Here is a 72,089-nt window from a genome sequence, read left to right on the forward strand (position 1 = left end):
AGACCTGGCTCCAAACAAATGGATGGTGAGCCGTTGAGCGACGCGTCTCTCAGTACCGCAACAAAGTCGCGCAAACCTGTCCCATCTCCGGCGTGCCAACCTCTCCACACCGCTGTTACTACGGCAATGTTGGAACGTGGGAACAGTCTCATTCGACGTCATCTACAGATCACAGTCAAACACCTTCTTGCTCAACTGGACGTCTCTGTTGGTAGTGCTGACCCACTCGTCCACCGGTTGAAACTCTGAAATGTATTGGGCTACCCTCAGGAAATTGAAGAAACGACTTCAACGTGTTCGTCGGACTAAATGAAAACGAACTTCTCATTCTCCACGACAACGCAAAGCGTCACACAAGTCTGCTCACCCGATAGGAGCTCACGAAACGTCGTTGACCTGTTGGATTTTCTTCCTCATTCATCCTGCAGCCCAGATCTCGGACCTTTCGACACCCATCTGTTTGGCCCCACTCCTCGAGAAGCGCTACCTGGATAATGGAGAGTTCATTGAGGCAACAAGACGTTGGCGCCGGCGTCGACCAGGAGAGTGGTACCATGCCGGCACACAAACCCTTCCATCAGTACGGCGTAAGGTGGTCACAGTCAACGGAGATTACTTTGGCAAATAGGATTATGTAGTGAAAAGAGTGGGAAATAATATGCTATATTAGAAACCTGGAAAAGCCAACCTCCTTTCAGAAAAAAGTGTCGCATTACTTATTGAATGCTCCTCGTATCTTCAGACTGAACATGAATTCAGTCAGATAATCCATCTTCACCACTTTCATTAATTCCGGATAATTTCGTTATCAGAAATAGTTGTCCTTTCCCAGCGACTCAGTTAAGTCTGTGGCACCTATGTCAGAGCACCCTGGAATCTTTTCTTTGGTGTTAGTTTACACTCCCAACAAACGGGTTCAATACATTACTGCTACACTTAACGTCAGTCTGTTAACTATCTTCCAGATTTGTGTATGGCAGTTGGTTGAACTTAAATTTAATGACACTCATCATAGATTGTTATCTCTATCACATCAAATACCGTACAGTTAACACTGAGAAGCAGTGAGAAGACGACTAAATCCACGTAGCTGCTCAAATTGCATCACGTGTAAATTTTCTAAGTTTAGAAACTGTGCAGCTGTACTGACGCTCAGTAAACGAAGTCTAACTCCCGGCTGAACGCTAGACAGACTCCCCACCTCGGACAGAACACACTACTCATATTCATGAATTGCGAAGGAACTGTCGTTAAAATTACCATAGTCAACAATCATATACACTTCATTAAGATCAAACATAAAAATAGGAGTCATCTGACGCTGATTACTCCCTCACTTTCTAAATCATTCTAACATTAATGCTGTTGCATTGTTCAATAAACAAGAAATAAAATATAATGAAATACTTTTGAAGAATGAAAATCACACAACATGAAAGAATTATGTGAATGGGAAAAAAGTCAATAGATGTGATGTACATGTACAAACAAACAAATGAATACAACTTCAGAAAAAACTGAATGGTTTATTCAAGAAAAAGAGCTTCACAACTTGAGCAAGTCAATGACGCGTCGGCCGACCTCTGGGCATTATGCAAACATTTATTCGGCTTGACATTGGTTGATAGAGTTGTTGGTTGTCCTCCTGTCCGCAGTTCGTGGTCGTGCGGTAGCGTTCTCGCTTCCCGCGTCCGGGTTCCCGGGATCGATTCCCGGCGGGGTCAGGGATTTTCTCTGCCTCGTGATGACTGGGTGTTCTGTGATGTCCTTAGGTTGGTTAGGTTTAAGTAGTTCTAAGTTCTAGGGCACTGATGACCATAGATGTTAAGTCCCATAGTGCTCAGAGCCATTTGAACCATTTTTGATGTCCTCCTGAGGGATATCATTCCAAATTATTTCCTGTTGGCGCATTCTTTCGTCAAAATCCATAGATGACAGGAGGGTCCTGCCCATAATGCTACAAACGTTCTCAGCTGAAGAGAGATCTGGCGACTTTGCTGGCCAACACGGGGTTTAGCAAGCACGAAGACAAGCAGCAGAAATTCTCGCCGTGTGCTGGCGGGTATTACCTCGCTGAAGTGTAAACCCAAGATTGCTTGCCGTTAAGGGGGAAAACAACGGAGGATAGAGCAATGTAGATGTACCGCTCTGCTGTAAAGGTGCCGCGGATGACAACCAGAGGGGATCATGCAATCACTCATGTTTGTTGGGACTTACAGTGGACAGCACTCAAGGTTGATATTCCACCGCTGTCCAGGGCGTCTCCAAACACATCTTCGCTCGTCATTAGCGCCTAATTGGAAACGTGACTCATCACTGAAGACAATTCTACTCTAGTCAATGACATTCCAAGGCGAAGATGTGTCTGCAGACACCCTGGGCAGCGGTGGGGTACCAATCTGAATGTCGTCCGCCTTGCGGTCCGACAGCGACGAGTGCTGGCCTGGGCTAACATTTCCTTTCATAGCAGGACCTCATTGGGTGCTATCCGCGGCATACTAATAGCACAGCGGTACTTCGATTATATTGTACGTGCCGTTTGCTTGTCTTTCATGGCAAACCATCTGGGCTTACATTTCAGTAAGATAATGCCTACCTGCACACGGCATTTAGAGCTGTGTCTCAGAGCACCTGGAGTCTAGAAGATACCTTGGAGTGTGGCCAGACTTACGTCGGACAAACTGCACGCACTGTGGAAGAATACAGGAAGGAGCATGAGATGTTTTATCGTCAACGCTACGCCGAGAAATCCGCTTCGCTGAGCATGCTTTAGAGAACTGATACCGGATAAAACTTGTTGAAACAACCGTCGTGGCTCGCATCAACGGCTTCAGAGATTGTGTAATTAAAGAAGTCATTGAAATAAGAAACACCGATAACACCCTAAAGAGAGAAGGTAGCCTGCAGCTAAGCACGGCGTGAGCGATCGCGCAATTGAAGCAGGCGAATCGAATTCCGAGTCATCTTATGCCCTTATACAGGGTGTCCGAAAAGTCTTTCCCTGATTGCATAAATTGATAACACAGACTGGAAGTAAGATACAAATATGAAACTTGTGTCGAATTGTTTACAACTATCAAAGTTTTTTTTCTGTTTTAGGTTCGCAGTACGTAAGTAGTGGATGAGGAGCAGTGCCCAAGAAGCCATGTTAACCAGTCAGGAGATGTCACAGTGTGTCCTGTGGTACCTTGAGACACGATCACCAACCACAGTGCAGAGACACTTCCAGACAAAATTTGGAAAGAATCCACCTGATGTCAAGAGCATTAAAGCCTGGTATTAGAAGTTCAAGAACACAGGATCGGTTGCTGACCTTCCGAGGTCGACCAAGAATCTCAGCAGACAGGGTGGAAGCTGTAAGGCAGTCTATTCTGCGAAGTCCTGAGAAATCGGTGCGCAGGGACTCAAGTGAATTACAGATGCCAAAAAGCTCTCTCCACGTCATTTTACACAAACGTTTATTGTTTCGTGCATACAAAGTGCAAATCGTTCAAGCCTTGTTGCCCAATGACACTAAACATCGATATGACCTTGCGGTCGAAATGCTATGACGTATTGAGGACGATGATGGTTATCTCAGACGAATTGCCTTTTTCGACGAAGCGACCTTTATTGTCAGTGGAGTAGTGAATCGCCATAATGTGTGCATTTGGGGTTCAAAACCCTCTGGCGAGGTCATGGAGTGCACCAGAGGCAGTCCAAAGGTGAATGTTTGGTGCGAGCTATTGCACGATCGAATTATCGGGCCATTCTTCCTCACTGAGGCTACCATCACATCTGCAGTGTATCTGGACATGTTGAAACTGTATGCTGTTCCTCAGCTGCTTCAGTATCACCCCGATGTCTTGTTTCAGCAAGACGGTGCACCGCCTCATCGGGGTTAGGACGTCCGTGCCTATCTCGTTATGACCTTTCCTGGGCTATGGATTGGTCGTGATGGGCCAACGGTTTGGCCTCGACGCTCTCCTGACATAAGCCCATTACATTGCTTTTTATGCGGTTATGTCAAGAACGAAGTCTACCGAACACGTGTACCAGATCTTGAAACCCTGCGGCAACGGATAACCACAGTCGTTGAATCGATCCCTCCAGTGATGTTGGCTAATGTGTGGATGGAAATTGAATATTGCCTAGATGTGCTACGTGCTATCAAGGGTGCTCATGTGGAAGTTTACTGATGAGTGAAAAAAACTTTAATAGTTTGTAAACAATTAGACACCAGTTTCATATTTGTATCTTACTTCTAGCCTGAGTTATCAATTTATGTAATCAGGGAAAGACTTTTCGGACACCCTGTGTATGGTGATGTCTCGGACACGAGCGACGTCACAGCCGGCAGCTAGTGTACGAGGGTGAGTCAAATGAAAACCTTAAATAGTTTTTAAAATATTATTTATTGTGCAGAAGTGGTACAAAGCTGTATCACTTTTCAACATAATATGCCCCACGCTCAATGCAAGCCCTCCAGCTCTTACAAAGTGCATAAATTCCCTTAGAAAAAAATTCTTTTGGTAGTCCGCACAACCACTCATGCACCGCGTGGCGTACCTCTTCATCAGAACGGAACTTCTTTTCTCCCACTGCTTCTTTGGGTGGTCCAAACATATGGAAATCACTTGGGGCAAGGTCTGGTGAGCATGGTGGATGAGAAAACACTCAAAATGCAGGTCTGTGATTGTTGCAACTGTTGTACGGGCAGTGTGGTGCCTTGCATTGTCATGTTGCAAAAGGACAACTGCTGACAGCAATCCATGACGCTTTGATTTGATTGCAGGACACAGACAATTTTTAGGAGATCTGTGTATGATGCACTGGTGACAGTGGTCCCTCTAGGCATGTAATGCTCCAAAATGACGTCTTTTTCGTCCAAAAAGAGAGTCAGCATAACCTTCCCTGTTGATGGTTCTGTTCGAAACTCCCTTGGTTTTGGTGGTGAGGAATGGCGCCATTCCTTGCTCGCTCTCTTCGTTTCCGGTTGGTGGAAGTGAACCCAGGTTTCGTCCCCAGTAACGATTCTTGCAAGGAAGCCATCACCTTCTCGTTCAAACCGCCGAAGATGTTCTTCACAAGCATCAACACGCCGTTCTCTCATTTCAGGACTCAGCTGCTGTGGCACCCATCTGGCAGTCGCTTTGTGAAACTGGAGCACATCGTGCACAATGTGGTGTGTTGACCCATGACTAATCTGTAAACATGCTGCAATGTCATTCAGTGTCACTCGGCGGTTTTCCTTCAACTGCTGCAATGTTCTGTGGAGTCACAACTCGTTGTCCCTGACTTGGACGAGGAGCATCTTCCACTGAAGTCACACCATTAGCGAACTTCCTACTCCATTCATAGACTTGCTGCTGTGACAAACATGCATCACCGTACTGAACCTTCATTCGTCGATGAATTTCAATAGGTTTCACACCTTCACTACGCAAAAACCAAATAACAGAACGCTGTTCTTCCCTGGTGCAAGTCGCAAGTGGGGCGGCCATCTTTATACTGATACCTCGACGGTATGTGTGAATCTGCACTATGCTGCCACCTACAGCCCATTCTGCACGCTGTTTGTAGTACGCGTATCCACTTACAGGAAAACGGCGCGAAATTTCGATTTGTTATTACAGATTTAAGGTTTTCATTTGACTTACCCTAGTATATAATGGCGTACCAGCAGCCCACTTGCAGTCATACCGCTTGACTTTGTCCAAGGAGTATTGGCCGAAAGTTCATGTAATTTTCATCACCTGACGCTGCTGGAAATACGAGAACATTTCGTTCAATGTTATTGTCACGACACTCTGCATTCTTACGCATTAGTTATAGTTGTGGTTCCTCAGGTATCAATTGAGTTTCAGATAAACGTACTTATTATATTTTACAGTATACATAAGCTTCAATTAGACGGATAAGTGAAGGTAGTAGCTGCCTTACTCTGCCATTGGTTTAACTTAAAGTATATGTTAAATCATAGCTTGTAAAAAGCTGTGTTATTCGTGATCTAGAGGTCATACAGCGAAGTGCAAAGCTATAACGAGCTTTTAAAGTCATGGTGCACAATTTGATATTCTCATATACTCTGAGGCTCTGTTTCATTCAAATTTTGGTATTTCTCATGTATTTAAAAGTTATTTTCAGTGGCTAGAAATTGTCACTTGGCCACCATCATACGAGGGTCTCGCGCCTCCTGTGTTTTACCTGTCGTTACCGGCCGCTACTCATCCTTTGTGTTCATGCCAGTTAACTGAACGGGGCCATCTCACTGCCGCGCTCCTCTGCCGATCAAGCCAGTCCTGTAACTCACAGCCGGTGATTGACATCAGCATCGAAAAGAACAGTCTGGATCTTCCAAACATGTGAATGAAACCCATCGGTTTTGACGCAACATTTATCTCCATAGCATACTCGTGATCAGCCATCGGACGATGTGCTTATCAACGTTTCAGGTCCTTTGACCTGACTTGTGGTGAGCGCGGTCTCTTACTTCCCAAATGTTGCTGTAAAGTCGTCAACATCAATACCTACTATCCGGGCACTAGCGAAACGCTTTGCCACAGACGGAGCGCCACGCATCATCGTATCCAACTATGGCCCAAGGTTTACATCGGCTGACTTCCATTCCTTTTGTCAAAGGAATGACTTAACACATCTGACCATCATTCCTTTAGATCCTGCGTCAAACTCGGAGGTGGAGCAGTTAATCAGAATGTTAAAGGCCCAAATGAACAAGATTAAGACGATGAAAACCCTTGAGGAAGCTCCGAATGCTTTTTGGCTACATTCTGATCCACCCCCGCCCCATGCACTACCACTGTCCAGTTCAGAATTGCACAGGTGCCATCACCATATCCTCTTCAGTGAGCCCATTTCACACAGACACACCAGCGCTATTGCACAGGCGCTTTAGACAGAGCCTGCACGCATGGCGTCAATCAGGAGCACCTACTCTGACGTTGTAATCAGCTGTGGTCATAACAACCAAACGGCATCAGGCCCCCAATACGACCTCGTCAGAATCCAAGTAACCACCCAAAACCGCCCTGCTGCAGGCCCAAGTCCAGACTGCTGCCTCCCAAACATTCACACATTGTCCACTAATGTTCCCCACTTCCGCCCCCGGTGAGGTATCACAAACTCTGCCATTACCGTAGACCCAGCACGCCGAGACCATCACGGAAAATGCACTAAATGGAGCCTATGGAGGTCGTACCTTTACCCCCAGCTGTGGAAGTCTCATCGTCATTGAAAGAATATTAAATGAGGCTCTGCCACCTATTCTTCCGTGTGTTTTTGCTTTTAGGAAGCTTTATTTGTCGATTGATATTAATAGTGTTCCATAGATTTCGTGTTTGTTTTGAATACAGTCAGAGAGAGTCCCTTTAGTCAGCCATAGTGCCCATAGTGCTAGTGTTTGTTTTCAATACAGTCCAGAGACAGGTAGTGCTATTTTCTTTGTTTTCTACAATAAGTGGCTAGCAATCACAGTTTAGTCAATAGTCAGCCGCCTTTAGTGAATTAGCAGTCTAGTTAAAAGTTGATTAACTCTCTTCAGTAAATTGATTTCTTAGGATGGATAGGATGTGTGACTGCTGTGTACGGACGCAGGAGGAGCTGGCCACTGTTCGCGAACGGCTGAACGTGTTGATGGCCGCGGTCAGCCGTCTTCAGGCTGCTGCCTCGGAGTGTAGCGGCAGTGGGGAGTCTGGTGCGTCGCAAGGTACACCCCAGGTGTTACATGCTTCACCCACTGTCCCTGCTGTCGAGACATCTTCGCGGGTACTGGGCGCGGTTGGGCTAACCTCTCCCCAAGGGGAGTGGCGGGTTCAGCGGCGTTCGCGACGCACGAGGCGGACGGTAAATGTGGAGGCTGGCCGTGTGATCGCCCGCTCTGTGAGTGGACATGTGGCTGCTCCTTCAGAAAGGTCCGAGCAGGCACACGGGGGGAGGGGTTTATTAGTTATTGGGAGCTCCAACGTTAGGCGGGTGATGGAGCCCCTTAGGGAAATAGCGAAAAGGTCGGGGAAGAAGGCCAGTGTTCATCTGTCTGCTTGCCGGGGGGTCTCATCCGAGATGTGGAGGGGGCCCTACCGGCGGCTATAGAGAGCACTGGGTGCACCAGACTGCAAATTGTTGCTCATGTCGGCACCAATGACTCCTGCCGTCTGGGTTCGGAGGTCATCCTCAGTTCGTACAGGCGGTTGGCGGAATTGGTGAAGGCGGAAAGCCTCGCTCGCGGGGTGGAATCAGAGCTAACTATTTGTAGTATCGTTCCCAGAACCGATCGCGGTCCTCTGGTTTGGAGCCGAGTGGAAGGCATAAACCAGAGGCTCAGACAATTCTGCGGAGATCTGGGGTGCAAATTTCTCGACCTCCGCTATCGGGTGGAGAAATATAGGGTCCCCCTGAATAGGTCAGGCGTGCACTACACGCCGGAAGCGGCTACAAGGGTAGCGGAGTACGTGTGGAGTGCACACGGGGGTTTTTTAGGTTAGAGAATTCCCTCCCTAGGCCCGACAATACGCCTCCTGAGACGCGGCAAGGCAGGAGCAGGGAAAATGCAACAGGGAATAACAATATTAATGTGATAATAGTAAACTGCAGGAGCGTCTACAAAAAGGTCCCAGAACTGCTCTCATTAATAAACGGTCACAACGCCCATATAGTACTAGGGACAGAAAGTTGGATGAAACCAGATGTAAACAGTAATGAAATCCTAAACTCAGATTGGAATGTATACCGCAGAGACAGGCTGGACAGTGAAGGGGGAGGCGTTTTTATAGCAATAAGAAGTGCAATAGTATGGAAGGAAATTGACGGAGATCCGAAATGTGAAATGATTTGGGTGAAGGTCACGCTTAAAGCAGGCTCAGACATGGTAATTGGATGTCTTTATAGGCCCCCTGGATCAGCAGCTGTTGTCCCTGAGCACCTGAAGAATAATTTGGAAAATATTGCGAGTAGATTTCCCCACCATGTTATAGTTCTGGGTGGAGATTTTAATTTGCCGGATATAGACTGGGAGACTCAAACGTTCATAACGTGTGACAGGGACAAAGAATCCAGTGCAGTTTTTTTAAGTGCTTTATCTGAAAACTACTTTGAGCAGTTAAACAGAGAACCGACTCGTGGACATAACATATTAGACCTTCTGGTGACAAACAGACACGAACTATTTGAAACAGTTAACGCAGAACAGGGAATCAGCGATCATTAAGCGGTTACGGCATCGATGATTTCAGCCGTAAATAGAAATATTAAAAAAGGTAGGAAGGTTTTTCTGTTTAGCAAAAGTGACAAAAAGCAGATTATAGAGTACCTGACGGCTCAACACAAAAGTTTTGTCTCAAGTACAGATAGTGTTGAGGATCAGTGGACAAAGTTCAAAACCATCGTACAATATGCGTTAGATGAGTATGTGCCAAGCAAGTTCGTAAGAGATGGAAAAGAGCCACCGTGGTACAACAACCGAGTTGGAAAACTGCTTTGGAAGCAAAGGGAACTTCACAGCAAACATAAACATAGCCAAAGCCTTGCAGACAAACAAAAATCACGCGAAGCGAAATGTAGTGTGAGAGGGCTATCCGAGAGGTGTACAATGAATTCGAAAGTAAAGTTCTATGTCCTGACTTGGCAGAAAATCCTAAGAAATTCTGGTCTTATATCAAAGCGGTAGGTGGATCAAAACAAAATGTCCAGACACTCTGTGACCAAAATGGTACTGAAACAGAGAATGACAGACTAAAGGCCGAAATACTAAATATCTTTTTCCAAAGCTGTTACACAAAAGAAGACTGCACTGTAGTTCCTTCTCTAGATTGTCGCACAGATGACAAAATGGTAGATATTGAAATAGACGACAGAGGGATAGAGAAACAATTAAAATCGCTCAAAAGAGGAAAGGCCGCTGGACCTGATGGGATACCAGTTCTATTTTACACAGAGTACGTGAAGAAACTTGCCCCCCTTCTTGCAGCGGTGTACCGAAGGTCTCTAGAAGAGCGTAGCGTTCCAAAGGATTGGAAAAGGGTACAGGTCATCCCCGTTTTCAAGAAGGGACGTCGAACAGATGTGCAGAACTATAGACCTATATTTCTAACGTCGATCAGTTGTAGAATTTTGGAACACGTATTATGTTCGAGTATAATGACTTTCCTCGAGACTAGAAATCTACTCTGTAGGAATCAGCTTGGGTTTCGAAAAAGACGGTCGTGTGAAACCCAGCTCGCACTATTCGTCCACGAGACTCAGAGGGCCATAGACATGGGTTCACAGGTAGATGCCGTGTTTCTTGACTTATGCAAGGCGTTCGATACAGTTCCCCACAGTCGTTTAATGAGCAAAGTAAGAGCATATGGACTATCAGACCAATTATGTGATTGGATTGAGGAGTTCCTAGATTACAGAACGCAGCATGTCATTCTCAATGGAGAGAAGTCTTCCGAAGTAAGAGTGACTTCAGGTATGCCACAGGGGAGTGTCATGGGACCGTTGCTATTCACAATATACATAAATGACCTTGTGGATGACATCGGAAGTTCACTGAGGCTTTTTGCAGATGATGCTGTGGTGTATCGAGAGGTTGTAACAATGGAAAATTGTACCGAAATGCAGGAGGATCTGCAGCGAATTGACGCATGGTGCAGGGAATGGCAATTGAATCTCAATGTAGACAAGTGTAATATGCTGCGAATACATAGAAAGATAGATCCATTATCATTTAGCTACAAAATAGCAGGTCAGCAACTGGAAGCAGTTAATTCCATAAATTATTTGGGAGTAGGCATTAGGAGTTATTTAAAATGGAATGACCTTATAAAGTTGATCGTCGGTAAAGCAGATGCCAGACTGAGATTCATTGGAAGAATCCTACGGAAATGCAATCCGAAAACAGAGGAAGTAGGTTACAGTACGCTTGTTCGCCCACTGCTCGAATACTGGTCAGCAGTGTGGGATCCGTACCAGATAGGGTTGATAGAAGAGATAGAGAAGATCCAACAGAGAGCAGCGCGCTTCGTTACAGGATCATTTAGTAATCGCGAAAGCGTTACGGAGATGATAGATAAACTCCAGTGGAAGACTCTGCAGGAGAGACGCTCAGTAGCTCGTTACGGGCTTTTGTTTAAGTTTCGAGAACATACCTTCACCGAAGAGTCCAGCAGTATATTTCTCCCTCCTACGTATATCTCACGAAGAGACCATGAGGATAAAATCAGAGAGATTAGAGCCCACACAGAAGCATACAGACAATCCTTCTTTCCACGAACAATACGAGACTGGAATAGAAGGGAGAACCGATAGAGGTACTCAGGGTACCCTCCGCCACACACCGTCAGGTGGCTTGCAGAGTATGGATGTAGATGTAGATGTAGAAGCAGATGGCAGAAATGCCCTACTCTCCTGCCTATCTCGCCGGTCTTGTTTTCACCCTGGCCGTTACCGACGTAAATGGTCCGTTAAGTGCGGTCTGGGTTATCTAATATCCCACCAATGCAGTGACATGCGGCGGTCACTTTTCCAGAGGTCGAAGCTAACACTTCGCATGGGGATGGCCGTTGGTCTCTTACCTGAAAAAAAAAAATCTTTTCTTCAGCTCAATCAGCACTCCATATCATACTACCGAAGCTTAGTGCACGTATTCGCAATAACGCTGCTCCCTCGCTTATGAACCTGGAATTTGATTTGAGTATTTTGTGTATGGGTTGTGGTTACGGCGATTCTGACTTTATTCATTGGCACTGATTTGGAGCTTTTGCTAGTTGCAGTCTAAACATACCTTTTCTAATACTATGTTTTGGGCCATCCATGTAGCTTCAGTTTTGGTATCGGCGTGCTGCATGTTTTGCGCCAGTGACCTCTCTGGCTCCTGTCAACCTACGGAACAAAAGCCAGCCAGCGATACTGGCATATGACATATTGCAGGCGACCAATGCACCACACCACCGCTTGCAAATAGTGTCATGCTCTTTTTGTGAAGTGTCGGTTGAGCTGTTTAGCATATTCCCAAGACGCTATAAGTCCGATCGCTGGTGACCTACAGGTAAGGGAAGCATCATAAAATATTATGCAAATTTAAGAAAAATAATTTCATGCAAAAGAAACGTCTTATTGAATGAAAGCTATTAGTATTGCTCAGTTAAGCATGGAAGTATGGGTACCACACCATGCATGGATATGTTAATGAAGACCATATATGGATATATTAATAAAGGGGCTCCTTTACCTACAAAATAAACTAATGGTCATTGTAAGAATTTGGTTCATTACCATTAAATATCAAACAAACGAATAGGTACGTAACATGTAATAAGTCGATGAGGACTTGTAATTATGAAATGTTGGCACTGCCACTGTTTTGTGGACGCATTGAAAACATTACATGAAACTATATCACAGATACAGCCAGTGACTGCTAGAATGGTTTGTGTTCAAGAAAGATCTAGAAAGATATGTACAAACACCAGTGGAATCGCTAAGTTACGTGATGGAAACAACTAGCTGGCTGCGAGTGTTAAAACTGTACAATTAAACCCAGATGAAAATTAACTAGTCTCGTGTCCCCCTCGGTTCAGTGATTGCAATTCCATCTCATTCTTACCATTCTAATACGCTATTACTGTGGATGACTACAGCAGTAACAGCTGGAAATTCTTAGTACGGCTCACCCTCTGTACTCAGTGCTAATACGCTGACATCTCTCCACGCGACACTTCGGCAGCAAGCTTGTCTCCAGGCAGCAAGTGTTCTCTCATCGATCACCTGGCGGCTAGAGTTTACCCACCGATATTTTGGCACCAAGTGTTGACTCACTTAACTCTATGAAATGAGGCCGTGTCTGTCAATGTTTACCTTGTGATATCCATCATATAATAATTTTTCAAATAAGTTTAACAAACACTAACTTTCATGGATTTGGTCATCGTTAACCTATGATAGTTTGGCATAGGAGGGAAGGCAGAAAATCAGTCTCACTCCATGACAGATTTCTGACTTTGAACAACCAAAGTACTTACATGTAGACGCACGCAGCGAAGCTCGCTGTCTACAGAAATAGTTATTGTTAGCCAATCATAGTTCCCATGGTTACGATTTTAAATGAACGGGCTCTCATGGCATGACCACAGAGAAACAGATGACCTCACAGTCTGCAGTTATGACGCAGAATTAAGAGGGCTCCTAACTTACTATGGGGATGTGCATATTACATTATAAAATATGTTGTGCATCAGTTTGGGGACGAACTGCAACGTAACAGTTTGAAGAACACTCCACGATCGTGAAGATGCTTGAATGACCTAGAGTTTAAATGACTTCATGCTATAGAGCACACCAGCAATTCAAATGATTTCATGCTACTGAGCTCACCTGTGATGACATCGATATGTGTTCGACCTGGACCGATGATGCTTGTGGGTGGACGTAGAACAGTCACACGTGAGGAATGTTTCCGAATGAATAAAGTCTGTGTTCCATGTAGTCCATGTATTGTCATGTGATAGCAGTTCTAAGGAACAGAGTGCTATTCGCTTATGCTGACTCTCGTCTTAGCAGAGCCGGCCGCTGTGGCCGAGCGGTTCTAGGCGCTACAGTTTGGAGCCGCGCGACCGCTACGGCCGCAGGTTCTAATCATGCCTAGGGCATGGATGTGTGTGATGTCCTTAGGTTGGTTAGGTTTAAGTAGTTCTTAGTTCTAGGGGACTGATGACCTCAGAAATTAAGTCCCATAGTGCTCAGAGCCATCTCATCTCAGCTAATTAAGACATTGTAGAGGTTTACGACTTGAAAACAAAGATAGTACTTCCACTAAACAACATAAAATAGGAAACAAATATCATACTTATCACTTATACAAATGAAATAAAATTCTCACAATTATTTCCCACATTTTGTTACAAATTGTTCAAGAAAATCACTATAGATACTCAGATGTAGATAGATAGAGAGGGAGAGGGAGAGACAGAGAGAGAGAGAGAGAGAGAGAGAGAGAGAGAGTGAGAGAGAGAAATAGAGAGAGGCGTCTACAAAGTAAACACGGCCAAGGATACAGATTAACGGTAACTGTGGAAGCCTTTTTCGTGATGATCATGTTCCTGAAAGTTTCGCTGTTTAATAGCTTATATCTGACAGCAAATTAATAACATAATTAGATTTCAAGGTAAATAACGACACGAGGGTCTCTAGGTAGGTTCGATAATGAAATATAACAACGAAATTGTAACTCAGTTTCAAAAGTATTCATGGAACATAGCAGAATACTGATGCACGGGCCTCATCCATTATCAGATGTTCATCTATATTGTGTTTATGTCTACGATGAGTACTTCTACAAGTAACGTTACGTTTTTGAAGTTGCGGACGAGAAGGATACCTTAGAGAAAATATAAAGTCTATTTATCTAAGGTATTTAACAGTAGAATGCGGGAGTGGAACCATTGTCAGCGGTGTTACGTGCCCTCACTCCATGATATGTTATGAATGGACATGGGGCTTAATAAGCTGCATTACCAAACAGCCTCATTATCAGGAACTGTAAGCCACCTTTTGTTGTGTAAATGCTGGTGATAAAACTTTGTGCGATGTGCACTATTCGAACCGGCTACCTTGACTAAATTATCAGCGCTTTTAGCTCAAGATGTGTAGGAGGGGCGTACAAAGATATTTGTACCATTAAAAAATATTGAAATCCGCCTCAATTTTCGAAGAATGAGCAATTACTAACTAGTTTAGGACCTAAGCCTATTCTTAGTCAGTCACACACATTTCTTACGAACCTGTTGGATGGTTTCACAAAGATAAAATTTAACTTATATAAAACGCAAGAGAAATTAAATACCTTGCTGCGACACAGAACAAGCAATTTATACTTCATGCTATTGTCCTGTACTTCATGACTGATTAGGCCTTTTATAGTCTGCGAGATATAATAAATTTGATACCTTGTCTCTTATTCGCCTCGCAGAATTTCTTCGTTCTTTCACTGGGGCTCTGTTTCCTTTCTTCTGCGCACCTGTTCTCGGCGTTTATTTTTCATGAAATACCTTGAAATTATCGACCTTAATTCGAAATACACCTCGATTCCAATTTATTAGAATCAACCACATATTTGACCATATCGTTTTTATTTTTTCATCTCATTTTGTCGCGGCGTATAACTTGGGAGTGAAGTTGCAAGTTTTCTTTGATAATCTACTGGCAAGTTCGCGAAGAATTTCAGTCGCCTGTTGAATTAGTTCTGTTATCTTCTGCGGTTGTTTGTATAAAGTTTCAATATTCATCCTCCTCGATGAAAATAGTCTTCTTTGTGATTATCTTCAGATTATTATTTCCTTTTTCTTTTAGTTACTCCACTTCTCATTTCTTGTTAAAGAGTTCCATGCTTTTCAAAGTTTCTGTCTTCACTACCGTGGTGCGATACTGTGTCTTTGCTTTGTTGGAGATCATCGTGTCATATCTATTCGGCATATATTTGTACGTCAGTTCTGCAATCTTTACTTCATTATCAACACATTTTGCTGTAACAAATCAGCGATATATCTAAATTAATCTATTTCTTGATATGTGGGAACATGAATTAAATTTGATTTTATTCAATATGTTTGTGTTCTCTGTACTTCGTCTTTAGTAAGAGAACTTGAATACCGTTTTTTCTACAGAAAGTTATAATTTTTGAAACATCTCCCGAGCGACTTCTTTATTTTTGTACTGTAGTACGAAAGCATATGTGAATGTTAGGTATTCTGGCTCTAAGCTGTCGCATTTTGAGCTAAGCATATACTCTATACTCCTTCTTTATTTTCAATAGTTCATATTGTCATTATGTTTTCTGGGGTCTTGGGGAAACAAGGTTGATCACAGATGTATGACTGCTGACCAAATGTTGAATGACTCCGAAATATCCCAGTAAAATTAACTTCCAAAATAGTTTTCCTTTAAAGATTTTGTCTGCTGTTTGTTCAAGACTCTTCCAAACATTTGAGTAATGCCGTTGTACCAGTCGGGTTTGCTGAGATGACGACAACAAATAAGACGCATAACAGGCAAATTTGGTGTGAGACCAGTGTTCGCAGCACCACGTAAAATTAACGACTTTTCTTATTAGAGCACCTTGTGTTTCGACGTGTCACGTGAATAGAGTGAAAATTTCATGGGACAGACTATTTGAACCATATCTGAGTGCTTCACTACGCGTAAAAATAATATAAATCCAGAAACTTAGATAAGACAGGGGTATATGAACATCGTCTTATGAAGGAAAAAAGGCCTCTTTGGATGATAAGAACGATCGTCTAACTGGGACTCTACAATAACAAAAGCATTAAAAGTTCATTTGTGCACAAGTAAATTTAACAGACAATGACTGTAATCTTATGGAACCAGGAATCTTAGTGAACTAGGAACCTCACCACAATAACGGTGTAAAAAATTTGAATAAAAAAGTTGATTTGAATGGAAGTGGTGGTGCTGGGAGGGGTCTACGTTCTCCTTCCGGTCTGTAATTAAGGCCCGAGGCGTAGGGGGCGTGGAGGGGCTGTGTTCCCTTCACTGTTAATTTCCCGCAAGTCGAGGGTGCAAATCTTCCCACAACAGGAGACATCATTCTACCAACACTAACCAGAAAAACTTGCAACCCACTGATTTCAAAGGGATGTGGTTGGTTCACTGTTCGTAATTTATCGCATTTTTCGTTAGCTACTTCACTTAAAATGTAACAAGTTATCCTAACTGATATTAAGTTACAATTACATTAAATTACGTAAAATAAAGACAGATTGAAGGTCATTTGTGTACTGTAATCTACTCTCGCTGATGTTTTTCAAGATGAAAAGTAAAATTCAACTAATATAACAACACTTTTCATTTTTCAGTTTCGCAAACGATGCCAGCAGGCCAAAGGAAATGGAAGCTCTACAAAGTACCGTCCTTTTATCAGGAATGAGATTTCTTCTTGCTAATCTTTCTAATTTACATTTTTCACTTTATACACACGTTGAAGTGAATTCCTATGGCACACCAAAATATGTAGCACAGAACTTGAACCACTGAACTCGAATTCGGGAGGGTTGACGGTTCAAATAACAGACTGGCTGTCCATACCGTTCATAATTCTTTTTCGTGTGTTCGGATGATTTTTCTAAGCAGATACAGCTGATATTTTTTCTCCTGTCGTTATCGGACTAGATAACGCTCTGTCCCTAATCATCCTTACTTTCTTACGCAACATTAGTACTGGATTGGTTTCAAGTACAAATACGTTCACACAATTGATTAGTCACGGTCATATGCTAAGACTATATACATACATGTTGCAGCTTGGTTACGATGGCTAGGTAAAACCTCATTAAGTTGGCGGAAGAAAGATAATGGAAATTAGTTCCGCAACAAATGCGGAAGCTGGACCCGCCTCAGAGAAAATCAGGCTATAAAGTAAGAAAGAGTGCCGTCACAGATAGGAAGAGCGATTTTAATTTAAGTTGCCTATTCGTCTCCAGTGTGCGTGTACAAAGGCAACGGCAGTTTCCATTAATTACTTTGCATTAGAGAAATTAAGAAAGTAATTGATGTGCCGATAACGGAACGTGAAACAGCCAAAGGGAGGACAGTTATACAGCTGAATTGTTTCCAACGGCATTTCTCTTGTTTTCACATTGAATGTAACGCTGAAACAGCCTTTACTTTGTTGGAAGTTCTACCACAATTCTCCGAAGACGCGCACACAAGCTTCGACAGACTTCATATTCCTTATGTTTCGTTCTGATATGATTTGTGTTTGTTATCGAGCAAAATACGAATTCTGGACCATAAAAAATCCCATACACGACAACATTTGCGATAGTATTCGAGAGCAAATGAGTTTTTAGTCTACGGTACAGATCAAATAATTTGATCTTGAATTCTCAATAACATATCCTCATTAAAAGAAAACCTTTCTGGGCCACTCCATAATTAGTCCACGACGAGAATTTGTATTTCATATTCCGTATCCACTCAATCCTCTTTTCTTCCACTTCTGCCCGAGTGTCAAGTTTCAGCTTGAATACAGTGGTGGGCAGAAGATCTTTCGCTTTAAGGCCGTTATTGATCGCCAATTCTTCAGGGAGGGTTCTTCGAGTGACTAATCCGTCCACCTCAGGCAGTCCGCCCTGCGGGGTCATTGTATTCTGAGTAGAATTTTGAATAATTATTTTTGACACCTACGAAAGCCTCTCATATCTTACTGTTTGGTGTCTCTCATAGCCCAACCAAAAATCTGTACATCACACTTGTCATTAAGACAAAAGACTAATAGAGGTCCTTCAGCCTGTGGATCTTCAGTTTGAGCCTGCCTTACACTATGGAAATCTGTATGGTTCCCTTTTTCGTAACGGATTTCTGGCAGCAAGCAAGTAAGTAGCTCTGTACTTAACAGCCAGATAATTTGGAAGGAAATCAAAGTTTCCATCACAGACAGTGAAGTAATATTATTATTTGTCATGAGTTCCAGAATGAAAAAAGATATGAGAATAATATTGCGTACATGAAGAAAAAACAACTATCAGATTGGTCACTATCTTACTTTGTGTTATTTACGAATTGTAATGCAGCCCTGAACAGAAAGTCGGCTGTGACTTCTAGCCACACATATCCAGATTTAAAGATAAGATCGCGGCGACACTGAGATTTACATGTAGATGTTCACACCTGTAATAAATACCAGTAAAACTGTTTTGTTTGCACTTATCTATATGCCAATTTCAGTAGCAATAAGGTTAACGATTTCTTCTTCCAGCAGAAGCAATTGATGCAGCAGCTACAATTAAGGATGCAAGTCGAAAGAAAGATATTGTAAGACACTACTAATTATAATAACCACGTGTACAAGTTAAAAATTTACTATGTTCTACTTATGATGTTACCTATATCATAGTACAGCAGGAAATAAATTATTGATCTACAAATTTTGATCGAAAACATGATCTTAATTTCTCCTTAAAATTAGTGAGAAATAAATGTAGGTTCCATTGTAAGATGCTTACTAAAATAGAAAAAAAATTTTCAAATGGCTCTGAGCACTATGGGACTTAACATCTGAGGTCAGCAGTCCACTAGAACTTAGAGCTACTTAAACCTAATTAACTTAAGGACATCACACACATCCATGCCCGAGGCAGGATTCGAACCTGCAACCGTAGCGATCGCGCGGTTCCAGATTGAAGCGCCTAGAACCGCTCGGCCACACAGGCTGGCTAAAATAGAAAGCTAAGGACGTTTTTTCTTTGCATTCGGTAGATGACCAATGGGCTGCTGTTCCACTGACGATCTAGATTTCGGCTTTCACTGGAACGTGAAGGTGGTAAATAAGATTAGTGAAATAACAAAGGCCCCTCATTACTTTAGGTGAGTCAAAACGCGTTATAACGTACATATAAGCACGCGTATTAATATTTGTGGCTGTAGCGGTATTAAGTTTCGTGGGTATTGGTTTTCAGGTTCGACGAAATGTACGGTTCATAACAGGTTGCAGCTCTGCACCGGGTAATTACAATGGATAGTCATGTGGCCTCTCTGAACGATATACGAGCGAACACATCGGTGCACTAGACGTGGAGCTTTCAGGTCACATCGTTTCTGGTACACTATTGACACAAGAGTAGCTCTTGTGGTGGGAAGATTGTTTTCATGCAGTTACTTGCTAAAGAACTGAAATGGGGGAACGAAGAAGAAAACTATCGCTTCTATCACCAGTGTTTTCAAAATTATTTGGTTGTTAAGTGAAATTAATGTTAAATGTTTTTCTTCTCGAACACTGGAAAGATATCAAAATTCCAGAGTTAAACGCAGATGATGATGGTAAGATTCCAGAATGAATTTTATCGTCAAGACGATGTTTGAATAACTGTTAAAAAGCTCAACTATATATCTACGATATATTCCTGAATCGTCTCGTTTGCTTTTCCTGAAAGGGCAAATAGCACTTTTCAGCACTGAATAGTGATTATGAGGTTGTAGAAATGGACGTTGACCTTCGCTCTACCAACTAACTGCTAAATCTAGTGTTTTCTGTCTAACAGCGTTCAAAACACTGGGAATTTTAAATACTCCGTGTGAGTACATTTGCCGATCAGTTCTACACGTCAAAAATAACAGTGATGATTACTGCACCAACAGCTCTACCCATGACTATGGAAAAAATTCTAGACTGAACTTATATTTATCAAGACAGAATAAACATAAAACTCAAAACACCATTTTCTGCCAAGGAATAAAACTGGACAATAAAATGTCAAAGGAAACTAAAGAAATTACTGAAAAACCCTTTTTTTTAAAACGGCAGTTAAAAAGTACCCGTCGAGCAATACATTCTATAAATGAAGGATTATTTAGGTAACACAGAATAGGGATTTGAGAAAAAATTTTAAGACAGATAAATAATAATAATTATTAGAATAATAATAATTAGAATCTATCACCTCATGAAACACTTTCACAGTTTATTTTTCTTTCCTTTTTCTTTTTCTGGAAAAATTGGCCCCAATGTTATGCAATGTATAATGCGATCACTTTAACGTCTTCCTGAGCTAGGCATCTCACACGTTGTAGAGAGATGTCGGTTCAGTTTTTCAGGCTAGTAAATGGGAAGCTACGGTACACAGAACTGTAGAGTGTTCAGTGATTGGCAGTGTGAAATGAATGAACAGTGTAGCATTAACGGTTTACATTATTAAATAACTTTTCCGTATAACGGTATTGTACACTAGGGATAAACCAAATGGAGTAGCACCGTTTTTCATAGAGCGGCATTGTATTCGGGATTATGGAGGCTTCAATCTTCATCCGGCCATCCTGACTTGGAGTTTCCGTGGTTACCCCAAATTACTTCAGTCAGAGGCCAGGATGTTTCCCACTATAATTCGACGACCGACTACCTGTCCCACACTTGTCATGCTAGGCTTGCTGGTATCTAACTGTCTGTATATGTGAATTACATGATTTATGTTGTTCTTAAATTGTAATGCAAAGACATGTTCAATATCCTTGTAAAAGTGCTCTACGGATAAATAAAACTATTACTACTACTACTACTACTACTACTACTTCTAGTGCGTCTGCTATTACTACCATTACTAATATCTTGCAACGTTTCAAGCCATAACCAAACACAGGTTCCAAATCTGAGGTATTTTTTGAGAATATATTCACTATCACTCCATTTTATGTACCCAAAGTTGTGTTCTTTAAGTAAATCGCCATATTTATCGAGAATACCACGCCAAATGAAACAATTTCAGCAATAGCTACCCCTTTTGATTGTCACAGTGTCATTACATGACTTTGTCTGATTAAATCTCGAGTCAACACGTAGAGAAGCAGTTATAATGTAGTGACATTTGAACAGAATTCCTCGTCTTACTTCAAAATTGCCAAGTTTTTCCCTCTAGAACCCTGATGAACGAGAGCTGATGAGACACATTGTGTGGTGTATGGTGAATACATATAACGATTTACACTGCCTATGTGTTTATCCAAGATAAGAATGCTGTCCTCAGTGTCATTATCCTTCAATTTTTTGTGTTATTCTAGGTCGTAACTGTGTAGAAACTGTTGTAGTCGTTATAGATTGATAATTTACTTAGGGGAATATACTCTCCTATATTCCAGTTGTGAGCATGACGGCAAATGCATTAGTACATTGAAAGTTTCTGACGTCTCAGACCATATCACAAAGCCGATTCGGAGAATAATGTTGCTGCTTTAATTATGTGTATATGAAAACAGGGAAATCTCTGCTGACATACAGAAGTTGGCAGACATGAAATTATATATATATATATATATATATATATATATATATATATATATATATATATATATATATCCTGGGGAAGTTGCTAGTCTCCTACCAGGCGCCTCCCCAGGTGGCGGATAGGGGAATGCTCACCAGATATGGTGGGTACCGGGGAAATAAAATACCCGGGGTGGACCAAAACTAGCAAACTAGGGCACGACGGTTCCACATGTCAGTGGCGGTTTCCCGACAGCGTCTGTTCCACATGTTAGTGGCGGCTGATTTGTGTTTCAAGGCTCCACAACCTTGATCCTACCAACTGGCACATGTCAGACCAAAATACAATTACAAGTAAAATCATGGTTCGTGTATGTAATAACAAAAGTACCCCAGGTGGTGAAATCCACCCACCTAGCAGAAAGGTGGCAACCGGTCTATCGGATTCTGGGGAGACCGGACCTACACGACTTGTGAGTGGATCGGAGCACTCTGGAAAACTTCCCAAAAATGAAGATTACATTGGAACAGTAAACATACGGACACTAATACAAACCGGAAAATTATACACATTAACAGAAGAATTAAAGAAGCTGAAAATCCAAATCCTAGCAGTACAAGAGACCAGATTTCCTGATAATCAAATCATTGACTACAATGGCTTCAGAATTTTCAAAAGTTGAACGGACAGAAAAATTGGTAAAGGGGCAAACATGCTTGGTATGGCCTTTATGGTCGAAAAATCCTCAGTTAAATTTGTAAAATCTGTAAAAACTATTAGCAATAGACTAATGTTTCTTAGGTTGAAACACAAGAATAAATATTACACCCTAATTAATGTTCACGCACCCTGCAACGTTGACAATAGAAAGGACCTAGACAATGTGGATAAATTTTGGGAACGATTAGAACTTGAAATGTCAAAGATACCGAGGAATGATGTCAAAATACTTCTTGGAGATTTCAATGCACAGATTGGCAGAGAAAAGAAATACAGGAAGACGGTTGGGCTATACCCAGCACACAAATTGACCAACAAAAATGGCATGCGACTAATCCAGCTTTGTCAACAATTCAACATGAAAATCAGCTCAACGTCGTTACATAAGAAACCAAGAAAACAGAAGACCTGGAGATCCCCTATAAGCCAATTGGGAGAATTTCAAATTGACCATGTGGCCATCTCATATAACTTCCAAAAAGAGATCAGAGATATCCAGGTTAGGAGAGGTGCAAATATTGACTCAGATCATTATCTCACAAGAGTTCGGGTCCAATTCACCCCAAGAAGGAAAACACCAAGAATTCCACCAGCAATCCCAAAATTTGACCTACAAAAACTAACAGAATCAGAAACAATTAAAAAATGGGAAAATTCTCCCGCAAACAACTGGGAAACATTCAAGGAAAAAATCACAAAAATAGCGAAGGAGCAAATACCACTGAAGAAGAAGCACAAACATCCATGGTGGAATATGGAATGCGAAAAGGCAATTCAAGTTCGTACAGAAGCCTTTGCGAAGTACAGTTCAAATAAAAATGAGAAAACTCTTCAAAACGTTTTAGAAACACGGAAACTTTCAAATAAACTTATTAGACAAGAGAAGAGAAAGTATGTAACTCAGCAACTGGAATCAATAGAAGCAGATTTTAAAAATTATAATACGCATGGATTCTACAAAACTTTTGCAAACCAAATTAAAGGGTATATCCCTCAAAATGTCTGTTTTCGGAAATCAGATGGGAATCTGGCACTAAGCGACGAAGAAAACTGTGAAGAATTAGCCAAATATTTTGAAACGCTACTAAACTGTCCAGAACCAACAGAAGCTCTTCCAATATCCAGCACTAAAGCCCCGCAACAGCAAGACTCTGTACCGCCAACTGAAGAAGAAATTATCAAACACATAAACAAACTCAAAAATAACAAAGCATCAGGAGAAGATGGAATTGTAGCCGAATTTCTCAAAAGTCTAGGGTCTAACTCAAGAAATGAGCTAGTTAAAATTATTCAAAACATATGGGTTACTGAAGAAATACCAGAAGATTGGAAATATGCCCTAATACATCCGTTACATAAAAAAGGGGATAAATCGGATGTGAACAACTATAGAGGAATCTCCTTACTTGCCGTCACATACAAGATATTATCAGCTTGTCTTCTTGAAAGAACACAAAAACTGCTAGAACCCAAAATCTCAGATTTCCAAGCTGGTTTCAGACCAAACAGATCATGTCCAGAACAAATTTTAAACTTGAAATTGATTACAAGGATGAGACAAATGCGAAGGAAGCATACAAGATATGTCTTTGTCGACTTTAAAAAGGCATATGATTCAATTCACAGACACACACTATTTAAAATTCTTGAAGAACAAGGACTGGATAAGAAGACACGGAACATCATAGAGCAGACATTAACAAATACAAAATGCAAAGTGAAATTCATGGGAAAACTTTCAAAATCATTTGAGATAAAAACTGGGGTTAGACAAGGTGATGGATTATCACCTCTGTTATTTAACTTAGTTCTGGATAGAGTCATGGCAGAATGGGAAAAAGAACTCAAAAAAGAAAAGTACTGGAAACCAATATCACTGGGAACCAAAAAAGATGACCTACAAATCCCCTACTTAGCCTACGCAGACGATCTTGCAATAATGGCAGATTCTAGTGAAATGGCAGTCAAACAGATAGAAACCTTAAAAGAGTGTGCAGGAAAGGTTGGCCTACAAATATCTTTTGAGAAAACGGTGTTTACAACAACAAATCTAGAAATTTCTAAGTTACAAACCAAATATGGAGAAATTAAGAGGGTACCATACTTTAAATATTTAGGAGAGATAATTTCTGAAAAATACTCACAACAAGAAAGAATATTAAAAACTCGTAGGGGTCTAGGGCTGGTCCAAAACATTTACAATAAAAAATGTCTATCTATAAATACAAAAATTAAACATTATAAGTCGGTAATTAAACCAATAATGCTATATGCCAGCGAAACCTTGACACTTAAAAGGAAAACAGATATGGAAAACCTGAAGAAAGAGGAAAGGAAAATCATTAGGAAAATTCTGGGACCAAGATGGACCAAAGAGGGGTATAGATTACAGAAAAATTCTAAAATTGAAGAATATTCTAACATAGAGATAGACATGAGGAAGAGGCGTCTAAAATTCTATGGCCACATAATGAGACTTCCCGATCACAGACTTACAAAAAAAATAGTAAGATACGTAGCATCCCTTGTTAATGGAGGAGAATGGATCAAAAATGTAAAGAAATATCTGGAATTAGCCAACATTACTACTGAAGACATGAACAAAAGAAACAATTTCAAACTTAAAGTTGACAAATGGCAGGTCAAACCAGAGACAAAAGCGCCGAGAACTGGAACAAAATGGAGCGAAGAAAGAAAAGCTGAATTCTCGCAAAGAATGAAGACCTGGTGGGCAAACAAGAAGAATAAGAAGCCCCAGAAGTGAACCATCTTTACTTAGCGTCTTCCATGTTGGGAGCTTTACGACTAATAATATATATATATATATATATATATATATATATATATATATATATATATATATATATATATATATATATATATCTGGGCGACTTGTGAAGTTACACATAGTTAATGGTTCCATAAATCAAATTCACGATAAACTTTAAGATGTGAAACCACGTTAACATAAGAAACATAGACGACTTAATTAAAACTAAATAAAAAATATATACTGACTTCTATTTCCAAAAATCTTGCAATTATTCTTAGGACAAAATTAGCAGAGACTAAACGTTTCAAGAGGTATACTACATTGTTTTTCTGGTTTAATTTTCCATCTGTTTTCACACCTCATAACTTACAATTTTCTTGCCTGTTTATTATTTATTGTAGGTATACTAGATCAGTAGGAGATGGAATATATCTGACAGTACAAAACTGAGTTAACTGGGTGTTTTCAAAGTTTAAAGCTATCCCATTTTTGCAAAACTATTCAGAAACTTTCACAAAAACGTTCTTTACTTCTTTCTCTGTAGATGTTTCTTTGCATGGCTTCACAACACTGCAAGTATCATCTTAAAACGGGATTAATTCTACCTCCTGATACCAATAAAGTGGCACATCATTGACACAGAGCAAAGAAAGTAGTGGGCCAATGATTAAACCCTCTGGGGCTCAAATTGCAATTTCTCTTCATGTAGATTTGTCGTATCTTTTTGTATCAGTCTAACTACCTAGGGTAACTTCCTATTGTTGTTGTTGGTTTTGTGGTTTACCAGTGCTCAACTGCGACGTTATCAGAACGCTTTCAGATATTAAATAAACGAATATGGTTAAGAGAGCTTAAAACGTTATCGCACTGACTCATTCACGTTGATCCACACAAGCACTGCGTATCACATGCCGTAAAACAGAGGAGAAATAGTAAAGATATTACACCTGGGAAGAAATCTGAAGGAAAACGGCAGAGGAGATAAAACAACGGCACAGGGATATTTGACCAGCTGACCAATTACGTGAAACTTGGGTGAGCCTGTCAACCTGTTAACGCATAAGAACGCTTCCATATATTTCTTAGAAACAGTTGGAACACATCTCAACATCTTAAACTTCTCACCACGTTCATTTGAACGTCACTTAGAAGAAAAGGCAGATCTGGCGGCAAATCTGAGACTGTCCTCTGGTCCGAAAATACAGACTATTAGATTGTAGCGCACTGCGATCTGTACCTCACAAGCACCAACAATTGGAGGGTCGTCGTGTTGGATCAAGAAGCCAATGCGTCAGAAGACTGTGGCCCATGTGAAGACGAGTAAGGACAACCTCATCCCGTTTACGTGGCTAAAAGGACGTACGCCACTGCCGCGTAGAGGGCTTTATTAGACACAGCTTATTATCTGTTACTTCCAGCCACTCATCCTAACATCAAAGCACGATTCTGTACTGCAACAGATAGGCGATAGCATGCAGGAGGATGGCACACTGAGATAACTGAGGATCGCGACACACCTCCTTGGATGCTACATCTGCACTTTCGTTTCCTGCAGTGCCCACGGGCCCTGGTACCCAGCAGAAAGATAGCTCTAGCTGTTGTTGTTGGACGAGGGTGTTCTGGATATTCTGGACTACTTTATCTGCTGGGTACAAGGGTTGCAGAGAGTGAATGGCACTCAGGGAATCGGAAGAGACAAGGAATTTAGCATTTGAAGCACATCTCATCTGCTCCAGTGCCCGTAAGATCGCATATAATTTCGCGTCGAAGACAGTAAAGTTGCGAGGCAGTCGGACTCTGAGGACACGTTTAAGGAAAAGAATAGAGTAACCAGCGGAGTCCACCTGTTTCGACTCATACGTAAAGACAGCTGTAGAGTTCTGGTGCTCAGTTAAATGTCACAAAATAATGTATTAAAAAACATACACAGGAGTTCAATCGCTCCTGTACTGCACCAAATCCAAAATTACTCTGGGCTTCCACAGTAATCAGGGCGACAGCCGGTTAAAACTCAGGATTTGTGGTTGTAATTGCTCCATAAGAAGTGACTCCAGCACCCACTGCACGCGGATCTCAGACGGCATCGTTGTTCGTTGACAACTGGAAAAAAGGCGTTCCAGATATGGACGAACAGCAGTATGGTATGTGGATGAAGTCGGAGTTGCGAGGAACTTACATGCCTGACCCATCATGAAGAGTTGTCGCCGGCTGGTGAATGGTGGTTCCACAGCCTCAGCACAGAGACAGTGTAAGGGGCTTGTGCTGTAAGCACCTGTGGCCAACCTGACCCCCTCGTTGTGGATAGTGTCAATTATCTTCCGGTAAAAAGGCCTCGCTGACTCATACACTGTGCATTGAGAGTCTAGCCATGAACGCACAAAAGCCCTATAAAACTGGAGTAGACGCTCAAGTCTGCTACCGAACATTTGTGCCGAAGTCACTTCACGATATTTGGTGCCTTCTGGGTTCTGCATTTCAGGTCTCTCAGGTGTGGTAACAACGATAGTTTGGAGTAAAAAATGAGGCCCAGAAATCTCACTGAGTCCTTAAAAAGTAGAATGCTGTCCCTCATATGCAAACTAGATAAATTAGAAATACGACGAGAAGGAGTAAAATGAACACGAACACACACACACACACACACACACACACACACACACACACACAATTATCAGCAGAAAACTGAAAATCATTTTTGCGGCCCACTCCTCTAATCTCCGCACTGTAAGCTTCAGCTGACGGGTCGCTGTTGCAAACACTGGAGGAGGAGCAACAGAAAACAGCAAAATCGTTCATTACCTTAGACTTTAAACTGTTTATAACTATGGGTAGGAGGGTAGCAGTCAAAATACTGCTATGAAGGACACTGTTCTCCTACTCAAAACGATCAAACGATCCGACACACGTCACCAACTCGAAACCTAAAAAAGCACTTAGACAGGAAGGACCGTATGAAACTGGAGAAGTGGGTACAAAAGTCCCATTGACGGAGTTGCACGAGAATATTGTCTCCAAGTAGTGCCGTGCGCCTTACTAATATCGAAGAGTGTGACAAGACAGTTATGTTTGCGTACGAAAACCTGCTGAGTAGCTGCCTCTAGTAGGGTCAAGTTGTCGGGAGTGGAACGAAATCTGCGGAATCCTCACTGAGAGCGGTTAAGAAGTTGCCTTGTCTCTAACGAACAGGTGTCAGTTACCCATTCGTTCCAGGGTCTTTAGTACACAGCTCGTTAAGGCAACGCTCCGGCAACTACTGGGACTTGTGAGGTCCTTTCCAGGTTTGAGGAGAGGTATCACAACTGGGAAAGTTACCTGTCTTCCGTATGAAATTAAAACATTCGAAGAGGATTTCCTTTGACACTGATAGCAAATTCTGAAGCTTGCAGTACCGGATTTGGTCGTGACTAGGTGCAGTGCCACTAGTCCCAGACAGTGCCGATTCCAGCTCTCACGTGATCATGTGAAGAAAGGGCAGTTGTAAGACTCAGAATTGTGGGATCTGAAGTCAAATTTGCTCCTCTCTGTAGTCACACGCCGGATCATGGGTGGCGTCGGCTGTAGTTGCTGCAAAATGCTCTGCCACCGTCTGAGCGATGTCTCTGAGCGTTGTTTGCAGACACCCCTGTTTCAACACTGTTGATATTGGTAACCGACTGTGTTTTACGGAAATTCTCCTGGTGGCTTCCCATACTTTTGTAGAAGTAGTGGGACGGTTGATGGAGTCCAGGAAGGCTTGCCATGACGATTCCTTGCTCTGAGCTTTTGCTCTCGCGACTCGAAACGCTGTGAGGTTGTCTTCTGTTCGGTGGTACTTAAACCGTCGAAGAGCCTCATGCCTTTCACGTACGTCACTCACCGGTCAGCTAAGGAAGAGGTTGCATCATGAGATGACCTAGTACACCCATTCCTTGATGCTGTCTAAGTTTTCAAACTCAGCTAGCTGGATGAATAGCGTCGAGTCAGCCCTGCTTACCATCCATTTTGGTGTCTTCTTTGCTGGGAATGCTCCATTCACGAGATGAATGCGGAGTGGGAAGTGTCACTAGGATGAAGACTGTCAGTGACCTCCCTCTCTAACAGAGTCTGCGAAGACAGAGAGGTCGATGGCTCAGAATCACCCAGTAGCAGCTCAAAAATGAGTCAAAGTACCAGTGTTGATAATGCACAGCTCGTGAGATATCATGAGGCTCTCCAAAATGCGACCCCGAGGGCAAGACATGATGGGCATTGAAGTTCCCCGGTAGGAGAAACGGTATGGGAGTTGTTCAGTAAGACCTGTGAGAGCCTCCGGATCTATTGCACCTTTCAGAGGTAAATAATGTGATACATCATTGACTGACAATTCATACAATACAACAGTGTTTAAATACAGGTTTTAACACTATTAAAATATAATACCGAATGAAAAATCCAATAGTCCGCTGTAACTCTATCTATTTAAACCGACTGAGGACCCATAAAACAACCAATTTTGCAAATTTTAAGTTGCATCTTCTAGTGTATATCTATACAAAACGTTGTATAAATTAATGCTTTGATAACGTGGAAATTAAGTTGTCTGAGATATATTTAAGAACTGAGTGAACCGGCTTAAACAAGGAATAAAATATTACGCATCTAGTTAGGAATCTACCTGTGGGTCACATACGCTTCGGAAAGAACGGGCCTATACGTATTAAATAAACAATGTTTGTAATTTCGTACCAAAAGATGGTTACTTGCCAATGTTATGTCGTATGGAATAGGGAGTTACAGAATGCCGCAGAGTAGCATTTGGCGTGTGTAGCCAAAGTTCTCAGCCCTCCTCAAATGATAAAAGCCCTCATCAACGATGAATGTCCAGTCTAAAAAACTAGAAGAGCAGCAGGGTGGTCGCTGAAGCATGCCCAGAGCTTATGGTGACAGAGAGTTGGCGGCGCTTACCAATCCACCTCTCAGGAACCCCGTGGTCGCCAAGCTCGTACGCAGTAAACGAATGCTGAACCCCTGAGGGGGTAACTTCCTGCATTATGTTTTTTAAACAAGTACTAAACCAAACAATTGCTGAACAACGTATTCCGTAAAAACTTAGCTTCTGTAACAGAATATGGTGACTGGCACAATCAAATGGCTTAGACTAGTCACACAACATGCCAAATGGAGATCGTGTGTTCAGCAAATCTATAAATGGAATGCTTCTTGACAGAGCGTAGGGGAACGATGCGGGAGACTCGCACCGCCGTACTAGGCAAAGCCCTAGTGGAGGTGGTTTGCCGTTGCCTTCCTTCGAAATCTATAAATAGCTGGCTCAGTATATTTACCTTTCTGAAATAAAAACTGATCTGTTAAGTATCCCATCACTCCACAGGTGGGTGACAATTCTGTTCAGTCCACAACCCGACAGCTCGCAAGTAGACCAGCCTCAGATACCTCCTACGCAGACTGAACAGAATTGCAACGGACGTAGATAGATACGCACAAGAACTAAACGTAATCAGACAGATTGCCACAGAAAAGGCTACAAAATAATTGTTGTTAACTAATTGATCCATAAAATAAAAACACAAGTGACAGCGAACACACACACCACTATCACAGTGGTACATAACAGTAACACCCACACAACAGAGAACACACAAAGCACACAAGATGAAGAAACCACAAACAGCATGGAAACACGGCACACACTGACATTTGACAACTTAATAACACACAGAATAGGAAATACGAAAAAGAAGGTATACAGGTTGCATATAAAACAAACAATACACCGCAGAAAACATAAAAAACACCAAATACCACAACAGGTAAATTTTAAGGAGCTGACATTTACCAGTTAACATACAAATAATGTGATTCAATATACGTCGGATTGACTTGCAGAAATTTCATGATAAGAGCATTGAAAAGTTACAGCACACATTCCTCATTTGCAGTCCATTCCATTAAAAAATACCACCAGGCCATTGACGAAGAAACAGACCTCAAAACCCTAAAAAACTGTAATCATCTGCAACATTTTTAACAGCTGAAGAAAATTACCACATCCAAAAAGTAATAATACAGATCACAAATGTCATCAATGACTAAACAGTACTCTGCAACAAAACACTATTCAATGCTCTAAACGAACTGTCAGACAAATATAATTATCCTATGTGATCAAAAGTATCCGGAGACGCAGATGAAAATGATTTACAAGTTCGTGGCGCCCTCCATCAGTAATGCTGGAATTCAATTTGGTGTTCGTCCTCCCTTAGCCTTGATGACAGCTTCCACTCTTGCAGGCATACGTTCAGTCAGGTGCTGGAAGGTTTCTTGGGAAATGGCAGCCCATTCTTCACTGAGGAGGAGGAGGAGGACATTAGTGTTTAACGTCCCGTCGACAACGAGGTCATTAGAGACGGAGCGCAAGCTCGGGTGAGGGAAGGATGGGGAAGGAAATCGGCCGTGCCCTTTCAAAGGAACCATCCCGGCATTTGCCTGAAGCGATTTAGGGAAATCACGAAAAACCTAAATCAGGATGGCCGGAGACGGGATTGAACCGTCGTCCTCCCGAATGCGAGTCCAGTGTGCTAACCACTGCGCCACCTCGCTCGGTCATTCTTCACTGAGTGCTGCACCGAGGAGAGGTATCGATGTGAGGTCGGTGAGGCCTGGCACGAAGTCGGCGTTCCAAAACATCCGAAAGATGTTCTATAGGATTTAGGTCAGGACTCTGTGCAGGCCAGTCCATTACAGGGATGTCATGGTCCTGTAACCACTCCGCCACAGGCCGTACATTATGAAGCGTAGTTCGATGGTGTTGAAAGAATCAATCGCCATCCCCGAACTGCTCTTCAACAGTGGGAAGCAAGAAGGTGCTTAAAACGTCAATGTTGCCCTGTGCTGTGATAGTGCCACGCAAAACAACGAGGGGTGCAAGTTCCTTCCATGAAAAACACGACCAAACCGTTACACCACCTCCTCCGAATTTCCCTGTTGGCAGTACGCATGCTGACAGATTGCGTTCACAGGGCATTCGTCATACCCACACCCTGCCATTGGATCGCATTATGTACCGTGATTCGTCACTCCACACAACTTTTTCCAACTGTTCAATCGTCCAGTGTTTACGCTCCTTACCCCAAGCAAGGCATCGTTTGGCATTTACCGGCGTGATGTTAGCTCAAAAATGGTTCAAATGGCTCTGAGCACTATGGGACTCAACTGCTGTGGTCATCAGTCCCCTAGAAGTTAGAACTACTTAAACCTAACTAACCTAAGGACATCACACACACCCATGCCCAAGGCAGGATTCGAACCTGCGACCGTAGCAGTAGCGCGGCTCCGGACTGGAGCGCCTAGAACCGCACGGCCACATCGGCCGGCGTGATGTTAGCCTTATGAGCAGTCACTCGACCATGAAATGCAACTTTTCTCACCATCCGCCTAACTGTCATAGTACTTGCAGTGGATCCGACCCTCTTCAACTGTCGGTGGTCTCAGTCAACAGAAGAGGTCGGCCTGTACGCTTTTGTGCTGTACGTGTCCCTTCACGTTTCCACTTCACTATCACATCGGAAACAGTGGAGCTAGGGATGTTTAAGAGTGTGGAAATCTCGCGTACAGACGTATGACACAAGTGACACCCAATCACCTAACCACATTCGAAATCCGTGAGTTGCGCGTAGCGCCCCATTCTGCTCTCTCACGATGTCTAATGACCAACTGATGTCGCTGATATGGAGTACATGGCAGCAGGTAGCAACACAATGCACCTAAAATGCATATGAAAAACGTATGTTTTGGGGGTGTCAGGATACTTTTTGTCACGTAGCATATACACTCCTGGAAATGGAAAAAAGAACACATTGACACCGGTGTGTCAGACCCACCATACTTGCTCCGGACACTGCGAGAGGGCTGTACAAGCAATGATCACACGCACGGCACAGCGGACACACCAGGAACCGCGGTGTTGGCCGTCGAATGGCGCTAGCTGCGCAGCATTTGTGCACCGCCGCCGTCAGTGTCAGCCAGTTTGCCGTGGCATACGGAGCTCCATCGCAGTCTTTAACACTGGTAGCATGCCGCGACAGCGTGGACGTGAACCGTATGTGCAGTTGACGGACTTTGAGCGAGGGCGTATAGTGGGCATGCGGGAGGCCGGGTGGACGTACCGCCAAATGGCTCAACACGTGGGGCGTGAGGTTTCCACAGTACATCGATGTTGTCGCCAGTGGTCGGCGGAAGGTGCACGTGCCCGTCGACCTGGGACCGGACCGCAGCGACGCACGGATGCACGCCAAGACCGTAGGATCCTACTCAGTGCCGTAGGGGACCGCACCGCCACTTCCCAGCAAATTAGGGACACTGTTGCTCCTGGGGTATCGGCGAGGACCATTCGCAACCGTCTCCATGAAGCTGGGCTACGGTCCCGCACACCGTTAGGCCGTCTTCCGCTCACGCCCCAACATCGTGCAGCCCGCCTCCAGTGGTGTCGCGACAGGCGTGAATGGAGGGACGAATGGAGACGTGTCGTCTTCAGCGATGAGAGTCGCTTCTGCCTTGGTGCCAATGATGGTCGTATGTGTGTTTGGCGCCGTGCAGGTGAGCGCCACAATCAGGACTGCGTACGACCGAGGCACACAGGGCCAACACCCGGCATCATGGTGTGGGGAGCGATCTCCTACACTGGCCGTACACCACTGGTGATCGTCGAGGGGACACTGAATAGTGCACGGTACATCCAAACCGTCATCGAACCCATCGTTCTACCATTCCTAGACCGGCAAGGGAACTTGCTGTTCCAACAGGACAATGCACGTCCGCATGTATCCCGTGCCACCCAACGTGCTCTAGAAGGTGTAAGTCAACTACCCTGGCCAGCAAGATCTCCGGATCTGTCCCCCATTGAGCATGTTTGGGACTGGATGAAGCGTCGTCTCACGCGGTCTGCACGTCCAGCACGAACGCTGGTCCAACTGAAGCGCCAGGTGGAAATGGCATGGCAAGCCGTTCCACAGGACTACATCCAGCATCTCTACGATCGTCTCCATGGGAGAATAGCAGCCTGCATTGCTGCGAAAGGTGGATATACACTGTACTAGTGCCGACATTGTGCATGCTCTGTTGCCTGTGTCTATGTGCCTGTGGTTCTGTCAGTGTGATCATGTGATGTATCTGACCCCAGGAATGTGTCAATAAAGTTTCCCCTTCCTGGGACAATGAATTCACGGTGTTCTTATTTCAATTTCCAGGAGTGTATATACAAGCAGAATGAAAGTAAACGGAATAATTTTTTATCTCGCGGCAGTAAAACCAAATCAAAACAGTGAAACAAACGGTAGTCAAAAGTGGATCAGAAAAATGTAAGTTGTGAAGTGAAACGTGTGACCAAGCCATAGAAACATAACAAGACGCAGACTTCACAAATGAGCGGGAGAAAAGGTGAGTGAACTCTGCTAAAAGACGAAATATAATCCAATGAATAACAAAACACACAAAACAGTTCTCCATACTAAAGCTTCACAAATTTTACCGATGTACACAGATGAGTTCAGCTACACAAATACAACAAAAACATATTTGCCACACAAATACAAATCAGCCAGAGTTAAAGACAAGGCAGAGACCGCACTGTAAGGTTAAAAAGGCGAATATGCGACGACTTTTCCTGGAATATATGTTTTAAAGGTTTTATTATAAACAAAAATGCCTAACATCCCTCATTTTCGCGGATGATATCGTGTGTCAGTTCAGATATGTGGCCGATTTCGGTTGGCGCCCACAGGACACATGCAATGTAAAATAAAAGGTAAAGTACATATGTAATTTAAATAACAACATAATCTGATATAACATGTTACAAAACCTTCATTTAATCTGTATGTATGTATTACAGACAAATAAAAGAAGAAAAGTCCACTGAGAATGCCACAACTGTGATGAAACCTGTTTGGGTATTAAAGTAAAATAATAACTGCGTACTTGCATAAAGGCGGACCCATCCTTAATTCATTATTATTTCCTGCAGGCACGGAAACTGAATTCAAAATTCCTACATAATAATTAAGAGTTTGTGTTGTCTGTCGGCTGTGGTGATTTAAATACTATAGTTTCGATTGAAAACTATCACAGTAGCAGTATAAAATCAGTACTCTGTACAAGCATTCAATCTGCAACAGCAGCTTTCCTCTACCGATGGATCCAATCGAAAGTTAAATTGGTTTGCGGGAGCTTAAAGAGAAAAGTTGCTTCATTTGCGTCAATATTTCATGCACCTCTCACTGTAGGACTTCTGTGTTTCGGATAGCAACCACCTCATAAATGTGGTAACTACGAATAGTTCGCTGCGGAATAAGAGAAGAGTTCTGTGGTGGAAAGAGGAAGACATTACGCTGAACATGTGGCCAGTCTTCGTCTTGGCATAAGGGACAGCAGTCTCCACAAAGACCACTATATGCAGAAGTTACGCCATGTAACTGTAGTGATGGAACGTGTTCGCAAATTTTCTTGCAGACATTGAGAACGTCTAACAAATTTGTTCCACATGATTATGACGGACTGGTGAACGTCTGAACGAAACTCTAAAACAAGTATGTGGTGGTGGATCAGATGTTTATCTCTTTCTGAAGAGTAACCTCCTTTGAGTAGTTGGTATGATTCTGTTTAACGCCGTTGTGCATTATCGATGAATAGGCTTACTGAGAACCGGGTCTAGTCTACACAACTGCCGCCATCTGGAGAAATCTTAGTCTCTGAAGCTACATCTGTACAGCTGAATATTGTCCCCTGAACTCAACACAATATATGCTTTGCACAGAAGTTTCAAGTACTGATTGAACGTCTGTGAACGTAGATTTTTCACTAGATTTATATTGTGCTAGAATCTTCTATCATTTAAGACACATCGACGCCAATACGGCACATAACAAGGAACCAGAACACAATCCTTTAAATTATGTGGATAATTGCCCAAAAAGTCGTAACAGTATATAAATATGAAAGGCTAGCACAAGCCAACGTTTTACTCCCGATAAGGTAGTGCATAACCTCATGGAAACCTGCAAACATTAACATACATAAATTGGTAAAATTATACTTCTTAAATGAGCGTACAAAATAAAAGACTTGGATGAAAAAACTGAACACAAGCACTTTATAAAAAAATATTTGCTACCATAAGATGAGCATTGGAAACACAGTGGTACCAAAATCAGTGAAAGGCTTTTAAATTAAGATATCAACTAATATCCGCAAGAAATATTGCTGGATTGCTGTTGTTCAGCGTTGCAGTAAAAACGACTCAAACTATTTTCTCTAATTTTCACTCAATATTGCGTTCCCTACAGTGACCTCCTCGTACACAAGTTTACGTGCGCGAATTACCTAGACGAACGAAATTTTTGACCATTGTTTCAACGATGTACTGCCTATATAGCACTATGTTCTATACAGCTACAATTTTTCCAGTTCATCAGTCGCTACGTGTTCCGCACACAGATAATTCACATTCCCTGGGCGGTACAAAGGGTTTTATTCCGCTGTTAGCAGACAGGTCTGTCGACTATACTAGCACTCCTTTAATATCGCCGGCTGCTTGCACATGCCATCAACTTTTACTGCCACTCTTTCTCCACATCCGATGAGAATGAACTGTGCTCAACGGACTGACAAATACTTTTCCTACTAGACGCAGAATCAATAAAACACAAAGTGAATGAGCGAATGACGCAACGAGTGCCTTATTGATCAGCATCAGGAATACCCATACACAGGTGATTTCGATGCCCCTACCTATGGATTTTATGCAACCCGAACTCCTTCGAATACCACGAGCAAGATTTTGGTTTTTTTTCCCCTATTAGTCGTACAGAACAAATAACCAGGCCCTTTTTGTAGGAAATTTAATGTAGCTAAATTTTGTGCTGGCATAGGTTTTCGCTAATGGCTGTAGTTTTTTCGTTATTTAAGAAATAGTACAAAAATGACCTTCAAACCGGTGTTCCTTAAATAACTCGAAAACTGTAGCTTTCAGAGAAAACATATCCCGTATCCCAGTAAAGAATTTAATAACATTAAATTTTCTACAAACACGTTCTGTTAGTTTTTTTCTGTAGGACTAACTGTTTGCACGTAGCGAACAGGAGAATACGAAAATCTCGGGCGTGGTTTTTGAAGGCTATGTGGGTTGCGTAAAATCTATAGGTAGGGACAGATGAATCACTCTATAGTCATGCCAACACCCTTTAATTTACAGTAAAAGTGTGAAAGCCACCAAATGGCACAATACTTAAAAAACTAAGAAAGACTAAGAAATATATGCCGTAAGTATTGTACTGCCTATGACGTAAGTGAAGAAAAATTATCACCGAAGTAGAGTACATCGTCATCACAGCAATGCTGCGCACCATTGTGATGTCACTGAAGATGCGTACATCTATGGCATGTCACTGCAAACACAAGTAAAGAATCAATAATAATAATAATAATAATAATAATAACACTCAGACCTCTCCAAATAGTCATCAGGCGCAACACTCTTGCACCGAGTAAACGATTCCGTGACGAAACGCACCGTCCTTCGTTGAATCTTCTGCACCTGTCCAATTAATGGTACTTGATAAGGCTTCCAGAAAGATCAGCAGTAGACAACAATCAATCTAACGAGTGTTTCATAAGCAACTTCTTTTGTGGATGAATTACATTTATTTTAGATTCTCCCAATGAATTTCAATCCGGAATCAGCTTTCCTTATTAATTGTTTTATGTGATTATTCTGCTACGGATGGTTGCTTCTAGATATTTTACGATAGTTACTGTTTCTCGCAATTTGTCGCCTGTAGTGTAAACGAACAATGTGGGATCTCTTCGCCTATTTATGTGTAGTACTTTACACCTATTTACGATCAGGGTCAATTACTAGTTCCTGCACCAATCGTCGATACTCTGTAGGTCTTCCTACATATCGGCACAGTTTCCTTGCGCTGCAATTTTTCTGTAGACAATAGCATCTTCCACGAACAACCTCATGGAGCCTCCAACGTTATCCAGTAGATCAGTAGTTTAATCTCTAACTAAGAGCAGACCTATAACACACGGTAAGTTCGTATCTTGTTCACTATACGCCAATGCGGAACTGTATAAAATGCTTTCCGGAAGTCAAGGCACCAACCTGGGCTGCTCTAATTGCAGCACTCTGTATCTCATGGACGAAAATAGTGATCTGATTTACGCAAGAGCTCTGATGACTGAATCAGTAATAGTTTTTATAGAGGAGATTTTCGTTGCCCAAGAACGTCATAAGACATGCATCATAATTTGCAAATTTGATCATAATATGAAAACTCGCTACTTCTGCTTGACTATGATTCTCATTTCAGTTACTTCTCACCCCGAATTCAGTATGACGCACTAGTGTCGGAATAGCCAAGTATCTTAGAAATTTTGGATTGTTCTCGATTCTGGCCCTCGTATATTTTATGTACATGCCAACACCCTTTAATTTACAGTAAAAGTGTGAAAGCCACCACTATTCCATACATTTCCTTAAAGAACGTATTTTTTAATCTACACTCCTGGAAATGGAAAAAAGAACACATTGACACCGGTGTGTCAGACCCACCATACTTGCTCCGGACACTGCGAGAGGGCTGTACAAGCAATGATCACACGCACGGCACAGCGGACACACCAGGAACCGCGGTGTTGGCCGTCGAATGGCGCTAGCTGCGCAGCATTTGTGCACCGCCGCCGTCAGTGTCAGCCAGTTTGCCGTGGCATACGGAGCTCCATCGCAGTCTTTAACACTGGTAGCATGCCGCGACAGCGTGGACGTGAACCGTATGTGCAGTTGACGGACTTTGAGCGAGGGCGTATAGTGGGCATGCGGGAGGCCGGGTGGACGTACCGCCGAATTGCTCAACACGTGGGGCGTGAGGTCTCCACAGTACATCGATGTTGTCGCCAGTGGTCGGCGGAAGGTGCACGTGCCCGTCGACCTGGGACCGGACCGCAGCGACGCACGGATGCACGCCAAGACCGTAGGATCCTACTCAGTGCCGTAGGGGACCGCACCGCCACTTCCCAGCAAATTAGGGACACTGTTGCTCCTGGGGTATCGGCGAGGACCATTCGCAACCGTCTCCATGAAGCTGGGCTACGGTCCCGCACACCGTTAGGCCGTCTTCCGCTCACGCCCCAACATCGTGCAGCCCGCCTCCAGTGGTGTCGCGACAGGCGTGAATGGAGGGACGAATGAACACGTGTCGTCTTCAGCGATGAGAGTCGCTTCTGCCTTGGTGCCAATGATGGTCGTATGCGTGTTTGGCGCCGTGCAGGTGAGCGCCACAATCAGGACTGCATACGACCGAGGCACACAGGGCCAACACCCGGCATCATGGTGTGGGGAGCGATCTCCTACACTGGCCGTACACCACTGGTGATCGTAGAGGGGACACTGAATAGTGCACGGTACATCCAAACCGTCATCGAACCCATCGTTCTACCATTCCTAGACCGGCAAGGGAACTTGCTGTTCCAACAGGACAATGCACGCCCGCATGTATCCCGTGCCACCCAACGTGCTCTAGAAGGTGTAAGTCAACTATCCTGGCCAGCAAGATCTCCGGATCTGTCCCCCATTGAGCATGTTTGGGACTGGATGAAGCGTCGTCTCACGCGGTCTGCACGTCCAGCACGAACGCTGGTCCAACTGAGGCGCCAGGTGGAAATGGCATGGCAAGCCGTTCCACAGGACTACATCCAGCATCTCTACGATCGTCTCCATGGGAGAATAGCAGCCTGCATTGCTGCGAAAGGTGGATATACACTGTACTAGTGCCGACATTGTGCATGCTCTGTTGCCTGTGTCTATGTGCCTGTGGTTCTGTCAGTGTGATCATGTGATGTATCTGACCCCAGGAATGTGTCAATAAAGTTTCCCCTTCCTGGGACAATGAATTCACGGTGTTCTTATTTCAATTTCCAGGAGTGTATATCGTGTCTGTGATCATAAATAATGTCGAAACCTACCTGTATATATTTATCGACTTGCTCTTTTATTTTAAGCTAAGCAAAAAATATTGTGGTTATGGAGCTTTCCTCAGAGGTGACGTGATTTATTATAGTACGAAAATCTAAAAGACTATATTTACCTATTTCTATTCTACTATTTACTTTTACGAACCACATCTGTTATATAGATACTGAGATTATCTATTAGTATAATAGTGGTTTGTGGAGAAATTCTATTCGCATGTTACCAATTAGAAAAAGTTCTGTGATTTTCTGTTGACCATCCAGACATTTTGTCATGACTTTTGACATTTGCTGAAGAGGGTTAGATTATAACATGTCGCCATCTAAGAGGCAGTTAGCGACGGATTATGAACTTGGAGTTGAAAATGATCGGGAATAAACTAACCGTGTCTTTTCATAAAAAAATGTCATTCCCTTTCTGGCTTTAGTTAACGTTTTGAAATCATATAAATTCAAAATAAAGAGTGACCATGGGATTTTTCGCCCTTTTCCTCCAGAATGCGTGTCCTATTTCTTAATCGCTCTCTATCTCATTCGCTGCCTTTCACTGCATCACTCATCACTTCATCCTATGGGCGTCATATAACAGAGTGTAATCCACGAAATTTGCGCAGACGTTTCCTCTGCAGTATCTACGAGGGTCATCCAGAAAGTAAGTTTCGATCTTCCGCAAAATGGGCACTACTGTAAAAATCAAAAATGTTTTATTTGCGACAGGTAGCAACAAGTCTCAAATATTATGTAAATAATCTCCATTCCGACTTAAACATTTGTCGTGGCGTTGTACCAGTTGTCAATATCCTTGTCATAAAAGGCAGCCGCCAGTGCTTTCGGCTATTTCTCTACGCAGGTCTACAGCTCGTTGTCTGTGCCAAAATGTTGTCTTCATAGTCAGCGGTTCGTGCGAGCAGAGATTAAACTCAGGGCGTCAATTTCGGTCTGTATTGTGGGGGATCAAACACTTCCCACTGAAATCGCTGTAGCAGGATCTTCATTGCCCCTGCAGAGTGAGAATTGTCATGAAGAAGGAACGGCGTGACAGTTACGTTACGTGGGCTGCATAGCTTCAGGCGAAATGTGTCACCAGGCCCTCGTACTTGGCGGGAGTCACTATTTTTTACGTTTACGGGCTCACTGCGCGCTCAGAACTGAAAAGAGCGATGTGACGCGATCCACGGGCGTTCTACAGACACTGCCCAACACATCTGTGCAAAGCTTCATCGGATTTTTACAGTGGTTTCCATTTCGCGACCGATCGGAACCTACTTTCTGGATAGCCCTCGTATTGTAAATAAACTGCCTGTTACGAATATATCATTATCAATCGAAATATTCAGTTTTCCTAACTCAGACCGGAACTTAGGTTGTAATTGCACTTCATGAACCTCCACATTATTACTCTCAGAGATTTGTATGTTGCAGCTGTAACTCGTTAATAGTACGCTAAGCAAAGTGAAGTGTACAGCTTTATATTGCTCTATATTTAGAGCCAGTTTACACTCACTAAATCAGGTAGAAATCTTTTGAACTTCCTCATTTGATATTTGAGCAATTTTCTTCCGATAACCCTTTTTCTGGGTCCTTTTTTTGTAATGTGTGATGTTCGTATCATTTGTCAAGCCGTTGATAGGTGGACTAAACGGTAGTAGCCATACAGCACTTCCTTGACACATACCACATGTCATAGCATTTATTCTGGACTACGGTTTGCAGAAATCACTTATTCATTTATAACATTCGTTCGGAATACCGAGTCAATGAAACGTTCTACTATTCGTCGTTATGATAACGAATAAAATATGTTTCAGAAGTTAAGATACACCCAGTACAAATAAGAATGTTGGGAACTTATATAGGTCAGTCAATATTGCTCTTGAAATGCTCTAGTATCCCACAACGATGGTCAGTGCAGCGTGGGAAGATTTTACGTCTGAAGCAAAACGATAAACCATGATCGTAATGGTTTACGTCCAGTTTGTTAGTCAGTAGAGTGTTACCGAAACGTACTGTGTACAATAATTATAATAAGAAGTACAAACAGCGCCAGACAAAGGAACATAATTTGTTTTCTACAAGTAAAGGTCAGAAGTTGAGTAATATTGATTAGCGATAACCAGGTCGATGTAGCATGAAAGATAGGAGCCGAGTCTGCTGGGCAAATCCTCGGCAATTGGGCATGGACCTCTCGACCTGCTTCCGAGTGAATGACGACGCCCCCGTGCTTGCGGAGGCCGAGGGTTGCACACCCGCATCCTAATGCCTGCGCCCTCCATCCATTCCGCAAGCTGTCCGCACACAGCGCCGCTGTCGGCTTTTGTTGCCCCCACCCCGAGAGATGTGTGTCTGAGGCAAATATCACCTCTTTTTAAATTTTAGAGTGAGACTCGTACTTACACAGAAGCAGCGCCTATATATGAACTTTCAGATGTACTGCACGCAATAGTTTGATTTTGGAAGAATTATATACAGACATACGAAGAAATGCAAGATTTAGTTATAGGAATGTTCATTGACACATTTATGTTATGAAAATGATAATTATGATGTTAATTAACATGTAGAAGATGATAAATGAGGAATAGTGGACAAGCTGTAGAAGGAAAAGGAAGATATTACAATGAAATGAACACCCTTAGCTGCTTACAGGCGTTGACATACGACAACGCGGACAGATGAAAATGTGTGTCCCGACCGGGACTCGAACCCGGGATCTCCTGCTCACATGGCAGACGCTCTATCCATCATTTTTTTTAAATCTCATTTTGCTCTGTATTGGTCGATTTGTTCGTGGCAGACGTCCGATGACAACCGTACAGGTTCTTTGTTGATCCGTTTACTCAGTTTTTTATTACAGAGGGTAGCTAAACCTCTGACCAAGCACGCTGAGCTACCGTGCTGGCTTTCCAGCTGAGCCACCGAGGACACGGAGGATAGCGCGACTGCGGGGATTTATCTCTGGCACGCCTCCCGTGATGGATAGAGCGTTTTCCATGTAAGCAATGTAAGCAGGAGATCGCGGGTTCGAGTCCCGGTCAGGGCACACATTTTCATCTGTCCCCGTTGACGTGTGTCAACGCCTGTAAGCAGCTAAGGGTGTTCATTTCATTGTAATTTCATTCTAAGGAGCTGCATGATCACCAATGGTATCTGTTCTTCTTTGGACATGTCCGAAAGAACAGATACCATCTTAGTATATAAAAGGAAGATAACAGGCAGCTGATAAAGTAGTTCTGACTTAGTCTCAGTCTGATAATTTTGGAAAACATACATTGTTGGACATTAAATCTGCAACGCCAGGTGGGATAGCAATTAACGAAATTTTACTTAGTGTTCGTATACAGTACATAGAATGAAAACGTGTTTAAATCTGTAGGTGATCTGAGCACATAAAGATGCGCAATTTAGTACACAAAGGTGGCGCTAACCCGTCAGGACATCAATCAAACTGAGCTTCGATGACAGATATAGGTGCGTCATAATATGCTGTACGAACGGCAGAATTTTCATCAATCACAGCGCTCAACCTGTGGTGACGTGCAAGTCTCCTGCTAACCAACGATCGGAGTTTTTATTGGATGAGAGAACTGGAGAACTGGCAATAGTCGAACACCCACCGAGATAGGTCAGGAGAGTACTGACAACATGTGGCGTAGCATTATCGTCTTGAAAGATAGCGTCACTGAGGCCTAGAAGATATAGTGCATACGCCGGACTTAACACTTCAGAAATGTAACAGCTGCTGTCCAAATTATCGCCTGCGAATACAAGAGGTGACCGTGTTATGTACCATTGGCACTACATACCGTCACCCTATGTGCTGGACCCGTATGTCGATGACGAGTACTAAAGTAGTGTTTTATTTTTGTTTTCATCTACTAGACATTGCCAGAGGTTATCACAAAGCCGTGCACACAACACATACAGATAATATTACGGCATAAAAATGAACCTGATGATAGAGGTTTAAACCTCTGAAACAGATGTAAAGCCGCGCGGGGTAGCCGCCCAGTCAAAGGCACCTTGTCACGATCCATGCGGCTCCCCACGTCGGAGGTTCGAGTCCTACCTCGGGCATGGGTGTGTGTTTTGTCCATAGTGTAAGTTAGTTTAAGTTAGATTAAGTAGTGTATCGGCTTAGGGACTTATGACCTCAGCAGTTTGGTCCGATAAGACCCTACCACAAAAGAAAAACAGATGGAAATAAATAAATTGTCAGTGGTAACAATAAACATTTTTCTTCATTCAATATCATAAATATGGCAACACGCAAAATCTGTAGTAACTGGAGAAGTAGCAGCAGGTGTCTGTTAGATACATACTACTGATACGTACACTTGCAGCATATTGAGGAGATTGCACAGGTGTCACTCGTAGGCAAATACAATGGCGCAATAATCAAGTCAAAAATCCACTTAAGACGAACTGCAGCTTTCTGCACACTGGAACAGATTGTAAATAACTCCATCACCACTTCAAATGTATAATCTTAGTGTGATAAGACGATAACAAGTGTCTATTATAGTTTCGTACCAAAATGAAACCAAAACAAACTAACTGCATCCAGAGGGTACACGTGTAAGAAGATATCGCTTTTTTCCACCTGAAGACGATGGCATACACTCTCAAAACGTGTCATGGGAGAAAATAAAAAGTGAGTGACACGGATAAATTGTTTTATTTGAACTTTTATTTTCAAAGCAGTCGTAGTTTCCTTAATAAAATAGCGCAACATGGACGACATAAGTTTAAAGACATTGATAATTACTGTAAAAACAGCTCGGTCCGTGACCAAGATTAGGCAGAACTTAACAAATGGGGTGAAATGGCTCTGAGCACTATGGGACTCAACGTCTGAGGTCATTAGTCCCCTAGAACTAAGAACTAGTTAAACCTAACTAACCTAAGGACATCACACACATCCATGCCCGAGGCAGGATTCGAACCTGCGACCGTAGCGGTCTCGCGGTTCCAGACTGCAGCGCCTAGAACCGCACGGCCAAGAACTTAACATTTACAAAGAAATGCTAAACATAAAATTCAAAGCAACATTTTATATCGAGGAATAAAACCGTCTAATAAATTTCCAGTGGAGGATATAAAAGTTACCGAAACAATATTATCTAAACAGGCAGTGTTAAGCAATACGTTATAAGCATAGAAGGATTACGTACATAATACAGAATATGGATTTTATAAAATCTATAACACAAATAAATAATGATAATAAAACATATATAATTACACATAGCACTTTCAGACCACATTTTTCTATCTTTTGTTCTTTACTGGAAAACTTTGCTCCAAGAGCTATGCATTGTATAATACTAACACCTTATAGTCTTCCTGAGCTAAACATGTCACTAGTTATAGACGGATGCTACCTCAGTTTTTCAGGATAGCAAATGAGACGTATACAAAATAGTCCTGACATCAGCTGATCGTGTGCATAGTATTACGAAACAATGTGTGTATAACGTGTGCAGTGACTATGAGTGAGAAATGAATGAACAGTGTAGCATTAGACGTTTTTATTATTAAATAACTTCTTTGTAGAACCGTATTGTACTATAGGGACAAACAGTATGAGGTAGCACCGTTTTGAACAGTGTGGCTTTGTATTCGGGAGTGTAGAGGCTTCAATAGTCATCCAGCCATCCTGATTTAGTTTTTGCGCTGTTTCCCTAAATTACTTCAGTCAAATGCCTGGATGGTTCGTACTATAAGACGACGGACTACTACTACCTGTCTCATCCTGGCCATATTAGACCTGTAAGTTTCTAAATGTTTTTACAGGTAAATTACTTTATTTTTATGATCTTAAATTTTAATATCGAGACATTTCTAATATTCCTGTAGAAGAGATCTACGGATGAATAAAACTACTAACACCGCTTCTATCACTACTCGTAGGAAAGTAAACTGTATACATTCTGTCTTTTATCCGTTAATGCTTCCACCTGTGTAACGTAGTAATAAAGTGAAATTCGACGTTTCCTCACTAGACTGACTGCTATATGTGTGGAGTGGTTAGAGGGCTTGATCAGTTATTCACCCACATCATGTTGCAAAGTGGATTTAGTGAAACGTTTGATGTCACGGAACGGTCTCATAGATGTTCTATAGCGCTGTTCTTTCTATGTTACAGCTGATGACTACGTTCTTTTTTAGAGAATTTTGACTTCTCACAACCTGTGCTTAATCATATCTGATTATGACCATTAGATGCCATCAAAATTAGTTATCAAGTGTGACTATTTGCAACTGAAGCTATTGAAATAAATACACTCTAAAAAAAGAAAAAAAGAAGACGCACGTTCCACGAAGGAATTATCCGATTGCGACTGAAATCGGTAGCGTAGTTGTATATGTATAGACAAACATATGATTAAAATAAGGTTCGTATCCTATAATTGTCCGGGGCGTCTCCAGATACATTTTCCCTGGTCATCGCGGCTCAGTTCAAAGCGGGGCTAATTACTAAAGACAATTATACACCAGTCAATAAGATTCCAGGCATAAGATGTGTCAGGAGATACCCTAGATAGCGGTAGGATACCAGCCTGACGTTTCACTTACCATACGACCCGATAACCAGGAGTAATGCTCTGGGGTGCTATTTAGTTTCGTATCAGGACCCCTTGGTTGTCACCCGCGACACCCTTACAGCACAGCGCCGCGTCGACGATGTTCTACGTTCAGATGTGTGTGAAATCTTATGGGACTTTACTGCTAAGGTCATCAGTCCTAATCTTACACACTATTTAACCTAAATTATCCTAACGACAAACACACACACCCATGCCCGAGGGAGGACTCGAACCTCCGCCGGGAGCAGCCGCACCGTCGATGACTGCGGCGCCCAAGACCGCTCGGCTAATCCCGCGCGGCGACGATATTCTATACCTCGTTTTGTTGTCTTTCGTAGCTAGCCATCCGGGGCTTACATTTCAACAAGACAATGCCCGCCTACACACGCCCGTGTTTCTATTGCTTGTCGTGGTGCTTGCCAAACCCTATTGTGACCAGCAACGTCGCCGGATCTTTCACCAAGTGAGAACGTTTGGAACGTTATGGTCAGTGTCCTCCATCCAGCTCGGGATTTTGACGATCCAACGAGTCAGTTGGACAGAATTAGGCACGATATCCCTCATTAGGAATCTGACAACTCCGTCAACCAACGCCAAACCGAATAACTGCTTGCATAAGTGCCAGTGGAGGACCAAAGCGTTATTGACTTATACTCAATTTGTGAAGCTCTTTCTGTTGAATGAATCATCCGAATTTTCTGAAACTTGTTCGTTTGTAAATGTACATCACATCCACCGATTTCCGTCTTATTTGGATAACTCCTATGTGGTGCGTCGCTTTTTTGGTCTTTGGGCGTATTTTAAAAAGAAACATTTATAATTGTTGAACATACATAGTCTCAGCTAATACTTGTTCGTGGCATGACTAACGGTATGACTACCTAGGTCAAATCTCATCGGGATTCCTTTAGTGCGTACAAAATGTAATGAACTTTATAGATTATATGAAGAGATGCTAGTTTTGATTAGGACAGTTGAAACCTATTATCAACGAGAACTATATTGATAACATCGGTATTGTAAACAGTACAACTATTTGTATCAATCAATCTGTTGCGTTTACGATACAACATACACTTAAGACTATTGTTAAAATGGAATATGTGGAGCGGTAGATGCTGAGGGAATATATACAATACACATTATAGCTACGTAATGACATTCACCGTGGAGAGAGAAGAATACTGGATGGGCAGAGGCGAGGAACGAAATTAAGAAAAAAATTACAATGGATAAAAATCATGAGTCGTGGAAATATAACTAAGAAACAAAGAAACTTGTAGGATAAATAGTAGAAAGAATGAAAGGATTGCAGGCCGTGCGGTTCTGGGCGCTGCAGTCTGGGACCGAGCGACCGCTACAGTCGCAGGTTCGAATCCTGCCTCGGGCATGGATGTGTGTGAAGTCCTTAGGTTAGTTAGGTTTAATTAGTTCTAAGTTCTAGGCGACTGATGACCTCAGAAGTTAAGTCGCATAGTGCTCAGAGCCGTTTGAACCATTTGAATGAAAGGATTAAATTGTTTCAGTATAAAGGAAACACATGACCCTTTATATCATCATCAAGAAAAAAATCAATATTACATAAACAGAAGAAACTAAATACTTTTTTCTTAGATGAGTTACAAAATAGTGAACACTTCATTCAAGAAGTAGATTACTGCTTGAGAGAAACTGATCGACAAGAATAAACTATTTTACAATGGCATATTGATAATAACTTGTATTACGGAGTGATTATAAATACATATAGTGAGTCTTAAAACAAGACAAGGAGAACGTTGCTTACCACTATGCATACGATTTATCAGAGCACATAAAACACTGGCAAGGTCTCAGTTATATGTAACAGTCTTATTTCGTAATGAATAACTTGAGTCACCGGAAATTTTTGGGTACTCTTATTGTGCTGAAATACAACATAGGAGTGAATATATAAAAAAATGGTGGTTAAACCGTTCTTGATTGTTCATTGAGAGAAAATCAAGACCAAAGACTCATATATTTTGTGCTGATTCAGTGTTGTGTTGTCCTTTTATAGATCTTTACAGATGATACCTAGATACTACTTTAGTAATTGATGCAGCGAAGCGTTATCAGTGCACCAAAGTTAACGTGCTTTCTATGGCGCAGAGAATATAGTAAGAACCATTTTACTCTTGCAACTCCATTCCCGTATAGAGAAAAAGAAAAATGACATCAAGGACACCTCTGAGAAAGCACAAAGCTATTTTAGTTTACTGGAATAGTCATTAAATGGGATATACAGAGGATGAATTAAAATATGGATACACAGCAAGAAATGTATGCTTGAACATAGATGCAGATTCTAGCCAAGCGTGCAGATTGTGCTACTTTATTTGACCACAAACGGCATCGCTGTACTGTCCTCAATACGTTGCGAGTGTCAGACAGGATCAGAGAAGAGTTTTGTGTAGTTGTGGGTGCATAATATCGGAGTTAAGTGAATCTGAACGTTGGAAACTTATTGGTGTTCGTATGGTCGGCGCTTCCGTAACTAAAGTAGTGTTCTAAGAGGCACAGTATCGAAGATTTATATCGCATACAGGGAAAGCGGAAAAACATCAAAAAATCATAATGGTTCAAATGGCTCTAAGCACTATGGGACTTAACACCTGAGGTCATCAGTCCCCTTGACTCAGAACTACTTAAACCTAACTAACATAAGAACATTACAGACATCCATGCCCGAGGCAAGATTCGAGTCTGCGACCGCAGCAGCAGCACTGTTCCGGACTGAAGCACCTAGACCGCTCGGTCACAGCGGCCGGCTGGAGAAACAACATACGCTACGTTGTAACACGGACGAAATAGTGTCTTGGGTGGTCATAGCGGACGGTCATTGAACAGGCTGAATTTCGCACTCGCGAACACTCTCAGGACCAAACCAACAAGTAGGAAATCCCAGCAGCTGGGAATTGTAGGGCCAGCTGGAATTCCGAAACCATTCATCAGTGGTGCACATCCCGTAATAGGAAAACGCGGTGCCGAATCCAAACGACCTGTACTATGGAGCAATGAAAGAACGTCGTTTGATCGGTGTTTTACACTGTTTCCAAATTCTGACCGAGTTTACGTCCCAGGGGTGAAACATTGCTCAGATTCGGCGATGATTTGGGCAGCTACATCGTGGTATTCGATGGGCCTCATGTTTACTCTGAAATGTCGCCTTACTGCCAACGACTATCTGATCATTTTGGCTAATCGGAACCATCTCATGGTACAATATTTGCCCCTGAGGGGTGATGCTGTATTCCAAGACGACAAAGCCTTTCTGTTCACACGGCTCGCATCGTCCTGGACTGGTTTTGTGGACACGAGGATGACATCTCCCCTAGCCACGACGGTTACCAGGTAGTGAGCCTTTGTGGTCTCTTTGGAGGGAACGGTACGTGACCGCTATTCACCTCCATCATCATTACCTGAACTTGCCACTAGCCTGCAGAAAGAATGGTGCATGATTCCCTTGAAAACCATACAGGACTTTTATTTATCCGTTACGACACGAGTGGTAGCTGTTATGAAAGTTAATGGTTTTTCTACACCATATTTGGCATGATAATTTATTGCGTTTTTGGTGTTTCCGTATATTTGTCCGACTCCTTCTTGTACGAGATATTAATACCTTTTTTTACTGTCTTGGATCTAATACAAGCGTCTTCACTGTTAAAAAATGTATAAACCATTATATGTAACGAGACAGTGGCTAACGCATAAGGACTCAGAGCACTTTTAGGTGAGAAACTAAAGCAATGGACAAGCTATGATTTTGATTAGTGAAGTAGAACGATGTCACCTTACTGATAAATTAATATATTCGTGCTGAAATATCACTTTCCCAGAATACTTCAGTCTGTATAATTATACAATTTTCTAAACTCTCTTAAATAATTGTTCAAAATGGCTCTGAGCGCTATGGGACTTAACATCTGAGGTCATCAGTCCCCTAGAACTTGGAACTACTTAAACCTAACTAACCTAAGGACATCACACACATCCATGCCCGAGGCAGGATTCGAACCTGCGACTGTAGCGGTCGCTCGGTCCCAGACTGCAGCGCCCAGAACCGCACGGCCTGCTATCCTTTCATTCTTTCTACTATTTATCCTACCAGTTTCTTTGTTTCTTAGTTATATTTCCACGACTCGATTTTTATCCATTGTAATTTTTTTCTTAATTTCGTTCCTCGCCTCTGCCCATCCAGTATTCTTCTCTCTCCGCGGTGAATGTCATTACGTAGCGGTCGCGCGATTCCAGACTGTAGCGCCTAGAACCGTTCGGCCTAAATAATTGTACATTGAAATTTTTTAACGAGTTCCTTACTGTAAAATAATTATTCAAGTGAAAGCGATTACAATGGCACAATATTGAGTTAGAAATGTTGAAGGATTTGCAATAATGATGCCTCAACGCCTTTAGACCAAGTTGGCTACGCCAACTGGCTTCTCACAGCCTCAACTGAACCTCCTACACTCAAATGTACGTGGTACTTTTATGCCATTGAAACATGGTAATAACAAATTCATCTTTTATGTTAATCGTATTACACTTTCTCTTTCCCCTGGTGTTTATCCAGTCTAGTACGTAATTCAGTATTCAGGATTTCGCAAATTTTTGTTTTATTATTTAATTATGTGGTCGGATGCTCTTCCTGACGTCGCAGTTGTAAAGGCAACCTAAAGGACTGAAGCAATATGTATTATCCGTCTGTGAAGTGTGATATCTTTTTTATACTGTTTGAATATCGTTGAGCCAAAAACCGAGCGTGGGAAACAGCCTAAAAACCTCTCTCAGGCTGGTCGCTGTACCAGCTCAAGACCTTTAGTCAGCCAAGCGAATTCGAGACTGTTGTGGCTTAGCGCCATGAGTTGCGAGTTAGCGCTCTCAGCGTTACTCTATACGAGCAGGTCAATGGGTTTACAGTTTCTAATTTATAGAAATCAATCTACACTTCTCAAGAAATACACGAAAGATGTCATTGTAAAACTCAGCAATATACACTGAAGCGCAAAAGAAACTGGTATAGGCATGCGTATTCAAATGCAGAGATATGTGAACAGGCAGAATACGGTGCTGCGGTCAGCAACGCCTATATAGGAGAACAAGTGTTTGGCGCAGTTATTAGATCGGTTACTGCTGCCAAAATGGCAGGTTACCAAGATTTAAGTGAGTTTCAATGTGGTGTTACAGCGATGGGACACAGCACCTCCGTGGAAGCGATGAAATGGAGATTTTCCCGTACAACCATTTCACGAATGTACCGTGACTATCAGTAATCTGATAAAACATCAAATCTCCGGTATCGCTGCGACCGGAAAAAGATTCTGCAAGAACTAGACCAATAACGACTAAAGAGAATCGTTGAACGTGACAGAAGTACAACCCTTCCGCAAACTGCTGTAGATTTCAATGCTGGGCGGTCAACAAGTGTCAGAGTGAGAATCATTCAACGAAACATAATCGACATGGGCTTTCGGAGCCGAAGGCCCACTAGTGGACCCTTGATGACTGCACGACACAATGATTTACGCATCGCCTGGCCCGTCAACACCCTACGGTCGCAGGTTCGAATCCTGCCTCGGGTATGGAGGTGTGTGATGTCCTTAGGTTAGTTAGGTTTAATTAGTTCTAAGTTCTAGGCGACTGATGACCTCAGGAGTTAAGTCGCATAGTGCTCAGAGCCATTAGAGCCGTCAACACCTACACTGGACCTTTGATGACATGTTTCCTGGTTAGACGAGTCTCGTTTCAAATTGAATCGAGTGGATGGACGTGTACGGGTATGGAGAGAATCCCATTAATCCATGGACCATGCATTTCAGCAGGGGACTATTCATGCTGGTGGGTCTCTGTAACGGTGTGGGGCGTATGCAGTTGGAGTGATATGGGACCCCTGATACGTCTAGTTACGAATCTGACAGGTGAGACGTACGTAAGCTTCCTGTCTCATCACCTGCATCCATTCATGTCTTTTGTGCATTCCGACCGACTTGGGCAATTCCTCCAGCAGGAAAATGCCACGCAGGCCGCAGCGGCCGTGCTGTTCTAGGCGCTACAGTCTGGAGCCGGGCGACCCCTGCGGTCGCAGGTTCGAGTCCTGCCTCGGGCATGGATGTGTGTGATGTCTTTAGGTTAGTTAGGTTTAATTAGTTCTAAGTTCTAGGCGACTGATGAAGTTAAGTCGCATAGTGCTCAGAGCCATTTGAACCAAAATGCCACACCCGACACTTCCAGAAATGTTAGAGAGTGACTCCAGGAACACTCTTCTGAGCTTAAACACTTCCACTGGCCACCAGACTCACCACATTGTTGAGCATATCTGGGATGCCTTGCAAGGTGCCGTGTGGAAGAGATCTCCACACCCTCGCACTCTTACGGATTTATGGACAGCCCTGCAAGGTTCATGGTGTCCCTCCAACACTACTTCAGACATTAGTCGAGTCCATGCAACGTCTTGTTGCGGCACTTCTGCGTGCTCGCGGGAGCCCTGCACGGTATTATGCGTGTGTACCAGTTTCTTTGGCTCTTCAGTGTAGAAATGCGGTCGTTGTTGGATTGCTCTATCGGTGGAGCAGTTGTCTCCGAATGGCAAAATTTGCTATTTCGAGTCCCAGTTCGGCATCCAATTTTGGTCTGCAAGTAACTTTCTAGTCACGCACACTCCGCTGCTAAATTAAAACTCATACTGTTAATTGTGCAATACTTTATTGATTATACTGAATGAACGAAAAAAAGGACGGTTATTGTGATAACACGAGAGAGTTTTTCAATTACTATTTTAACTTTAGACCTTCCTTATTGAGCACATGTTGTGTAATAAAGGTTTGCAACGCGCTTAGTAGTAGTGTACTGAGTGGCGGTAGTGCATCTTTGCCTTCATTGATCTGTTGAGTGAGTCTTACCCGCTCTTACGTGGTAAAGGGGCGTATCAGTCTAAATAATTTCCTGGCTTTCACGTGGATAATAGTGATGGACTTCACTGGCTAATTGCATTATTATTGTTTTATAGGTGTTGAACCAGCCTGGAAATGATAGGAGAACTACGGCATTGTATCGTCTTCAGAATCTACAAAGCCCTCAGACTGCAATGTGCTCATGGCTACTAGTGTCTCAAAGTTAAATACTTCATTGGATACCACACACTGTCTATGCTTCTACACATTGAGAGAAATCTGATTAACCAATGCATCGAGTAGATTTGAGAGACACAGAGGCGAGTACTGCTTTTGTTCTAGTAATTGCACATGCCCTGTTATATAAGGACAAAGCATGGGCACATGTATGAAGCAGTATGTTAGCTCTGCACGAATAGTATCAACATTTGATTGTACCAATTGGGGGCTTCGAACAGTACTGGCTCCAACTTTGAAGTCAAAGATTTACAATTATGTCATCATAATCGCTGATATACGAGGTCATGCTGAAAAGTAATGTCTGCGGGTTTTTTATGTGAAAACTCTTTAAGATTTTTGTATAAACCAAAGGTTATTCACATTCTACAACTTTATTCTTCACGTCTACATTTTTATTTTTCACCCTGTCGACGATTAAATCTCTCGCAAAGAGAGACTAGCTTGTTTATACCATCACTGTAGACTGTTTGACTTTGTTGACGGAGGCACAACCTCATCTTAGCAGGCACCGATTCATCATTATCTAAGTGCAGTCCTCGAAGGTGTTCTTTAAGTTTTCGAAACACATGAAAATCGGATGGGGCCAAGTCGGAACTGTGTGGAGAATGATCGATGCTGCGAACAAAAGGTGTCGGATTGTTGTATGCGTGGTCTGACATTGTCATGCTGAAGGAGAGGGTGCTCCATATGTGAATGAACTCTTCCAATTCGAAACTCGATTACAGAAAGCTCTTTCCCACGCACCGACATATAACGTTACGCACCACCACGTTACAGACTACAATTCCAGGCCCTCTAGCAGTAGAGGCCTGCAAATACGTAGACATGAGGAATAAATACGTAGAATGTTAATAACGGATGTTTTATCGTAAAAGCTGTAAGAGTTTTCTCATATAAAGTTCGGAGGCATTACTTTTCAGCACTCCCTTTTAGTTCTAAGCTCACCAGACAAAATTTTAGACATCCTCTCAACGGATTAAACTTATCGTTTTGAAGCAGGAGGTCATGTGATCCTATACTACTAAGTCGTGGCAGTGAAGTGGTGTGTATATGTCAGTCGGTTATATGGAATCAGCACGTGACAGAGCGACAGAATTGAGCTGCCGTGTTTGGATATCCCCATGGTTAGCCCGTGAACGAATTTGTCCTATTTTTTGATATCTCAAAGGGGGTTATACAACCCGTCCATGCGGGACGTAACACGGTGTAAGAAAAGGAATCGTAAACAGACCGTAATCGACATCGGTCGGAGACGAGCTCACGGCTTGTCAATCCAATCTGTTTCAAAGCTGACAGAAATTGCTACTGTCAGTGAACGCAGATTCATCTCAACCTTTTTCCAAGCAAACAACGTCAAGGGAAATGCATGCATTGGACATTTGGACTACAGTACTTCATCAAAGTCCATTGCTCACAGCGGTACACAAGTCTGCACCACTTCAAAGAGCCAAACAACACAGTAACTGAGTTGAGATGTACAGTGTAGTCCGAAGATTAGAGATTTCACATCTTTTCCAAAGAAGCAAGGAGACTCGTGCGCCAATGGCTCAAAGAGGCGTTTAACGTGTAGTGTGAGAAAGTTGCGATTGGGGCTGGACGTGATTATATGCTGTTTTGGGGATGTTTTCCATATTATAAACTGGGCCCACTCATTCACGTTACTGTGAACATGAACTGGAATGTTTGTCTCAAGATTATCGGTGATCAAGTGTTGCCGTATATTCGGTATCTTCATTATGTGTGTATATGTTGTGGACTCCCCAGTACTCCAGAAGGATAACAACGATGTTCAGAGGAGCTGTACGGATACGTTCCTGGTTTGATGGACACACAGGTATGCTATCGCTCCTAGACTGGCTCTCTAAATTACCCGAACTATAGTCTATAGAAAATTTCTGTGACTATTGGAAACGTAGCTGTCAACACTCCCGCAATTTTGTTCCTCTTTGAGATCAAAAGTCAGTGATGGCATTAGCTATATGTGGCATAACTGAATAAACTTGTGGTCTCTCTACCTTGCCGACTACAAGCCGGTATCAGGTCCATTGGGGGCGTTCTACGGTGATAGTGGTGCCTCCAAGCGGTGAATATTTTTTTGCCGTTGTGTTTAGTTACACTGTAGTTCGGATTCCACACTGAAGTCTTGTGAAACGGTTGGACCGAACCGGTTTTCAGTGAGGCAGAAGGCACTATACGATGTCCCAATAGAGCACTCTTATCTTGAGAATAGTTTTCAATTTGATAATTACAGATTTTAAATTTGATTTATTCTAAGCTTTGTAATAATACACTGTTCTTGACAAATGTCCTGAAGTGAATATGTGGCATTTGGCGTGTCATAATCTACCATGAGACTCTCCAACAATATTTCCGTCCAACGTCTTAAAATGGAGCAGTATGTAAAGTAATACTCCTGCATTTTTTCGGGCACTATTTTCATACAGAGGCGTATCACGATTATTAGACAAATTACATGTTTCAGAGCATCCTCAATACAGTGTAAATATGATGTCTTTTCTCTCCCCAGCTTTTAAGAGAGTAGCTGCTATATTTCCTTCCCTGGCACACATGGTGCATCATGTCCTTCAAAATGACTATGGCGGACCACACCTGAGCGCTGCGACATATGCAACAATCCAACGTCTTAGGTTCACGGTTGTCGATCATTCTCCATACAGTCCCGACTTGGTTCCATTCGATTTTTATCTGGTTACAGAAGTTAAAGTATACCCTCGAGGAGCCGACCGAAGTGGCCGTGCGGTTAAAGGCGCTGCAGTCTGGAACCGCGAGACCGCTACGGTCGCAGGTTCGAATCCTGCCTCGGGCATGGATGTTTGTGATGTCCTTAGGTTAGTTAGGTTTAACTAGTTCTAAGTTCTAGGGGACTAATGACCTCAGCAGTTGAGTCCCATAGTGCTCAGAGCCATTTGAACCAAGCCATACCCTCGAGGACTTCACTTTGATAGTGATGAAGCGGTCCAAGCACAGCGACGGTATCAGCAACCTGTGTCTCGTTGGGAGAAATGTGCTCGTCGCCAGGGTGACTATGTTGAGAAATAAATATGTAGACATTAAGAATAAAGATATAGAATTTTAAAAAAAGTTTGTTTTATTTAAAAAGGTTTGAGAGTTCTCACATAAAACATCTGAAGGCATTCCTTTTCAACAAGTCCACATAACAATTTTCCATACCCAATCTTTTAAGTTTAGTTGGTCCAGTCAAATTTGTACTGCTTCAGAAATAGTTTACTTTAATGTTGCTAACTTTCCTTCCCTACTCTCTTCTGTTTCTTGCTTTTTCTATTGTTGATTTCCTTAAGTTGAACATTTAAATAGTTTTTGTGACACTTATTTTCCTGGGTTTTTGTATGTATTTTATACCACAAATTAATTGAATCTGGATCAGTTCTGCCTTCAACTAGCATGACATTAATAATACACTCCTGGAAATGGAAAAAAGAACACATTGACACCGGTGCGTCAGACCCACCATACTTGCTCCGGACACTGCGAGAGGGCTGTACAAGCAATAATCACACGCACGGCACAGCGGACACACCAGGAACCGCGGTGTTGGCCGTCGAATGGCGCTAGCTGCGCAGCATTTGTGCACCGCCGCCGTCAGTGTAAGCCAGTTTGCCGTGGCATACGGAGCTCCATCGCAGTCTTTAACACTGGTAGCATGCCGCGACAGCGTGGACGTGAACCGTATGTGCAGTTGACGGACTTTGAGCGAGGGCGTATAGTGGGCATGCGGGAGGCCGGGTGGACGTACCGCCGAATTGCTCAACACGTGGGGCGTGAGGTCTCCACAGTACATCGATGTTGTCGCCAGTGGTCGGCGGAAGGTGCACGTGCCCGTCGACCTGGGACCGGACCGCAGCGACGCACGGATGCACGCCAAGACCGTAGGATCCTACGCAGTGCCGTAGGGGACCGCACCGCCACTTCCCAGCAAATTAGGGACACTGTTGCTCCTGGGGTATCGGCGAGGACCATTCGCAACCGTCTCCATGAAGCTGGGCTACGGTCCCGCACACCGTTAGGCCGTCTTCCGCTCACGCCCCAACATCGTGCAGCCCGCCTCCAGTGGTGTCGCGACAGGCGTGAATGGAGGGACGAATGGAGACGTGTCGTCTTCAGCGATGAGAGTCGCTTCTGCCTTGGTACCAATGATGGTCGTATGCGTGTTTGGCGCCGTGCAGGTGAGCGCCACAATCAGGACTGCATACGACCGAGGCACACAGGGCCAACACCCGGCATCATGGTGTGGGGAGCGATCTCCTACACTGGCCGTACACCACTGGTGATCGTCGAGGGGACACTGAATAGTGCACGGTACATCCAAACCGTCATCGAACCCATCGTTCTACCATTCCTAGACCGGCAAGGGAACTTGCTGTTCCAACAGGACAATGCACGTCCGCATGTATCCCGTGCCACCCAACGTGCTCTAGAAGGTGTAAGTCAACTACCCTGGCCAGCAAGATCTCCGGATCTGTCCCCAATTGAGCATGTTTGGGACTGGATGAAGCGTCGTCTCACGCGGTCTGCACGTCCAGCACGAACGCTGGTCCAACTGAGGCGCCAGGTGGAAATGGCATGGCAAGCCGTTCCACAGGACTACATCCAGCATCTCTACGATCGTCTCCATGGGAGAATAGCAGCCTGCATTGCTGCGAAAGGTGGATATACACTGTACTAGTGCCGACATTGTGCATGCTCTGTTGCCTGTGTCTATGTGCCTGTGGTTCTGTCAGTGTGATCATGTGATGTATCTGACCCCAGGAATGTGTCAATAAAGTTTCCCCTTCCTGGGACAATGAATTCACGGTGTTCTTATTTCAATTTCCAGGAGTGTATATCTGTTTTCTGTCAATACAAGGACTATTTAAATATTACCATTCCGTTCTCATATGTATGAAGTTTCTTTGTTCATTTAGTTTAAACTCTTGGTCTTGCTACTGAATGTGCTTCTTGTTTAACGATGGTTGCATCATTTCCTTTCCCTTTCTGAAGTAGTTCTTTTGTGCGTTCTTACTATTGTGTTGTTCTAAAACCAACTCTGAAGCTATTTCCGCAAATATAACGCATTTTTCTCATTAATTAGTACCAATCTCAACCTACAGCCTTAGTATCAGATAATACAGCTTCTCCACTTAAAAAAAGGCGTGGCATTTGGTCAAATATTTCATTTCCCTCGTTTCCATCACGTCTAAATGGAAGTATCACATTTCAATCTCCCGTCCTACAATCCAGGTTTACTTTTCCCTGATTCATATCAGGTTAATATCCCACCCTTATCAAATCAGCCTTTTTGCAACTAATCTCTATTCGTTCCGCCTTCTCAGGTGTATCTTCGCCACTTGTTATCGTCTCAATTTCAGCGGTTACTGTAGGTACCCCCCACTCTGCAACTGCACATTCAACTGCTTCATAATGTCATTCATTATAACGGAGATGATTAAGTGGGTGATTACAAATCTGACGTGCTTTGGTCATGTAACTTAACATTCATTATTTTGAGGTAGCCGGCCGGAGTGGCCGAGCGGTTCTACGCGCTACAGTCTGGAACCGCGTGACCGCTACGGTCGCAGGTTCGAATCCTGCCTCGGGCATGGATGTGTGTGATGTCCTTAGGTTAGTTAGGTATAAGTAGTTCTAAGTTCTAGAGGACTGATGACCTCAGCAGTTAATTCCCATAGTGCTCAGAGCCATTTTGAGGTATCTGGCGTTAATGACAAAACGATACTTTTTGTGATGAATACGAAATTTGGCATTCTTTTTTAGAACGACACTACGTCTTCCTTGCATTTAGGGTACCACTATTACTAACTAATGATAAAATTCAGTGTAATGACGAGGTAATGTGAAACTCAGTGACATTCCTAGATGTGAAATGGTTTGTGCTCTACAATCTTACAGCTCATGCGTGACTCGTACATTTATAAAGACAAGAAGTCTGCGAAGCAAACTCGTGATAAAATTTTAAGCAAGTAAAGTTCAACATTAAATGGTATTTTAACTGTAACGACTTTCAGAGTCTGCGTAGGGAGACTGGAAAGGCACGTCGTCGGAAGAAGTTGCTCTAAGTACTGCTACGCTGAAATAAATACTTCGTTAAGAATTTAAAAATAGTCGTTAACGCACTCATAAGGGTGGTATATTGTCTAAAAGTTATATTCTTCTACCTCTGCGACTTTTTCTTAGAGTTATCCACTTTGTATCTGGAAGTCCTAACATTTATTACTTTTTTAAATCCAAAACGCTGGAAATTACTTTTTATTTTCTTTTTAGGTTACGTAGATCTTTCACAACCACTACATGTTTAATTAATAAGAAATTTGGCTTCTGGAAACAGGGGCAGGTGACTGCTGCACTTAAAGAATTTTATACTGTTAAAAGCATCAAACACAGGCAGACTCCTTTGATCAACGAATTTCTCCTCAAAAGCTTTGGGCAGTCTCTCTAGCGAATATTTTCCCTTTCAGTCACCGACACTGCAGTACGTCGGAAGCCAGTGAGTTCTACGGATAGCAACATTTCTCAATTAACGGCTGCTTTGATAGTCGCACTTGAAATAAGTACACAGGGTTTGGTACGGCAACTAGAGGCTGTACCTGACGGCACTGCTGTCCTTTTATAAAGGAAATCGCGTCGACATCATTTTCACTACAGACGGTTTCATTTAAGTAACATCAAACGTGTCTCCTCTACTCCCAATAAATATCCAATGAAACATTTGTTAACGAAAAATGTAGAACTGGCAGATATAAAACTGTCAGTCACAAAGATGAAACGACGCTTTCGAAACAATCACAGTCCATTACTTCCGTGAACTCGTCCTCTTCGGGCTCGTTAGTCAACAAGAGTGTTGGATTCTCTGATAGTTTCGATCATTCATTTTATGTTTCGGTTCACTCGCTTGAATTATTTTAGCGACCATTATGGTGGTGATTAACGTTTGCCTCTGATAGAAGGCGGAGTATTTGGTGACAAGTGTCTCAACCAGCGAAGCGAAGAATGTGATGTATGTGGGGGATAGCATTGATTTATGTAATTCCATCACCCCAGTGTAACGCACTCGCTTGGTATCTTTAATCTCCTGCACATTCTTAATCGCAAAAAAAACTTTGCAGTCTCATGCTGCAATATCACTAAAGCATTCGACTCAAAATTCGGGAAATAAGAATCTTACACTAGCATCTTAAGTAGCCTTGCTGCATCTGCCACACATTGCCTGACAATTAGATGGAAATATTTGGCGCCTCGGACAATGCCACTGCCACGATAGAATCACTCAAATACAGATGACGTATTTGTGCTGAATAGTTTGTTTGGCAATAGATGTTTGCACAGTCTCCTAGAATTTTATTATGTAATATAACTTAGGCTCCTGGTCATTAAAACTTGAGCACTTTTGGAAGACATAGAAGGTAATGTGGTCAGTAGCCACAGAATTTCTAACGTGTTCAGGCCTGTGGATGTGCCCTATCTCCGAGGTGTACGTAGCATTATTTTTTAACCAGGTTGCCGGCGGAGTCCTGATCTGCCGCGATACGGAGGGTGTTGAACTCTTGCCATGGCCAACTTATTTTCTATTTCTCTCAGCCACTGAAAACATCGGGTCATGGATTGCGTGAGACTGGCACGCTAACAGCTCGCAAGCAATTCAGTTGATGAATTCCAGTACAGAGTTGAAGCAGTGTGGAACAACGTACTCGTATCTGTCATTCAAACTCAGTTCCACTCGATGCTCAGCCACGTAGAACGATTGTTGTCGCCGAAGATGGGGCTATGAGTACTGAAGTTTAGACTTTGTACACTGGTACCGAGTCTTTTCAAAATTTCATGATAATTACTTTGCCTTCAACCATCTGTTAATATCTCACTAGTCACCTTTTAAATCATAGTCTGATTCTGTTTTCATGCTTATATTTGTATCAACGACAAAAGTAATAAAATTTACGTCCTTAATACTGAGACTATTTCTCAGACAGTTTTCCCAATTTTTTTCGAATTATTGAGAGTAATGGTATGGCTTACCAGCGCTCTGCTACTACAGTTATTTGAACTGACATGTTTCACTCTGTATGAGAAAATACCAGTCCTTCTGGTCTGCGTGTGTGGCAGCCGTGAGGAGGATTAGTGTTCAGATTCTGTTGCCGCCAAACATTTTTTTCTTGCTTGGAGGACGGGAACTGATTATAGGTCACTAATAGTGAAGAAATTACTTTATTACGCATAATTACATTCAGTAATGTGTTAGTGAATCATCCTGGGGAATATCGACTTGTGTAGGTACGATCAGAAGTTTGCCTTATACATTTGGCGCTCTGCAGCTTGTAAAAATTGTAATTAAGTCATGTTAATAATTAATTATTTGACAGAAGCTGGTTGTTGGTGTCAGTTTATTTTACCGGAACAGTTTCAAGCGTTACCCATCATCAATGGTACCTTATACATAATGTTATCTAACGTATACCAATGACCACATTTCGTAAAATTTTTCTAAGAGTACGATTTCTTATAAGAAATACGTTTGGTGTTATTTTATAAAACATCCTTTGGAGTCCTCTTCAGAAAACTAGGTATTCTGAGAACTGTTTGATAATCACTGTCCTTTGTGGTTATCAGCAACTCTGTTTCAAAGAAAAATATTGTACATGCAGTAGTACAGGGTGGGGCCATCAAAGGTTGGCCGGAGAACGGGGTTCGAGGGTGCAGAGAAACACAGCAGAGGGGTTGATTTGGTAGGATTGTAAAGCATTTCCTGGTGAACTGCAGCATCATTTTCTGATGTGCAGACACATTTATGGATGTTATTTGACTCGGTCAAATCAGATCATGTCTGATAACATTTGCGAACTATGCGTTGCATGGCAATTCTTGATGGCACTTTGACACCATTAAACTTCTCAGCACACAACTGACCACACCATTTCCAGCACTTTGTTGTCACAACGAACATCCGTTGCCACACTGTGAGTACCATCGGTTACTTTGCACTACTCCACTGACACTGACACTGCCCGCATCTCGTGGTCGTGCGGTAGCGTTCTCGCTTCCCACGCCCGGGTTCCCGGGTTCGATTCCCGGCGGGGTCAGGGATTTTCTCTGCCTCGTGATGGCTGGGTGTTGTGTGCTGTCCTTAGGTTAGTTAGGTTTAAGTAGTTCTAAGTTCTAGGGGACTTATGACCACAGCAGTTGAGTCCCATAGTGCTCAGAGCCATTTGACACTGACACAGACCGCACTACGATCTGAACCGGTGCGGATCAAGTGGCGCGCATACACGTGATGTGCGTGTCAAGGGGTGTGGTTATATGCGCACATTCACGTCCAACCGTATCCACTCATCCAGGCCACTTTTATTTGTCCCACATCTTATAATACTGGGACCAAATGCAAATATATAAGAAATTTAAGGGATTTTAAGTGTCAGATAGCGAAATTTCTTTGACAAACTCCATTGAAGATTAACAATAAATTAATGCTGTGGGCTATAATATAGTTCATATCAGTACTATGATCTACATCCTTGACTTCTTTCCATACTTGTCCATGGTATTCGTAGTATACGATGCATATGCCGTAAAAATTAAAAGCGAGATGCTAAAATTTATTCGTTCCATGAAAATTCCCTGCTATCAGCCTTGTTGCATCAATTGATTCAGCCATGCCGAAGTTTTACACAACAAACGCAGAATGTTTCGATTTAAGTATGGAAATTTCGGATTCCCTACTGCCGAGGACGCTCTCAAATCTAGCCATCACGTGGCTTGCCAAACGCTTCACTAAATATAAGTAGCTGGTTTGTCCACGCACCTTACTATCGAGCGGAGTAAATTGATGATTCACATCCAGATCTTTCAGCGACAACTATCTGGAATCTTTAGTGGCGACAGTCTTTTTCCCTCCCAGACTTCACAAGAAACGTTCATTAATTCCAACGTTGTAAACAGACACTGTCTCAAATATTACGTGTGAATTGCGTCAATGTTGCATAAATACGAAGAAATTGAGAATGGGATTGAATGCTTTTCAAGCCTTAGATTAATTACTTATCTTTTCAGTATGCGGTTATGGGACCATCTGATCGCTAATATGATAAAAGCAGCTCCGGTTTGAGGAGTTACTGTGAAAGTTTAGACAAAATGGGGAAGGCGAATTATATCCTCGTAATCACAAAAAAGAATCTTGTTTACATAATATAAAATCCATTTATGGAAGTTGCATAAGTGTGTAAAGTCCTCAATCTGCCAATTACTCTGAAAAGAGTCCGCCGAGGCCTTCATTCATCTGATATCCATGAAGGCAAGCCTGCAAGGATATGAGTTACAGCATCTCGTCATCGAGAAGCACGCTCAGCGTTCTGTCTGCAGTACTGAAACGGAACAGTCAGTCCGGTTTCATAATGTATGGAGGAAGGATGAGCGGGAAAATAAGATTATTCACTATGCAATTGTACCTATTTGACCCACGTTCCTACCTGTGTACCGATGTGAGTGATTAGAGGGATTAATTAATCTTTTTGGAAGTTCTGGGGGTACCAGCGAGTTAATCACTATATGCTTGAGCTTTACAAACCTAACAGAATTCATGTAGTTGGAGATAGCAGTGAATATAGAGCAAGCTAGACATACACTGATGAGCCAGAACATTATGACGACCGACCTGTTATCGACATAAAGCCGTCCAGGTGCTAGCATTGTCACCTGGAGAGGAATAATGCACGCTTCGTGTAGTATCAGTGGGCGTGGTGTCCGTGTGTAGAATGGGGGAAGCGCAAGAGCTGTCTAAGGTTGACCGAGAGCAGACTGTGATGGCCGGGAGGCTCTGCAAGAGCATTTTGAAAACTGCACGACTTATCGGGCGTTCCTAGCGTGCAGCGGTGAGTGTCTTCAACACGTGGTGTAACCAACGTGACACGACGTCCAGACGTCGTGGGGCAGGACGGCCACCCTTCATTACATATGTTGGACGCCGTATGCTGAGCAGACTGTAAAACAGGACAGGCGCCGAACTGTGGCGGAATAAACACCACCCTTTAATGCTGGGCAGAGTACAAGTGTATCTGGACACACAGCGCACCGAACACTCCAAACGGTGGGCCCCGAAGCCGACGACCCATGCACATGCCAATGTTAACACGACGATTTTGGTAATTACGACTCAAAGGAGCACGTGACCATCGGAACTGGACGTTGGCGCAGTGGGAGAGCGTTGCATAGTCTGATGAATATGGGTACCTCCTTTATCTTGCCGATGGGAGGACGCGAATCCGTGGTCTGACGGGGGAACAGCTCCTTGATACTTGTACTGCGGGATGGAAACAAGCTGGCTGCTGCTCCATTATGCATTGGGCAACATTCACGGGGGCATCCATGGGTCCAGAGGAGCTCGTGCAAGACATCATGACGGCCAAGGAGCGTCGTACAGTGGTTGGAGTTCGCGTACACTCCTTCGTAACGATCGTGTTTCCCGACGGCAGCGGCGTTTTTTAGTAAGATACTGCGTCATGTCACAAGGCCAGTAGAATGATGGAGTGGCGAGTTCTAATTGGTGTGCTTGGTCCCAAACTCGCCAGATCTGAATCTGATCGAACACATATGGGATGTGATTGAACGTGGTGTCAGAACTCATCGCCCCCCTCGCCGGAATTTACGGGAATTAGGTGACCTGTGAGTAGATGTGGTGACAACTCCTTCCAGCGACCTACCAAGGCCTCACTGCTCTCATGGCACGACGCGTCGCCGCTGTTATCCGTCCCAAAGGTGGCATACCAGCTGTTAGGAGGGTGGTCATAGTGTTCTGTTAGATCAGTGTACGAGGGCTGTCCAGAAAGTAAGTTACGATTGATCGCGAAATGAAAATCACAGTGAAAATCAGAAATGTTTCATTTGTAACAGTTAGCTACACCTTTCAGCTACTTCTCTATGTATTCGCCATTCTGACTCAGACATTCGTCGTAGCGTTGTACCAGCTTTCCAATACCCTCATCATAGAAGGCAGCCGCCAGTGCTTTCCGCCAATTCTCTACGCTGGCCTAAAGATCATTGTCTGTGCCAAAATGTTGTCTTCATAGCCAGCGGTTCGTTTGAGCAGAGATGAAACTCAGTGGGAGACAATTAAGGGCTGTATTGTGGGTAACCAAACATTTCCAATTGAAACGATGCAGGAACATCTTCATTGCCCCTGTAGAATGAGGCTGAGAATTGTCTTGAAGAAGAAACCGCACGACAGTTATGTAATGTTGGTTGCATAGCTTCAGGGGAGAATTCTCACCAGGTCCTCGTACTTGGCGGGAGACACTATTTTCTATAACATCTTTACGCCCTCACTAAGAGCTCAGGATTGAAAAGAGCGACATAATTCTACTTAGAGTCATACTAGAGACACTGCCCAACACATCTTTGCAACGCTTTATCGGATTTTCATAGTCGTTTCCATTTCGCGAGCAATCGTAACTTACTTTCTGGACAGCCTTCGTATAAGGTTTCCCTTTAGGCGCCTATTAGTGGTGGTTGATTCAGGCTAACGGTTCTGTACGCCCCTCTACGTTCCGTGAGAACGTGAAGGGTTGAAATTTGCGAACGGTAATATACTTGGCTTCTGGAACGCATGATTATAAGACAGTGACTCTTCCGAGCTGACTGGTGTAGTTTGGGATTAGATATCGGTTTGATTGGTTTCGGCATGTAGGGGGCTTTAGTCAGAAGGCTAAATCAAAAGATTGCCTTGCGATTGTATTTCTTGGTGGCTTTTATTCAAATCTTACGTGTAGTGCTGTTTAACGTGGAAGCTTTTGCCCGTTATGAGGTGTAACCATACGCGCATAGACATCAGTGAATTTAGTTTCTCCTTACTTTCTTCAGCCTCAGTTTTACGCGTATTGTGATCACAATGACTTCGGAATCTTTTCAATTATTCCTGTAGTCCTTCTCCCACACAATGCTTCACGTCTGCCACGTACGTGAGGCTGACTATATCTGCAAAACTACCAACATGTCTATAATCTTATTTTAATTGCGCTAAGGATCAATTTAATTAAGATTGTACCATTGCCCTTGTTAACAGTATGTTCATATATTGAAGCTGTTTCGGTATGTCCTTCGTGAATATTGATTGCAACCTCTACTTTTAAGTGAACATAAATTGCCTTTCTTTGTAATTAACGATCTTCATCTTCTATTCATATCACGTATGAATCCAAAATTGAATCTTTCCCATATGTTTTACCGGCTCCAGCTACGCGATAAATGTTTTAGAAAAGGAATGAACCCACTCCATCGTGACATATTTTAGGCCATTGGGTGCGTTACCATGTACAACAGAGTTTGTTTGCTGACACTAAAGTTATCCGTTGCAAGTACAGTACCATGAATATTAGTGGCTTTATTAAGCCGTTTCAGTTGTACTGATCCACATACTTCACACGTTCCCAGTATGACATGAACGCAACCTGAATAACATGATTAAATACTATTCATGTTCAACGTACACTTGCTTAGCCAATATTACGATATATGCGTATAAATTTTCTTTAAAATACCTAACTGTTATCCGGCGTTCCAATCTGGGCTCCCCTTTCTTAAACACAAAAGTCTCATAATTAATACTCCCCCCTTTCAGTAATACCCCTCTGTCATGTACTTAAAAGATTCGATGGTCTGGTCTCATGAAAACAATTTTTTTCAGAAGAGGGTAGCAGAATGTCTGTATGGATTTTCGATGACACATGCTTTTCTACAAACCACAAACTAAACGATAAATTAGCTTTTTAGGATTGGATGGTATCTAGTATACATCTGGCAGCTACCATTTTAATGCCCTGTTGGCTGAAGATTAGTCATTTACAATATTTATTTATTGCTTTTACAAACCAAACCAGCAGTATTATTACTTAACGCGAATTGCATAATAATATAGTGATACGGTAGTAGCTATATTTGAGACAACAAGTTCAGAAAACCGTCACGAAGTCTTCAGTTTCTTTATTAAAGTTGGAATAGACTCTAAGAAATTCCACATAATCTCTCAAAATTAAAAATCAGTTTGAATTTATGTAGCTACTGGCAGATGTGCCGTGTGACACAGGCTTTATGAAAATTTTTAAACTAATCGCGCAATTCGTCATGTACAGTGATGTATAACTTCTACTGGAATTATTTGCAGACTCGTAACTCTTCACCTTCGCGAGCACTATTCTGGTTCAATATCGCCATGATCCCTCTTCCAATCAGCTTAGGCAGCCTTTGTTGTTGCATTCGTGTGGCTTCTTTCCCTTATATTAAACTCCGCAGCATGATACATGCAGTATAATAATCTATATATATTATCAACCGAAACGTAATGATGTACCTGGAAAAATCAGCCATGTTGTACACATATTTCCTATGAAGCTGTCAAAATCATTACGCACGACTGTCTGAATATAAATATCTTCTTTTAAATAAGAGAACAATAACCTACCAAATACAGTCCAGTGTCGTGGGTTGGGTACAAACACAATAAACAATTTTCGCACCAAAAATGCTTAGAAGTGAGGGCCATCGCATGAAAATTTTTATGGATATACTGTTTAATAACAATGAGATTGATAGAAACAATCTGTGCATTACTGCTGTTTCAAGTAGAATATCTTAAGATTTATCAAACAGCGTAGCACATCAGATCAGAGAAATGCATCGTTAGAACGAAACCAAAACCAAACAATCCATCGCATTAACATAATATTTCTGAATTTAAATATCAACAGCGTTCTAGAACTAATAACAGTCATTTGTAGGTATACTATTTAAAGCACCAGAGACGTTGACCATTTATGTAAGGATGTGGTGGTAGTAAAATGGTAGATCTGAATCTAACTGTACCGGGTTCGATATACACTTGTGCAAAGGAGCGTACATCACTGGAGTGTCACAGTCAATAAGATTTCCTATTAGTGGCAGTACTTTTATGCATCCATAGGTCACTCTTACAAGCATATAGAACATATCATGGTCTTATGATTCTAATGGCTCTGAGCACTATGGGACCTAACATCTGAGATCACCAGTCCCCTAGAACTTAGAACTACTTAAACCTAACTAACCTAAGGACGTCACACACATCCATGCCCGAGGCAGGATTCGAACCTGCGACCGTAGCAGTCGCGCGGTTCCGGACCGAAGCGCCTAGAACCGCTCGGCCACCACGGCCGGCCTATGATTCAAGAAAACTAAAACTAAAAATAATTTAATTCATATACAGAGGTGACGAAAGTCGTGTGATGTCTTGTATCGGGCCTCCATTTTCCCAGCATAATGGAGTAACTCGATGTGGCATGAACTCAACAAGTCTATGCGCAGATGGTAGGGTTCGAGTGTGATGCAGACACCACGAAACCATGGACCCAAATTTTCGACAAGGCACTGTGCAAGCTGGTGGTTGCTTCATAATGGAGTGGGCTATGTTTACATAGGATGGACTGGATGCTCTGCCACTATAACCGTCCATAATTGCGAAAATGTTTTGTGCACAAACTGACCTTTCGATTATGTCCCATAAATATTCAATTGGATTCATTTCGGGAGATCTGGACGGCCATATCGATCGCTCGAATGATCCAGAATATTCTTCGAATTAATCACGAAGAGCTATGGCCCCCTGGAATGGCATATTGTCATCCATACAAATCGTTGCTTGGGAACATGAAATCCATGAATGGCTGCAAATGGTCTCAAAATAGCCGAACATAAACATTTATAGTCAATGATCGGTTCAGTTGGACCAGAGCATCCAGTCCATCCTATGTAAACATAGCCCACACCATTATGAAGCAACCACCAGCTTGCACAGTGCCTTGTCGAAAACTTGGGTCCATGGTTTCGTGGGGTCTGCATCACACTCGAACCCTACCATCTGCGCATAGAATCTGCAATCGGGAGTCATATGAACAGGGCACAGTTTGTTAGTCGGCTGAGCTCCAACCGATATGGTCACGAGCCCAGAAGAGTTGCTGCAGATGATGCTGTGCTGTTAGCAAAGGCACTCGCGTCGGTTGTCTGCTGCCACAGCCCATTAACGTCAGATTTCACCGCACTGTTCTAACGGATACGTTCATCGTACGTTCCACATTGATTTCTATGGCTATTATACGCAGTGTTTCTTGTCTGACAGCTCTTCACAAACGCCGCTATTCTCGGTCGTTAAGTGAAGCATGTGGGCCACTGCATTGTCCGTGGTGAGAGGTAATGTCTGAAATCTGATATTCTCGGCACACCCTTAACACTGTGAATCTCGGAATATTCAATTCTATAATGATTTCAGAAAAGGATTGTTCCATGTGATTAGTTCCAACTGCCATTCCATGTTCAAAGTTTCCTAATTCACATCGTGTGGCCATAATCACGTTGGAAACCTTTTCACAATATACTCACCTGAGCACAAATGACGATACCGCCAATGCACTGCCCTTTTACACCGTGTCTATGCCATACTACCTCTATCTGTACATGTGCATATCGCTATCAAAATGGCTCTGAGCACTATAGGACTTAACATCTGTGGTCATCAGTCCCCTAGAACTTAGAACTACTTAAACCTAACTAACCTAAGGACATCACACACATCCATGCCCGAGGCAGGATTCGAACCTGCGGCCGCAGCAGTCGCGCGGTTCCCGACTGCGCGCCTAGAACCGCTAGACCACCGCGGCCGGAATATCGCTATCCCATGTCTTTTTGTCAACTCACTGTATATACAGGCATGTACATAACAACAGGTCTAGTCCGAAAGTGATGGGGCACGTAGTCGGCCGTGGTGTTATAGTAGGAACCATCATGGTATTCACGCGAACTAATTTAGAAAACCTACGTTACACATGAATCAGGATGACAGAATCAATATTAGCAGCCTCCCCCCTCTCGAATAAAAGGGTAATCTATTTAAAACAGTGGTACCTCATTCGGTTTGTCCCAACTGTACCATACTGTTTTACATATACACTCCTGGAAATTGAAATAAGAACACCGTGAATTCATTGTCCCAGGAAGGGGAAACTTTATTGACACATTCCTGGGGTCAGATACATCACATGATCACACTGACAGAACCACAGGCACATAGACACAGGCAACAGAGCATGCACAATGTCGGCACTAGTACAGTGTATATCCACCTTTCGCAGCAATGCAGGCTGCTATTCTCCCATGGAGACGATCGTAGAGATGCTGGATGTAGTCCTGTGGAACGGCTTGCCATGCCATTTCCACCTGGCGCCTCAGTTGGACCAGCGTTCGTGCTGGACGTGCAGACCGCGTGAGACGACGCTTCATCCAGTCCCAAACATGCTCAATGGACCGATCCGGAGATTTTGCTGGCCAGGGTAGTTGACTTACACCTTCTAGAGCACGTTGGGTGGCACGGGATACATGCGGACGTGCATTGTCCTGTTGGAACAGCAAGTTCCCTTGCCGGTCTAGGAATGGTAGAACGATGGGTTCGATGACGGTTTGGATGTACCGTGCACTATTCAGTGTCCCCTCGACGATCACCAGTGGTGTACGGCCAGTGTAGGAGATCGCTCCCCACACCATGATGCCGGGTGTTGGCCCTGTGTGCCTCGGTCGTATGCAGTCCTGATTGTGGCGCTCACCTGCACGGCGCCAAACACGCATACGACCATCATTGGCACCAAGGCAGAAGCGACTCTCATCGCTGAAGTCGACACGTCTCCATTCGTCCCTCCATTCACGCCTGTCGCGACACCACTGGAGGCGGGCTGCACGATGTTGGGGCGTGAGCGGAAGACGGCCTAACGGTGTGCGGGACCGTAGCCCAGCTTCATGGAGACGATTGCGAATGGTCCTCGCCGATACCCCAGGAGCAACAGTGTCCCTAATTTGCTGGGAAGTGGCGGTGCGGTCCCCCACGGCACTGCGTAGGATCCTACGGTCTTGGTGTGCATCCGTGCGTCGCTGCGGTCCGGTCCCAGGTCGACGGGCACGTGCACCTTCCGCCGACCACTGGCGACAACATCGATGTACTGTGGAGACCTCACGCCCCACGTGTTGAGCAATTCGGCGGTACGTCCACCCGGCCTCCCGCATGCCCACTATACGCCCT

Source organism: Schistocerca nitens, chromosome 3 (genome assembly GCF_023898315.1).
Source record: "Schistocerca nitens isolate TAMUIC-IGC-003100 chromosome 3, iqSchNite1.1, whole genome shotgun sequence".
NCBI classification, from domain to species: Eukaryota; Metazoa; Arthropoda; class Insecta; order Orthoptera; family Acrididae; genus Schistocerca; species Schistocerca nitens.